Source organism: Pleurodeles waltl, chromosome 7 (assembly GCF_031143425.1).
Source record: "Pleurodeles waltl isolate 20211129_DDA chromosome 7, aPleWal1.hap1.20221129, whole genome shotgun sequence".
Taxonomy (NCBI): Eukaryota; Metazoa; Chordata; class Amphibia; order Caudata; family Salamandridae; genus Pleurodeles; species Pleurodeles waltl.
The window spans coordinates 72,481,488-72,553,576 of record NC_090446.1 but is presented as its reverse complement, the minus strand read 5'-3'; the positions used below and the strand labels follow the sequence as shown (position 1 = coordinate 72,553,576).

Genomic DNA, 72,089 nt, shown 5'->3' with positions numbered 1-72,089 from the left:
AGATGTTGAGTCAAAGCTCCTGGCAGCTGCCATTTGTGGGTACACATAAGACATCACTGCAACAAGGAGGAACTGCTGATTAGTCAGAATTGCAGCAACATCACAGTGGTAGGCAGCCATGTTTTCCCTGAGGGAGACCACTTACCGCTGCATGGACTCCAGGGTATTCTGCATAGCCCCCAGCCTTTTGTCTGTTATGCTGCTACCAGTTTGGGAGGGCAATTGTTGTAGCCTCTGCCTCATGACAGTAGCTATGTCAGCCAGGGACTGCAGAAGTCCACATATCGGGTAGTGGGTGCCTCTGATGGCAGCTGAGTTGTTCTTATTTGGACTGAGGCACATCTACACTCCCTCTAGGCAGCCTGCTATGGTCTCTATCCCCACCCACACTTGATTGGCATGCTCCCGCTGGACTCCTACCACTGTCCTCTGAAATGTGATCTTTGGGTCCTCGGAGTCCAGGGCTATGTCAGTACTGGCTGGTGGTGTTTGTTGGTAGCTGGGTGGTTCATGTGGAGACCCTGCTACTCTGTGTGTCCTCCTTGCGACTGGAGGTGGTGTCTGGAGGGATCCTAGGACATCCTGGAGAGTCTGTTCATTGATGGCTAGCAGCTGGTCATCCATGGCATTTGAATAATCCAGGACAGGCAGCTGGGCAGGAGGTAAGCTATCATCCTCGGCAATGAGATAGTGTAAAGTCAATCTTAGATTGTTGTGGCTGTTGACATGGCACATCATTTATTTGTTACTGGAGGCTCAGTGACATATTATTGACCCAACGTTGTAGTTGCACATTTTGGCCCTCATTACGAGTTTGGCAGTCATTGGACCGCCATGCCGGCGTCGGACCACCACCAGGCTGGCGGTGCAGACTGCCATAATGCGACTGTGGCGGTGATTTGACAGTAACACAGCCAATTCACTGCCAGTACTACCAGTTCCATCCAATCACCAACAACAGTGGTTGCCGTCTCCAGGCTGGCGAAAAGTATTTAACCCCCCACCATATTACAAATTAGCAGACCACCAGGATTTAGGGGACAGTCCAACCGCCACAAAAAGCCTGGCAGAAAAGACAAGTATTTAAGGAGACACTTACCTCCAGGGACACAAATGAGCCCGCTGTCGCCATGGAACTTGAATGCTGTTTCTCGCCATTCACCTACAGGACCAGCAACGGCGTCGAAGACGACAACCCTAAGTACACCCGCCTAGCACACACTGGAGGGAAGAGGAGAGCTACACACACAACACACACCTCCGGCACAGACTGCGACGGTGGCACACTCACACAAACACACACCCATACGGATACACACCAACATATCGACATGCATACAAACTACACACATGCACAACCAAAACACACACACCACGCCCAACAAACACACACCCAGATGCATAACAAATCTACGTCATCTCACATACAAACCACAATCAATAGACCACAAAAGTTCTGCAAACATCCAAGCACATTTGCAGAAAGGCCCATAAACCATTTACACTTGTCCACACAAACTGAATGGAAAAGGCAATATCCAAAACAACAACCAATTTGGAGGACTTAAACATCAATGCAAAGGCACACTTCAAATGCCATGTACACACAGCATACAAAGCTCTGCACATGTGCATCACAATACACACTGACACAAACAACACAACGAGCAATTACACAGCAATCCAAACACATAACAATAATTACACTGCCCAAGTCATGGATCCAGCCAATGCAGCTAAACAGTTACATAGCATATACCTGGCTAAAAACTGCACTAAATACATGAGTAAAATAAGCATGTAGATTGAAAGGCGGAAGAAAGATCTGTAATTGTCACCAACTTTGGTTGTTGGGCAGACGGATTGGAAAATTTTGAAGAAATAAATAACTATATGCAAAATAGAGCCATTGGCCAGTCCAAATAAACACAAGTGCCACACCCACGCAGGGCCAGGCAATTGGCCCAACTTGACTCCTGACAGCCTCATGGCCTCCACAGGGCAGGGACATCAATGGGGCAGGCAGGCACCTCATGGGTCAGGGGGTAGTGGTGGTGGCGGAAGTTTTGGTTTGGAAGGGGGGTCCTTGGGCTTTAGTTTGGGAGGGGGTGGGTGTTTGGGCTTAGGTTTTGATGGAGGGGGAGTGGGTTTGGATCTGGGGGTGGGAGTGAGTAAAAGTTTTTTGGAAGAGGGAGGCTTTTTGGCTGGGGTGGGGTATGGGAAACAGTAGTGGGTCATGGGAGGACTGAGAGCTGGAGGGACAGCACTTGAGAAGGGTAACATGACGCTTAGGGACAACATGGGGTGGGACTGGATCAGGGAACAGGTCAAGGCAGGCAAGGCAAAGTTTCTTAGGCTCTTAGGAGCAGGAGGGAGGTTCCTGGGAGCAGGTTGGGGAGTGGAGGTAGAGGGAGTTGTTGTAGGACGTGTAGGTGTGCTGGACTTGGATGCAGGGGTATGTAAAGTTTGCTTGTGTGAAGTGGATGACTGTTGGGTTGCTGAGTGGGGGTGTTTTTGTGTTTTTGGAGGAGGGGAAGAGAGGTCATGTGCGTGTATGTTGGGTTGATATCTGCTAGAAAGGTGGGTGTGCTGCATGTGGTCGTTATGGTGGTTGTGGTGAGTGCAGATGTGGTATATGGGGTGCATGTCTGTGGTGGCAGGATCTGGGAGTGAGGATGCAATGCTGTCAGGTGTGAGTGGTAATGTGACTGTGCTGTGGCTGTGAGGCAGGAGGTGGTGGGGAGACAGTCGAGGGACTGGCTGTTGTTTTGTTAAAGGATGCAATGCTGTCAGGTGTGAGTGGTAATGTGACTGTGCTGTGGCTGTGTCGAGGGACTGGCTGTTGTTTTGTTTACTGGTGTGTGTTGAGTGTGTGCATGTTTGTGGTGTGACTTGTGGTGCCTGTGTTTGTCTTTGTGTACCTTGTCTGTTATACTGGGTGAATGCTGGTCTGATTGTGTGCTTGGGATGGATGAAGGGACAGGGGTCTGGGATTGGGCACAGGTAGCTGGAGGGGGCGATGGCAGAAGTAGGGACACTGGCTGCCATCGAAGAGGAGGCCAGAGCCTGAAACAATCTCTGTAGACCAGTCAAGGCACTGTGAATGTCTTCTAGGTAGGCATTTGTTTGCTGCACCAAGGATGCCAGACCCTGGATGGCATTCACAATGGTTGACTGCCCCAAAGAGATGGATTTCAGGAGATCAATAGCCTCCTCGTTGAGGGCAGCAGGGCTGACTGGAGCAGGGGCAGAGGTCCCTGCAGCGAAGGAGATGTCCACATTCCTGAGTGATCAGGCATGGGTAACTGGGTGGGGAGATACTGGAAGGGCGGTGCTGGTAAGGGGGTGGCATACAAGGATTGTGCTGGGCTAGTCTCAGATGGGTCCTCCACCGCCAGGGAGCATCCATCAGAGGAGGAATCAGATTCAGATATAGCAGTTCCTGTCTCCCCCGTGGTGCTCCCCTCGCCCTCCAATCAACTAGTCTCTATCTCCTGGTTCCCATGGGTTGCAGCCTCCCTATTCGCCGGTGCCCCTACTCCTTCACCTGATGATGCTAATGTACACAAGGACAGAAGGGGACAAGGAGGGAGGGTGGGGGAGAAAGAAAGGGAGCATAGGGCCAATTCCAACACATCTATCACATATGACAATCATTTTACACAATTTAAAAAAGGTCCTCACAGAATGCAGAGCCTACTACCTGAACAAACGATTGCCTAATCATCACAGGGGACCCTGTAATACAAAGGCACCACTATTGCCTATCAACAACACTACACCAGACCCGCTGCAAACTGTCATGATTTACAAAACCATGGTTGGAAGTGTACTAAAGGACACCTACACTTACTCCATTACAGTGTCTGACCAACCTGCATTTGCCTCTACACACCACATAGAAATAGACTAACCTCTTTCATATTGTAACATGTCATGATTTTTTTGCACCGTGGAATGAAACTGTTACATGAAAGGAATTATTTACTGCTCTGCTCACAGGTATTGCTAACCTATAACATTTTGGGACTGCAGCCAAAACAAAACTTCATCAGAGTCTGGGGCAGTGAAAGTGCTAGAGGAAACAGCTCTACATGAGTTTCACTAGGTACAGTTTATTCCTAGGATGTAGCCCTCTACATATGCAGGCATCCATTGTTTTTCATAGCTACCTATGTAACATACAAATAAGCCTTAAAACAATGACGTTAGCTACATACCCTTGCATCGATTTCTTAGGCATTCTCCACTCATTGCCAACCTATCCAATCACTATATAAGTCAATACAACATAAAGAACACTCTGAGTATTCACCACCTTGTGGCAGCTGTGCTGCCCTCAATCGCCCATCCAAACCTGGGTAGGCCACTGCCAGTTTGAGGGTCATTAGAGGGGTCAGGGTCCAACGGGCACCCCTCCCTCGTTGGGAAGACGTCCCCAGCTGCGCTTCCACGATCTTCCAGACCCAGTGTAACAGGTCCTCCCACAGCTTTCTGCAGTGGGTCCTCTACCGGCTTCGGATCCCCAGGGTCCACATTTCCTTGGCGATGGCACCCCATAGTCCCTTCTTCTGATGGGCGCTGAAATGCATGGGAGACACAGAGAGAAGGACACATTTATGTAGACTTTTCACCCAGTTACTGTCATGGACAACATACTGTATACATATCGCATTCATGCTAGAAAAGACACGTACCTATTTGCACATCATGCTTGTCTAACACAACACTCTCTAAAGGGCTTATAGCATACACACACATTCACCTACATGCAAACAAATCACCTCACCTATAGACATATGTTTCTCACCTGCTGATCTGGAGCCCCATAAAACTGTCCATGTCAAGTTACTCTGGTGTGAAGGCTGTGGCTGTATACTCTGTAGGACATTCCATTGTGACTTCCAGATACAGGACACAGCAGCTCATGCAGTGGAGGTTTTGATGGCTGAATTGTCAGGAGTGAAGTGAAATAGACTGTAGGAAATGGCGGTCACGGACGCGGTGGTCAACACTGTCACTGCGGTGATGATCATCACTGTTCCAAGTTCCCCATAGACATCAATGTTATCCACTGAGGAGTTACACAGCTGTTCCGACTGCCCACTGCCATGATGTCTAACGTCAGTGGAATGAGATCACTTCCATGTGTCCTCAGCATGCAGGACAGGCATCTGCCATTTTACACATCTAGTTAACATCGTACTGTATTTTATGTGAATCACTGCTCAATTTGTCAAAGTACATGCCAAGCACCAGACAGTGAATGTTGTTATTAGCAATTGTTTTGAGTTCTACCAATTGTTTTATAAACATTACTCTAGTCCAACATCTCACTGCTTAGGAACACAAAAACTCTATATGGTGTCACTAGATTTCCAATACTTGCTCCCTGAGTAGTAACGCTATGATGTGGTTAATGATGAATAGTAAACAGGATGTGTTAGATGTCAGATTTTTATTTAGTAATATTTCATGTCAGGGAAGCCAAATAGGTAGCATATGAAGTGGAAATAACAGCATTAATGTCACAATAGGGGGCTTACAAAGTATATGTATTGTCTCACTTGTATTGTTTGCTATGTTTATATACCAACCAATGAGGAGGCTGAGGATAGCACCGGTGTACTGGCCCCTAGTCAACTTTGCAACCATGGAAGAACAACATATTTTACTCACGTACCATCTGAACCATTCGACAATCAGAGAACCGTGTACCCAATTGGAGCCAGATCTACTGCCTGCTATATGTCATCCTTATGCTATTCCGTCAACTGTGCAGGTGCTTTCAGTGCTCCACGTTCTGGCCACAGGCTCATTTCAGGTGACAGTGGGCTTGGCAGCAGGTATGTCTCAGCAAATGTTCAGTAATGGGATGAAGGATGAGCTGTCTGCCTTGCTAAAACATCTTGCCAGCTACATAAAATGTCCCTATAGTTCTGAATTGCCCACTGTGAAGGCAGATTTCTATGGAATGGGAAATATCACTCATGTGATGGGGCCATTGATGGCACCCATATTGCTTTGGTTCCTCCCAGGATAAATGAATAAGTGTACAGAAACAGGAAATGTTTTCATTCTATTAATGTTCAAGTGGTGTGTCTTGCAGACTAGTACATCGCCAAGGTGACTGCCAAGTTTCCAGGATCTGTGTATGACTCTTACATTCTGAGGAACAAGTGTAGCACACATGATGGCACAACTACAGAGAGAGAGGGCCTGGCTCATTGGTGAGTAATATTTGTGTGTTTAGTCACTGTCACTTCATCTATCCTTTCCCTTATCCTCTGACTATAGCATATATGTAATGGATGCTTCCACTATTCCTAGGTGCCTCGGGCTATCCTAACCTATCCTAGCTGTTGACACAGGTGAAATATCCCAGGACAGAGGCTGACAATCACTACAATGAGGCATATGGCAGGACTAGAAGAGTGATAGAAAGAACTTTAAGACTTCTGAAAGCAAGATTTGGGTGTCTGCACATCTCGGGTGGTTCCTTAGTCTACTCCCCTCAAAAGGTCTGCCAGATAGTTGTGGCCTGCTGCATGCTGCACAATTTGGCTCTGAGAAGAAATTTCCCATTACTTGAAGAGGAGAGAGTATCCAATGCACCAGTGGCAGAAGAAGGAACACAAGGCAGTGATGAAGATGGGGAGGAGGATGATGTGAACTCAGGAACTCAGACGATTCAGCAGTACATCCAATGACAGTCAGGTAGGTTTGATGGCATAGCTGATGATATCCTGAACTACACTGTGGCTGATAGTAGTAACCTTTCTGTAATGTGAGCACTGTTCAGTCTCAGTTAGTTACATCAGTACACTTTAGTGTACAGATAGAAATTTTTGAGCTAAAGTACTCCTGCCTTTGCTATGTTTATTCTGTATGAGTGTGTTTTTTTTTATAGTTGATCCAAAATGTTGTTTTGCTATGAATTCTTTGTAGTTACAAAGTGATGTTTGTGATGTACCTTCAGAACTCATTCCCTTACACGTCCCCTGAGTGAATTGACTATCCCTGACTGTTCCCCCAGCACTGGATGTCATTCAGGAGAGTGTAGTATAGAGACAAAATAGCAAGGCTGTAACACTAGCATGTGTTTTGAGGCCAATACAGGGGTTGCGTGATGTGAGTAGTCCTGTGAAAAGTAGTGCATTGTGTATTATTTTGTTGATATGATCCCTGTTTTTGTAGATGGGGATAATATACAGGATCATGGAGTATAGCATTACTATGGTAGTAATGTGTATGTCATGTCTATTTTACACTTTTCCCAGGTGTTGTAGTGGTGACTACGGAGTTCCTATGCCTTTCTGCTGGCTGATTTCACAAAGATTGGTGGATAGGGAATAGTGACAAGCAGTTACACAGAGGAAGAGAACCCCAACCTGACAGAACAATTGATGAAATCTGATGTTTATTATCATTTACAGTGTCACACTGTAGTACAAACATTACAATGACAGATAATAAGTGTACAGAAAAAATAACTGTGTTAAAGTGTGTTTATTGTGATCACAAAAAGGAAGAGATGGTTCAAATGAGTGGGGTCATGGTGGTCAAAATCATCAGTGTAGTAGCCCAAGTGGTTGGTAGCACAGGTCTAGTATCCAGGGGCCATAGGAAAATGGAGCAATGACAGTAGAAAGTCAACAAGGTGTCTCAGTGGCACACAAGGGAGAAAGTTTAGGAGAGGCTCACTTCCTGGCAGTGGGGTTGGTTTTGGCTTCAGTCCCTGCAGGATGTCTGGCTCACCGGCCACATTTACGTGGGGGTTCCTCAGCTACAAGGGGAGGGGTGCTAGTGGCCTGTGAGTCCTCTGGCAGGGCCTCCATTCCACTAGCTGCAGCAGATATAGAGGGCTGGGCAGGACAGTGGCTAATGGAAGGGGCCTGTGATGATACATCAGTTGTTTTGCATTACTGACATTTCCATGTCCTGGTTTGCTGTTGACACATGCTTAATCAGTGGTATTTGGCATGCTTCTGAATGCAGGGGGACCTATGTGAAGGGTAATGTGCATTGTTAGGTTAGAAAACAGTGATGCATTGTGGGAATAGTAGTGCTCCGTGCTCAACATGCTTTAAGTGTACTTGTGAGTGAAGACATTGAGATGGTGTTACGGGATGGTGTGGGCATACAGGGGCACGGTATAGGTGGTTCGATGGTGGGAATTAGTGTGGGATGGGGTGAGTTAGGGGGATAGGGACGCATGCGATACAGGTGTACTTAGTGCCAGGGGAGTGTTAATGACTTACCAGTCTTCAGTCTTCCGGTGATTCCAGTGAGGCCCTCATGGTGCAGGATAGCCAACACCTCCTCCCATGATGTAAACTCCAGGGGAGGAGGTGGGGGTCCACTGCCAGTCTTGTGAATAGCAATCTGATGACGTGATGCCATTGAACGCACCTTCCCCCGTAGATCGTTCCACCTCTTCCTGATGTCCTCCCTTGTACGTGGATGGTTTCCCACTGAGTTCACCTTGTCGACGATCCTCTGCCACAACTCTATTTTCCTGGTAATGGATGTCTGCTAGACCTGTGCACTGAACAGCTGTGGCTCTCCCCTGACCATTTCGTTCACCATGGCACACGACTCATCATCTGTGAAACGGGGCTGCTTTTGTGATGACATGGTGATAGTGATACTGCGGATGGTTTTTCATCTGCGTGGCGGTCTTTTGGTGGCCACCAGAAAGGTGGTCTTCGAAAAAGACTGCCAAACTCGTAATGACATCCTAAGTGTTGCATTGTGCATCACACATGTCTGGAGCTCACAAGGTATTTTGAGGCAGATTTAGGTGGCCCGAGTGCCACCTGAGTCTCACATTGATGATGCTCTGGTGGCGCAATGCCTTGTGCTGTATTTTCAAGATGGTGAAAAGCCACTTTTTGTGGCTTAACGCCACCTTCTCTATATAGCCCCTTCACACGAAGCACTTTGCAGGGAAGGTGCATGCAATGGTTGTTGCTGTGGACGTGAAACAGCAACACCCATTGCATTTTGACACTGCCTCAGATTTATGAGTTTTCCAAAACTGGAAGTAGGGCCAAAATCTAACACAAGTCCAGGAGTGGCATTAGCAGGGCAAAACAAGGAGAAATGCCTTTATTTCTCACCAGTTTATGCTGTTTCAATGCGTGCTGCATTCTGCTGGAAGAAACATTGCATGCCTAAAATAACTAGTGGTAAAATTACACTCATGGTTTGTGAATACAAAAGCAGTAGTAAATTTACTAAAACTAGTGTAAAATTACACAAACATGTATGGTTACCTTTGTGAATGGGGTCCCCATTCAAGACTTAAGTAAAGTAACGGCTGCCAGGTTTCCATATTTGCGTTCATGGTGGATGTTTGACAGATTTAGACTTTGATTTTTCAAGAAATTCACCCAAATTATTGGATCGCCCGATTTCTATCTCACTTCCCAAAATGCTTAATCTGGTGGCTTTTTATGCATAGTGCTATTTTATCAAATGACTTAGTCATGCTGATATTATTGGGGCGGTCGAAGACTACATTCGTAGTTTGTCAATCCCAAAACAGCAGTAAAGTTACTACAGCAAATGTCAAATTATAAAAAAGTATGTGTTTGCATACTTTACTACTGTTTTGGAATTCATAAGCTATGAGTGCAATTTAATTCTGAGCACTTTTACGAGCATAATTTTACTGCTAGTAAAATTACTAATAGTTAAATTACACTCATAGTTGGTGAGCAACAAAAAAGTTACTATCACAAGTGTAATCTTATACAAAATTGTCAGTTTACTTTTGTGAATCAGACCTTGAAACTGTAAATGCAGGTCGTCATACAACAGGTGAGGTACTATTAATTGGGTAATTGATTTAAAAATCTAAAACAATTGCCACTAAAAAGTAATTCCATCTCACCATGTACGATAACACGGACAAAAAGGATCGTTAGCTACTTGTCAACAATGGGCCTTATTCACAAAGTTAAACTTACAGTTTGATGTAAATTTTAAAAAATTGCTACTCACAAACAACACGTGTAGTTTTACGTGTAGTGTCTTTATGACTGCAGAGAAATCTGCATATAAATAGACAGGACGGTATCTGCAGTAGTAAAGATACAACACATAAAAATACACCTGTAGTTTGTAAAATGCAAAAAAATAGTAGACTGACACCAAAAGTGGTGTTCACCTTTTGAATAAGGCCTAATGTTTCTTTTTGTTCTTTTTTCTTCTCTGTTTTGCTTCAGTGTTGTAATATGTAATGGTATTACTTTCATATAATTTAATGTAGTTGTGTGAATATTGGTGAGATACGAGGAATGTACCACTGTAGGGTATAATAACAAGATGGAGGAGAATACAAGAAAAAAGGTATACTGAAATCTAGAATTAGATTAGCCTGTCCAGCCCTTTGTTGGGCATCTTTTGGTGAAGTAGCTCAATATAAGCAAACCATAGCCATAAAAGACAGGAGAGCATGTTTAAGAGCCCCTAGCGTCATTAGAATGCCACTAATCATTAGTGTAATTTTTTTAGCTAATGTGGCACTAGAAGGCCAAAAACAGTGTGCCATATTTACAAAGTGGCGCCATCCATGCATGCATTGTGTCATTTTCTAACCCTTTGTGCTACATTATGCCTGCACCAGGCACAATGTATGCAAAGGGAGCGTTCCCCCGTTATGGGGGCAACAAAACAGCGTAAGAAAATCTAAGAGATTTACTTGCGCCATTTTTTTCGACACTTTTAATGCCTGCTCAGAGCAGGCATTAAAAGGAGGCTTTGCTTTCTAACAATGGGCCTCTGGGTGCTTTGCAGGATTAGCGTCAGCATTTTTTATACTAATCCTGCAAAGCGCTGGACTACCGTAAAATAATTCTGACCCTAGTTCCCTAACTACCGCCATGGTGCGCTGCATTTTAAATACGGCACAGACATGGTGGTGTTAGGGGGTGTTAATGGGCGCAAGAATATATGTCCCAGAATATATCAGACCGTAACACAGAAACTCAAGGACTGGTTCATAGTTGGGCTTTATGAAATGCCCTTTGTTGTGATGAAGGAAGTGCTTGGTGAAAACAACCTTTACCGACATATTATTGTGGGATATAAGTGGGAGGTTAGGGGAAACGCATCTACCACGTGTGGTAAATACCTCATCCTTGCAATGAAAGTCGGAAAGGCGAAGGCTGAAATCCTTAATCCTCTCACAAACTGTTAACTGATTTCAATGCTATGAAGATAGTTCTTAGAAGCCTTGAAGCTTTTTTGTCACAAGTCGTTTTAACATTCCCCATTGATCAGGCCATTTTCTTCATCGTATTGTGAATTTCTCTTCCTTACAAAAACGAAGCAAACATTTCAGATTTATAAAAGATTTCTTGGTAGTTTAGCAGTAAGAACCCCAAGCCTGAGGTACTGGTCCTGTTCGTAAATCAAGGTTGTGCAATTTGCACATCAATAGTTGTGCAAATGGAAATGCAATTTGCGGTGCAACTTATGGCCTAATATATCGCCTCCCAAATTGTTCATGTGCACAGTGTCTCAAAATGATCTGTAAAATGAATAATATTTAAGCAGGTCGCATTGTGACTCCTTGTCATTACCTGTAAGTTAAGGGACGGAGGTCTACATTGTACAGCAGGCCTCCTCACAAATACTTGCATTCCCCATGAGGAAACATTGGCCTATGTTTATGAATAGTTTGTGCTGTATTTGCCTAATTTTTTGACACAAAAGGCATGCAAACTTACAAAATATAGGCCCGTATGTTTAGTTTTTTAGCGCCACATTTCCACCACCTTTTGACGCAAAAGCGGCACAAACTTACAAAATATAACTGTATTTTGTAAGTTTGTGCCGCTTTTGCGTTACAAAAATGATGCAAATGGGGCGCCAAAAAAAGTATAAATATGGGTCATAATTATAATTTGTAAGTTTGCGCCACTTTTGCATCAAACAATGGCCTAAATGTGGCATAAACGTTTCATAAATATGGCCTTTTTTTTAAATAGCCCAGGTCTAATAAAGAGACCAACGCTGCCTTTAGAGAAAAGGGTTTTTCATACAATAACGCATCAAGGGTAGCCAGCATTGCTTGTCTGAACCCCTGACCTCTACCCAACAGGATTTCCATAGGAGACACAGACTCATGCCGGCTGCTTGCCTCTTGAAAATAAGATACCACCCCCTTTGTGATGTTGGGAACCGGTCAATGTTTACATCTGCAACCGTGGTCCCAAACCCCTGGTAAATCCATTCTATAAGAGCAAAATGAAGGAGGATCCCCACTCTAATTTGCAATTAGCAAAGGATCTCAAATATCCTTTTGCGAGTTTCACAGAGCTTTCTCAATCATAAAATGGCTGTTTGTAAATAATAAAAAGGTATCATATCTCTACAAACCCTGTTAGTATTCAAATTTCAGGTTTTGTGACCGCAAAATAACATACACAAGGCCCCAAGTGCTCATATGTGAGCCTTACTATCCATTATTCATTATGTACTCATTTCATTCTGACACACATAAGTTATATATTTATTTTGCTGAATTGTCCTCGGGGTCATTCATCTAGATGCGATATTTGCCTGCTCTGGTTTGAGTAGCATTGAGTTTGCTGATCACTAGAAAAGCACCTACACGGGGATTAATCATTTACAACACATACTGGTGCTGATTATGTGATTGTAAATAGGCGAGTTTGCTCATAAACTTACTAAAGAAACCATGCGTTCCTGTGACTTCATTGCAGAAAACATATTTTGATATTCATTGGGAGCTTATTGTATGCCAGACATGTTCGAACTTGGTTAAAGAGGGACAGATGCCTTTAATTATATGCAAAAATACATGTACATTCATTAAATCAAAATTAAAATTAAATACATAATTAGTAGTTGTCCTAAACCATGGAACAGATTACGTCCTTTTAGACCTACACTGGGTACACTGTTATTTGCATTGTATGTTATTAAAATCAGTTCAGAGCTGGACATATGACAATCTCAGCCCCACAACTACTGAGGATGTTACTGAATGCAATAGTCAAACACACTTTCTCTGACAGTGTAGAACCTCATCCTTTTGGGCTCTCTCTTGATGTTCTTCTGCCAGCTGTGCAATGGCAAACAATGCTTGGAAGAAGTTTGAGATTTCTTGGGCCAAGACGCTTCAGAGCAGCAGATAAATGTATCATAGGTAAACAGGTGCAGGTGCAAATCTGAATATTATAGAAAAGAAGGGTCCTATCATGGTCTTCATTCTCCTCAGATATTCAGAATATCCACATAAAACCACATAAGATAAATTTAAATACATTTAATCTAAATGAAAAACATGTATATTGTGTTTATGCCAGAAATCCCAAATTAATGCAGCATTCCTGGACCTACAGTTAGTATCCCCGGTTTGTAACCGTGAATGAGTAAACATTGGCAAAGCTAATAGTTATCACCATTTTTGTAACTGCTTCTTCATTGATAGGTGAGTTTGTGAATATTTATGTTTATAGATTTGAGAATGTTGAAGAAGGGATGAAATGGATGAAGGATTGGATGATTCGCTAAAAGCAGGGGTCGATGAATCATAAACACACTCAGTAAGGATTCATCCATCCACCCTTCTATGTACAGTCCTTTTTTATCCATGAACACATCTTTTCAGGCAGCCATCAATCCATGAACTGAGTAATTCATTAAACCTTCCATCTCTCAATCAGCATTGCCCCAAAATCACCATGTACCACCAATTTGGGTGATCCCCATATCATATGGCCCCTACATCACCCATATCTGGGCACCAACATCACCCAAAACTGGGTGACACAGACTAGGGACCTGGTGGCATCAATCCACAAACAAGGCCTAGACACTGAACAATGGACGATTATTTATTTTATTTAGTCATTCAAAAATTTATAGAGGGCACAGTTACCCAAAGGGGTGTCCTGACCTGGTCATTGAGCTAGCTCAAAGAGAGTGATGAAAACACAATTGATCATCAACATGATGGGGTTGGGCAAAAACAGATTTTTAAGGTTAAGAAACTAGGAGAAGACTATGATCAAGGGCTCAGGGTATTTAAGGTAGGGAATTCCACTATAAGGTTACCATTATGATGATGACATGGTGCACATACATCAGCTGAAAAACTGGGGATGTTTTAGTAGACCTGCAGAGGAAGACTTGAGAAAATAAGATGGAGTTTGTGAAGTTTTTTCCACTCTATGCTTCGCTTACAGCACGTAGTTCTGAAAAACCCCAGGTAGCCGAGCTTCTTCCTCATTCGCACTTGCCAATATTAATTTGGCATGCATCAACAAGGAAAATCACCACCTCCCAGCAAGGTTTCTCAACGTGGGCGGTCGCGGATGGTTGCTACCGCCCGCATTCTGATATTTCCATTCGCATTGAGGAAGTTGCCCCTCGAGTAGAAAATCTACTTGAGCAGCAGAGAAGAAGCTGCGCCCTCTTTCGCTGTGCGTGGTGCCAGTCGCACTGATTTTTCAGCGTGGGACAAATACCTGGCACTAAAAATTTGTGTGAACAGCGTGACCTACCTTAGTCCACAGAACTCCACGTAATACAGATCCTTCAAAAGGGCATTGTTAAAATGTGGAGTCAAGAAGAGTTCATTTCCCACTAATTTTGACATCTTCTGACAAATTTACACACAATTTGACATGAGTTTACATGTTTCATTTCCCGTTGGTTTGTCAAGTTACACCCATTGCACTGGTCCAAGTTTTGATGCAGGACAGAGAAGGGCTGTGCAGTTAAAATGGGGTGAAAATACTATGCGCCTCATTTACAAGAAACTGACGCATCAGCTCTGATGGGTCATTTTTTCTGCGCTGCTTAACGATTCCCTAACTACACCATGGATGTGCTGTATTTATGATACAGAGCTCCATTGCACATGTTTTTACAGATGTGTAAGAAATGTTGACGCATCTGTGGTGCTAAGCCAATGCATTGCTGGACTAACGTAAAAAAAATTACGTTACTCCAGCAATGTGAGGAAGGCTCCCATAAGAAAATGTCCTGTGTGAATTTTAACGTCTAAAATTCTCATACCTGCCAAGGTTTCATATTGCTGTGTGACATTTTCAAAATTTCAGTTTAATTATAAGTGACATTTCAACGACTATGAGTGGCACTTTCTTGCAAGCAAAATCAATCGATGAAGATGAGGGAACAATATAAATATCGTAATACATCGAGAATCGTATACCTCCTGTTGTACACCAGTGCCACATTGTGGAATTTGTTAAACACTACTCTGAGCTTACCTAGCAATGCGAGAAACTGGAATAAGAAAGTTTACCACACTTCAGGACTTGTGTGACAATCTCAGGTATTGCGGTAATGCAGGAAAATGACCGGAATTTTGTTATTCTAAAGAGAGATGCATTTCGGTTGGCACTGCCAGATGTGTGACGCAGTGACATCACAGAACAATGCAGTGAAATGTTGCAAATTTCACTGCTTCAGTTCTGCGTGGCTTTTACTGAGGGGAAGCCTACCTTGCACACACTGTACCAAGCAGAGGTATAATGTGACACAAGGCTTTACAATCTGACGCACTTGGCCCAAAGTGTCAGTTTGTAAATATGGAGCAGCGTAACGCACTGCTTAGCACTGCCGCTGCATTAAAAAAATGACACAACTGCAGCGCAAGGGGCTTGTAAATAAGCCCCTCTTATTTGTAAATACATCTGGCGCCATTTGATGAATTTACACAAATGTGGAGATACAAAATTGGATTTAACTTTCATGTGCACCTGGCGGTTGCCCCCATGGCAGCTTGGTTGCACAAAGCAAACCACCGTTACACATGAATAAACGCTGTGTGCGGCTGTGGTTTGCCCCAAAGTGTGTTCGTTTTTCAAGTTCTGGCCTGCGGCTAGAAGCTGCAGTCAATGCGCGGTGCACACAGCTAAACTGCTATGCAGCACAGGAGGGGGCCTGCTGCATGATGCACGATGCAGAGCCTATATCAATAACTGTCATCTCCAACACACACCCACCTTATATCCACACGACCACTCGTAAAACACCCTTACCTTGCCATATAACAAATATCGTTAATGTGAAGTTATGCTACACAGGAATGCATTTAAAAATAAACTCAGAAACTCACTTGAAAAAAACAGCGTTAAAGATCAGTTATAGTTTAAAAATTAAATCGAAATAGCGATGAAATTCTAATTATGCTAAGCATATGCTATGCTAATTATGCTATGGAAAACCATAGTTTATCACTCAAATCATAACTCACACACAAAATTCAATTCTTGTGACCTCACAATGTTTAGATCAATTATTAAGGAGATCTCATATTCACCCCGAAAGCTAACTGTGAGGCATTATGTCTTCTTGGTAATCAGGTCCGTTATTTCATTTAGGAAGTTACCTGTTATGTCAAGGGTGACGTCATGAACACTACATTCTTCTTGGAGTTCTAATGTTTCCTTTTTAAATCAAGTGTCTCCTCTTGTCAAATAATAAAGGAGGCACTTTAGTTTTCCTTTATTATATATTTCACTGATAAGAAAGCAACATATTTTATTGTTTTTACTTTTGAAACAACATTTTCCCTCGTTTCTGGTCTTCAGGGAGTGGTTGAGGTGTAAATGTAAAAATGTAAATGTAAATTTGCACTTGTATAGCGCACTGCTCACCCGTTAGGGTCTCAAGGCGCTGTACTCATACTGCTATGGAACCCCTCCTGGCTTTTTCCCTGTGAGGTGCCCACTCCTGGGCACCCCCAGGGTGAAACCAGGCATCCAAGCGCTGTTGTGAAGATTAAGCAAGCTATTGCCCAGAGTTGCAGAGTGGGACCCATTAATTAGATTAGGCACCAAGGCGAGAATTATCTGGTCCAAGGGAATTGAGCCCAAGACCTGCCGAAGCGGGACTTGAACCCTGGTCTTGAGCCAGATCTCTGCTTCAGGGTCTGCCGCTCTAACCATTGTGCCACACTTCTCCACTAGTTTTTGGCAGCCTGCCTTGAGAGGCCTGGATTCTGCCCTCTGCTGCCCCACCTCATTATACAGTATGAACCAGGTCCAATGGCATCACTACTTCCCAGTGTGAGCTGCCCCCTCTTCCACAGATGGGGTTTAAGCTGAGACCACTATTAAACACTATGAGGCAGATTTAAGAGCCCCTAGCGCCACCCTAGCGCCGCCATGGCATCATTTTTTTACGCTAAGGTGGCGTTAAAGAGGCATTTTCCCTGCTCCATATTTACAAATTCGTGCAACGCATGCATTGCGCCACTGTGTTACTCCTTGCGCTACATTATGCTTGCACCAGGCATAATGAATGCAAGGGGGCATTCTAGCGCTGTGGGGGGCATATAAATCGCGCAAAGGAATATGTGAGATTCCTTTGCACCATTTTTATCAGCATTTTTTAATACCTGCTAAGTGCAGGCATTAAAAAGAGGCTCCCGTTGATTTCAATGGGTCTCAGGATGCTCTGCAGGATTAGTGACATCAGTTTTTACAGTAATCCTGCAAAGTGCCGGACTAGCGCCAAAAATTATGACAGTAGTCACCCTAACTACCGCCATGGTGGGTCGAATTTTAAATACGGTGCTACCATGGTGGCGTTAGGGGGCGCTAAGGGGTGCAAGAAAAGCTGGTGCCTAGTGTTGCTGCACTAGGTGCAGAGCCACTTTTCATAAATCTGCCCCTATGTGACACAGACGTATTTCTTCTCAGTTGGGGTAGATGTCCTTCTTGAGAATGGTTCCGTTACTTTTGCCTGAGTCTGGGAAGGACACAGGTTGTTGCTCGGATCAGAGACAAATGGCATTGATCGTATGGGTGCAGCGCTGGTGTCCCACGTCACATGCTGAATTTCTCTTTGCACTGGACCTTACCTGTAAGGAGGAGCATCACAGTCTAACCCAGCAGTGGTCAGTGCAAGCACCAGGTGTCTGTGATGCAATATCATCTACAGCCGCCAGCCCTCCTGTTGCTTTGGTGACTGCTGCCACCATATCAGACCGCCTTCCAAAACAACTGGCAAAGCCAACAGGTCTGGCATTAATGAGATAATGTACCAAAGCATGGGCGTGCACGAATGAACTCAGTGCTGACTCTGGGAAACCTGTGCATTTCTGTGCTTGCTAGGTTCACCTGCTTGGGATGGTGTCAATGTTATTTTTATAGCTCTTTCTACCTGGATGGAGACTTGTTAATGCCCTCAATGACTGAAGGAAATAAAGAGAGAAGGAGGTTGTAAATCCTGTTCTGTGCTTGGATCAGCAGGTGGTTAGTGGGCAGTGTTCATGGCGGATGCTGACATTTTCCATTGATGCACCAGGGACCAAGATACTGTTTCATTTCAATTCAATACCCATATCACTCCCTTGACTCTAAGGGTAAGACAAATATATTTTAAGCAGAATATGAGCCGGATTTAGAAGAAGGTGTTAAAGAATGAAATCCTACAAATGCTCTCACTGACTCATCTACCCCACAAATGTTCTGATGACTCCGTGTGCACCAAGTGTCACCAAGAGCACACAGTGACCCTGCGGGCAAAGTGTCCGATGAACGGTTCTGGAAAGGTGGCCACCTTATAAACCATGCGGTCTTCTAATGTCAGGATTTAAACGTTTTTAAACTTCAAATTTAAGTTTCTGTTAACCTAGTATGACACAATATAAATGTTAAAAACAAAACAGGCATAGATAGCACTTCCCCCCTGGGGTTGGGTGAACCGGACCCTTATTTCATATAATACTTGGAACAACCTCCCACCGAGGCCAGGATCTCAGTCTGTGCAGCTAGTAGTGCAAGGGGCCTCACACTTCACCACTTCCTGCTGAGCCACATCCATCTACATCCAGGAACTTCTTTGTCACAACCTCAGCACAATAGACACGGATAGTTTATTCACACTTGTGTCTTTGAGAATGTATTCTGCCTGCCTGGAAAGAAGTGCTTATATTTGCATTAATTATCTTTTTCAGGGAATGCTTAGAGGCTGGTTATATTAGAGCGTTACTAAATATTCAACAGGAGGGGTGATTACCTATGGAAAATGCTGCCCCGGAGGCTTAGGAGGGGCAGAAACCTGGCCCTATATAACCAGTGTGTCTGGTAGGCAAGTGCAAGGAGAGGAGGAAGAGGGAAGACCTGCTGGTGAGTAATGTGCATGGATCCTGGCATAGTCTGAGAGAGGGAATAGATAGAATTAGGTGTGCTGCTCCTATGTTCATGGCGTTGGTAGTGCCCTGCCACTCTGACTACACTGGGGCACAAACACACATAAATCAGGCACATCACATTAATGCATTTCACACACATCCACATAAGCCTAACTCACATTCAACCATGCTGAAATAAATCACACTAATGCAGACAGACAGGCACATAAGTATTTGTAAACAAACACACACACACACACCACATATATATGGAATCGAATTACACAGATACACGAGTGCGTGCAACCCACACACACAACCCACACCCACACATACAGACACGCACATATACTGGGAGCCCGATTTAACTCACGTTTTTACTCAGTGCTTAATTTGTAAATAAAAACGTGCCGGTGTCCGAAGCCCTCCTTTTAAACACGCGGCTGCTGCAATTAAATGTGCGAGCACAGAACACTGAGGGAGCATAATCCTGAAGCCATATTAGGCCTCTTCAATCCATTTACAGCCCTTCCCTGCCCCCTCAGCTCACTCTTGCAGCTTTTTGCTTTCTTCCTTTGTGGCGCGTTTTCGTTTTTTTCTTCTTCCGTCATCCCCATTTATGTCTTTTGCTCGCAATAAATGCTGGAGGAAGAAAATTAAGCGCCGGCCCTCAAAAATGAGTGCCGGTGCTCCGCACCGGAAACAAGAAGCACAAATTAAGCACTGTTTTTACTCCATTTACTCCTGTCAGGTATGCACAAAATGTTGCATAGTGAGTGTATGCACAAGTATGTATATTCTACGGTAGTAATCGCTGAGCAATGATGGAAAGGGGCAAACCGATACATTGTTTTCCCTGAGATTTTGTGAAGACCCACAAACTTATGAGTTTGTGGGCATTCAGTATTCCTCTACAACCCGTTCTCACCCTGGAAGTGGTTAGCGAAGGGTTGAAATAAATTCTTCTCGAGGGTGGGATGGACAATGGGAATATCAACAAAACCCCATGAACGATGTAGGGAAAGAGATTTATCCAATTAGAAAATGCTTTGAACATGGATATAAAGGACGGTTTAAACAAGCATTGCAAAGCCAACAGGTCTGTCTATAAAGTGCCGAAAGTTGCAAACAGCTTTTATCATGCCAGTGTTTGCATGTGTTAGTGTATTAATGACAGATAGACATTGAGCTGCAGATTCTGTGCCATTTACTTTGTTGTGCACACTGACATTAGTGCAGTTTATCAAACTAACAACTACTTGGTGATACAGACAGAGTAACACAACACAGTGCGACCCACAAGTATTAAGTGACACACACACACACACCCAGAGTTACATTAACATACACTTGGACACCAACACATGATGTTTATAACAGTATTAATAATAATTGTGCTGGAGGAGGGAGAGTGGGACAACTGAATAGGTGAGAGAGGTGCTTTGGACCTCCACCCCCTAAAACATGGTGAAAGTATGGGAATTGGTGGCTGGGAGGGAGGGAGCTTTAACTGTGTGTGTGTGTGTGTGTGTGTGTGTGTGTGTATATACAAGAGAACACGCAGGTGGGTACGTGCCCAATTTTGTGACATTGAAGGGCAACACCAGTCTCAATGCATGTGTGTATGTGATTGACCAGGGATGATTGTATGGATTGAGACTGAGTGTGGAAAAGTGTAGGTGTTTTCGTGTGTTAGTGTGTAAAGCAACGTTGGGAGCGCATATGTTGGAATTAGGCGATTGTTTGATTTGTGAATAAGCTTCATGAACACGGGAGGTGTGCCTGAGTAACCAAAGGTGTCAGTGAGTGTAAGTGAAAGTACAGTTGAGTGTCTATGAGCGAGTGACTTTGGTTTCAGGTTGATTCCACAGACTGAAGGTTCCCACCTGCTGATCTGTCGCTTCATTTCGCCTTGTAGGACAGAAAGACAAACAAGAAAGGCAGATTTCCACTTCCTTCAGAGAAAAAGAGCTGAACTGAAGGTACATTTATTTTACACATGCTTCCTTTTTATGCCTTTATGCAACTGAGACATAAAATAAATAAATGGACCCATTTTTTGCTTTTCCTGTTTTATTTACAAGTCACAGCGCATGATCAGTTTTTGCTGAAAGACAGAAATAATGGCCCATATTTAAGAACAAGCATTTGCAATGTAATAGGTCTAGCATTTGCTCGACTTAGAGCTATTAGCATTGGAAAGTCCAAACTGGACTTTTATTGCCACATAAATTGAAAATGAAAAGTAATACAGTTTTACATAACCAAGCCGATTTAAAGCGCCACGCCATGAGCGTGAAGGAGCACACAAAAGGAAACAGAAGTTTGCTCGCAATCAAACATATCGGCAATTATTAATGTAACAGGGTCGATGCCATGTAAAGCACTCAACTACTGCCCAGCGAGATCACGCTGGGTAGGAAATAAAAAGAAAAAAGTAGTCCAGAAGCCATGCCAAAAACATGGAGCCTTGTATGTTTTCAGTAGGTGGCCGGTGCTCTTGAGGAGGGCTAAACCCTGGAAAAGGCATGATGTATAAATGGCTTTCACAAATGAAATCAAGCGATTTTCAAAAGGCAAGCCCACAAGCCAACGAAACTGATGGGGGTGCGGTAGAAGTGGTTAAAAGCCCACAGAGATTACAGCAGGCTAGATCGCCTGCATGCGCGACCCTAAAAAAATGCAACAGTCGCCAATCGTTGACTAACAGAACTTGGGCATCGTGAGAAGATTATCTGCAGGACAGTATCTTCTTAATCAGGCAGGGAACACACCTGTAAGTGCCTTATATACCAGGCAAAAGGACTTCAATACGGCGCTCGCTTGTCAACCAGTGCAGTTGCTGGATAGGAGCATCACAAGTTGTACATGGTGCATTAAAAACAATGCAAACAGTTCTATTCCGAACTACCTGTAGGTTTTGAAAACAAGGGAAGGGGTAGGTTGGGGGACGAGGGGACAGAGAAATGGTTCAAGGGAGAATAAAGAGGAGAGTAGAAAGAGAATCGATGGATGGAAAGAGACTGCACAAGGAGCTGGAAGGTTTCAGCATTTTTGCCAAAGTAGGTTTTGATTTTCAGTCCAGCTCAGGGTGCACTCGAAAAGTTATGCAAGATACTGCATGGAAGATACAGCGAACTATATTACGCTCTGAAATTATAGTTTTACAAGTTTCATAGAATTTCGTGAAAAGAACATCACACAAATTTGCACGTCTGTACTTTGAATATGGAAGGTAAAGAAATCTCAAAAATCTCTAAAGACAATTATCCAAAAACATAGCCAACATCCATGCCTCGCCCTTACCCGAGGACCACGACGCTAACCCACATGCAAAGCATTCCCTTCTTTACTTCACAGATATGTCACCATATTATTAGAAATTCCCGTGAAATGCTGTGGTAGAACCAGGCTCAACGTTTCTCAAAATGATAGCTGTCCTGCCAACTTGGTATTCCATTTATTCGCAAGATCAGAGTCGCGCCGTTCCCCTTTGAATTTTGCCTTTACTTATTTTCACTTCCTACAGTCAACATTTTTCCATAGCCGAAGGGTGAGCACTTTACAGCATATAGCTAAAAGGAATAATTTCTCTGGATGGCGTCCAAGTGTTTAGTGCCCTCACACTGGATTATTTAGGCTGACAAAGGCACGTTTCCATAGAAAATAGCCCTGCAGCGCTGTTAATATCAAAGCCGTTGGCACTGGAAGGGGCCGAACAAAGCTTCTAGAAATGAAAAATGCATATTATGGCTCCTAGGTGAACTGAAAGGTTATGTGCATGGCAAATCCCTTGGGCGGGGTACAAATTCATACCTAGGGGCTTGGTGCAAAGAACTGCGTTCTTTTAAGCTAAAATCTCTGTAAATGCAACCCACTCATTAAGCTGAGTGCAGCTGTGGCTCACCAACGGCTGCAACAAAGGATGCTGGGAGGGTTTTCACACAGCTGTACTGTATGGGCTGCTCTTACCTTCACACTGACCTCATTGTAGGAGAGAAGCTTCAGCTGAATGGAGCCAACTAAAGCCCCTGATTTCTAAAACCCGTTGCTTGCTTACTGCCGGGCATACAGGCAGAATGCCGTCAGAAGAAAAGCTAATAGCTCTAACTCGAGCAAATGCAAGACCATTTTCTCCGAAAATGCAAATGCCTCGGTGAAATGTGTGAATGTCCCTGGCATGATGCAATAGTCTTGTGTTTGCTCGAGTTAGAGCTCATAGCGTTGTAAATTACTGACTGGACTTTTATTGCCACACAGACTGAAAATAACAAAAGGAAAAGAGCGAGGGTGAGCTGGCCCTGGAAAAGCCCCCCTCTGCTGTTGGTTTATGTTTACAGAGGGAGCTGGTGGGGAGGAGGGACTGAACAAGCACCCACACTGTTGAGGTGAAACAGGCAAATGCCAAAAAACATCCTTTACAGAAGAGATAAACAGGACATAGCGTAATTACACAGTACCTTGTGCTGCTCCCAAAGTGAAAAAAGGCAGGACAAAGAGGCAGAACTGACCAGTAGCAAGCAAGGAATTTTGAAGGACACTGCAACTAACAAATGGAAACGCTGAAACTCACACTATAGTATACTCAAAGTATACAGCAGGCAGAACGCTAATGCTCGACCTAAAAAGGGGTGCCTCTGCTATGGTGCAGCACTTTTCTTGCACTTCCCCTACCGGCACGTAGCAACACCAGGGTTGCACCAGATTTATAATAAGTGCATCATGGCGTTCGTTACTGCAATAGTGTCAAACACTATTGTGGTGCTTTCCTGCACTAGTGTAAAAATGTTTGACACTAGTGCAGCAAAGTGCAAGAAGGCCCTTATGTTACTATGGGAGCGCCATTTTAACCTCTTCTCTTGCAGGTGTTAAAAATTGCACCAAAAATGGTGCAGTGAAACCTTTTAAATTTCACTGCGCCATTCTTGCAGGCCTCCTAGCACCGGAAAGCCCCCCTTGCATGTGGTGCAAGAGGTCACAAAGTAGCGCAATGCATGCATTGTGCCACTTTGTAAATATGATGTGGCAGAAAAGCCAATTTAGCACCGCCTTAGTGTAAAGAAAATTATTCTATGGCGGCGCTAGGGGCTCTTAAATATGCCCCAATATGTATAAAAATAGCACTTTCATATATTTAACGAGGGACACATAACCTCCTCCTGCTCGTCCCATTCCTCAGTTACATGAGTGATATGCTAGCTTTACACCCCCTTGTTCACCCATCCCTAAGCCTTTTTCAGTTCGAATAAATTTATGGTAGCTCTTCCCATTAACCCTTCTCATTCAGTTGCACGTCCAGTTAATTTTTGTGCTCTTCTAATTCTGGGCTTTTCAGGAATGCAGCAAGGGCGATCCCCCTCCTCAGTGGGGATGCTGGAGCCCCCTTTCCTGCAATTGTTTGAGCGAGAACTCGTTCTTTTCAGGTTGTGAAATTTATTTATGTTATCAGCAGGAGCTAAGTATTATTGCACTCTTCACTCTGGGTCATATTTAAGAGCCACATTGCATCACTTTTCCTCCACGCAATGTGGTGTTGCATGTTGACGCAAGCCCTAAGTCAGATTTATGAAGCCACTCAAAGCACACTGTGCAGTTTTGCGTGACCTCACAAATTGCTGCATTGCCTTACTCTGCAAAAGGGAGGTGTTCCCTGGACATTGAGGTAGGTGTCCCCACACATCTCCCATGGGCTTTGATGCATTCCCAGATTTACAAAGACTTGTAAACCTGGGAATGCATCAGAATCATATACCCCCCCCCCTTAGGGCAGACATAACGATGAGAAACATCTTTATTTCATCTTTATTTCATCTGTTTTTTCCAATTTCCATGTGTGCTGCATTATGCAGCACACATAGAAAGAGGAAAACACCTTCATGGATTGTTTCTGTGCAGGAGAGTGCCCCTTCTTGCACAAAAACAATCCTTTATGCAACGGAGGCACCCTTGCACTATGGTGCAAGGGTACCTGGATTGCGGCTAGGTTGCAAAAACAGCACCAGCAAAGGTGGAAAGGACAGGAATGCACTGTATTTCAAAAATACATTGTATTCCTACCCTTCCCCTGTGGCTCAGGGGAGCAGAGCAAGGTAGCTTGCTGCGTTACCTTTCTCCACTACTCCATAAATATTCCCTTCTGTTTGACTGGGGACATGCGCCCTGTGAACAATTCTCTGGTCCATTTATTTCTACCAGATTTGGTACTGGGGTCCGTTTCTTTGCCCTTGAAAAATGTTGCATTGGCCCACCTTTGTTCTCTAGCTTCAGTCAGTGCCCCAGCCTGCTCTTGTATTAGCCACAAGCATTTGCCCACTTTTGTTCTATTAGCCGTGGGCTGAACCCCGCAATGAACACGTTTTGTGACACAGACCTTGAACTCATATCTCTGAGGCCACTGCAGCACACATAGAAAGAAGAAAAAGCCTCCCAGGATTATTTTTGTGCAGGAAGGTGTCCATTCCTGCACAAACAACAATTGCGCTAACACAGACACAGGCGTTAGGGTGCCAAAATGGTGCCAGCGCAGTGGGAAAGGACAGGAATGTGTCATATTGCTTAAATTATGCACATTCCTGACCTTACCCTTTGACGGAGGGCAGCGCAGCAAGGTGAGGGGCAGAAGATCTAGGTCCCCTTTATTCTATGGGAAGGAGCTGCAAAACATTGTCAGGTCACTGCCTGACATTTATAACCACCAACTGAGGAAGTTCTTTCCTGTCCCTGCATCGCCTCCTTTTTCATACTGGCAATTTTTCTCAGTTTCCTCTGCATACTGTATCTCTTCTTGGGTGTCTTTTGAGTATGATGATGAAGAGACTGGGTTTGCCATAGAGTCTCCCACACCTAAGGGGAAATAACTTTCAGAAGGAGGATCTCAAACCAAAAATTCCTTAACTTTCCTCAAAACTGCAATTGTCAAGGTTTATGGAGAGACTATGTCCCTCATTACCATTACCGCTGTGGGCCTGGTGGTAAAGACCGCCGTATTACGAGTTTGGCTGAAGCCATGCTGCCACAACACTGTCAGTACCACCAGGGCGGTCAGACCGCCGGACCGAAGGTAAGCACCTTCGGCCTGGTGGCAGACGTAAGCCCGCCGGCAGTATTCCAACCCACCAAACCGCCAAGCTTTTTGTGGCAGAAGCTCCTCCATGAAAACCCCGGCGGAAACGCACCACGTGACCGGAATTTTCATTCCTGTCGCCGTCACACGCACCTCCCAGCCCCCTATACATACACACTACCCCCACACCCCCTTACATACACTCATCCCCTTCACATATGGCCCCCACCCCCTTTACATATACACTCCCTCACCTCCCTTCACAATCACTCACACCCTACCCCCCTTTACATACACACTCCCCCCACCCCCCTTTACATACACGTACCCCCTAGCCCCCCCCCTTTCAGGCAGTCCACTTACCTGTCTTGGTGAGGTAGTCCTCTGGGAGGGGATGGGTCTTTGTGCTTCCACCGCCAGCACCGCACCGCTATGCAAGGACCGTCGTGTCGTATAACGTATTGTAATATGGTGGGCGGAGTCCTTGCTGCATGAAGGTGCTGGCAGTGGAATGAATCTCAGCTGTCGTCGGCCAGGCCGATGGTGTCGGATTTCTGCCTGTAAATGGGCAGAAATCCAGACCTGGTCAAAACACGGCAGTCTTTGGACCGCTAACACTGGTGGTCTTTTGGTGGTCTTGACAAAAGACTGCCAATGCCATAATGACCACCTATATCCTTTGGGAAAGGGGGCAATAGAGCTACATCAGAATGTAACAGTGGATCACTTAGCAAGTCTCCTAGAAGAAACCTTCCCTGCTTTCAGTGGATTTGATATTGTCAGACCCAGTCGACAAGAAGGTAGAGAATGCCCTTAAAAGATCAAATTCAGGTATTACTCTTGCAATGAGGTTCAATATGTATGCAGTCTTTTCCTCCCAGTCACTTGTTAAAGACTTCCAGGCTCTATCCCCTAACATTCAGGAAGGTGAGGATTACTCTCAACTGATGGGGAGGATGAAGATCAAGTCAAGTATTTCTCTGATCTGATGTTGGACAACTTATGAATCTCAGCACTGTATCAGTAGGGGCAGTAGCTGTGAGACACCATCTATATTTCAGAAGCTGGAAAGTGGGTACCATCTAGAAGAATTGTTTTTAAGGATGTCTTATCCTGGCAACAAGCTGCTTGAAGAGGAACTAGAGGAGATATTGTGGACTCGCAGAAGTACACTCAACCATTTCACTACACACAGACATCTGGTGAGAGTGGTAGGAAGAGATATGGCAAATATAAGAAGAAGAGATCTAACATTTACAACAAGTCAGGGTTCCAAACCAAGGGTGCCCAAATTCCTACCTCCTCTTGTCAATAAGGAAGTAGGGGTGGATCTAAACAGAGCTCCTGACAAAGTCATGATCCTCCAGAAAAACCAATGGAGGCCAGCGTTTTCTTTTTCAGCAGGCAGCTAGGTTCTCCAAATCATTTTAGTACTTCCACAGAGGGATTTCTTAAATTTCCATTCCCTCATTTTGTGAAGACATTCTGGCCACTGGACAGTGAGAAGAGCAAATCTTTTTGCAACAGCATTGCCTTATTAAATGAGAAAAATGCCAGCATTCCAGTACCCTGCAAAGGATAGAGTAAAGGGATGCTGCTCCCGAGGGTTTATGAAAAGGAAGGAACCTAGGGACTACAGAATGATAACAAGAGCTCAGGTTTCTCGACACCTTCAATCCCAGGTTACACTTCAAGATGTATACCTTTCAACTGGTAATTCTTTTGAATACCAGAGGGTTTTCTTGACCAAGCTAGATCCTGAGGATACGTACCTTCACATTCTGGTCTCTCTTACCTACTAGAGGAATCTTTGTTTTGTGATCAATAACCAACGTTGGCAATTTTGAGTTCTACCTGTTTGATGTAAGGCCACCCCCATAGTTTTTTACAAAAGCTATAGCTTAAGTCCTGAGAGGGTTACATTCTCAAACGATAATAATCCACCCTTACCTGGATGATCTATTGATCCATGCTCCATCCAGGGAAGAGGCTTTCGAAAGTACACAGATCACAATTCAGGTGCTTTAGGGCTTGGAATTTCTTATGAACTGGGGAAATCCCATCCGACTCTATGTCAGAAATTTGAATATATTAAAGCAGTATTCAACACCAGTTTCAGAGTGGTCGCTTTACTAGAGATGAGAATGTAGAAGATCCAGCAAAGCCTAGCAACATTGCTGGGCAGGTTGCTGACTCCATGGAGACAATAGTAACATATCGAGGGAGACATGGTAAACAATGTCTTTTTTCCTTTGGTCTCCAGTTTTCTCACATTCATTTTTCTGTGCAGCATATTGGATTTAGTTTACCTTCTTCCCTTTAAGCAGCAACTTTGAGTTTCATCCCTTGCATACTCATACAATTGGACTATTGGACCCCCTCAATAGGAGGGTTACAAAGATCTGATTCATGTGACCTCTATGGTTCAGGAAGACTTAGGGCCAGATGTACATAGCCTTTGCGCCTCCTTGCCAGTGCCACACTAGTGTCATTTTCTTTACGCTAATGTGGCATTAAGGAGGCCATTTCCCTGAGACGTATTTACAAAGTGGCACAATGCTAGCAATGTGCCACTTTGTAACCCCTTGTGCCACATTATACCTGCGCCAGGTATAATGTATGCAAGGGGGGCGTTCCCACGCAGGGAGGCTGCAAAAATGGAGCTGTGAAATCTATAAGATTTAACTGAGACATTTTTCCATAATGTTTACCGCCTGCCTGGGGCAGGCATTAAAGTGACTGGCCCATAGTAACCAATGGGCCTCCCTAGTGCTTTGCTGCACTAGTGGCATAATTTATGGAGCTAATCCAGCAAAGTGCCACAATTGCGTCATAAATTATGATGCTATTGTGGAAACAAGCACCATGGTGTGCCGCATTGTAAATGCGGTACAACCATGGTGTCGTTAGGTGGGGCAGGGGTGGCGCAAGAAAAGTGGGGCTCCGGGACTGAATCGCCACTTTCTTATAGATCTGGCCCTTAGCTTGGTAGATGGCTCCAGCCTCTGTAACCCTGGGGACTATATTTGCTCACCTCAGTCCAGTAATTATTTGGACTGATGTCAGTGGTAAGGGTTGAGGTGAACTTATGTGCAACCAAACCACTCAGGGTCCTTGGAGTGCTTTAGAGAGGACAGGTCATCCAACTGAATGGAGCTAATAGAAATCTGGAGAGTGATGCAAGTTCAAATAACCTGCAGAGGAGGGCTTTAGTGGTAAGGACAGACAATAGGGTAACTATGCCCTACCTAAATCACAAGTTTGGGACAGGCTCCTCCTCTCTAAATAAACTGACTCATCAGATTTGCCTTTAGAGTGAGAACAATTTATTATATCAAGGACAGTCGTCCTCATCTGTGAATTCACAGGCAGATTTCCTGAGCAAGGTATTTCCATGTTCCCAGGACTTTGTATTGAGCCCTACATTTTTGTTGAAACATTTGTGAATGTCCACTATAGTTAACTCAAGGAGCTTCTCTTGAGCTTACATGTGCCTTGTGCAGCGGGGGACAATGCTATTTCCAGGCCTTTGCCGGACTGCTTCATTTATGTTTTTCCCTCTATTTCTTTGATCCCCAGTATCCAGCAAGATCACAGAGGGAGTTGGTGGAGGCAGTGATTGCAATCCACACTGGAAGATTAGACCATGTTTCCTTTCTTTCTTTCTTTCTTTATTTTTCTTTCTTTCTTTCTTTCTTTCTTTCTTTCCTTTAGTGATGAAGCAGGAGTGGATCCTTCTGCTATCTCTCTCTCCCCTGAGCAATCTTCCTCATCCCATGGAGGCCCTGACCCACTAAGACTGCTGGTCTGGAGATCGAGAGGGAGCGGTTACTGGGTAGAGGTCTGTCCATCACAGATTCAACGTCTTTTCAACTTCTAGGAGGGGACCAAAACCCAAGCCTTTTATCATTAATGGTCTTCCTTTAATAGATGGTGTACATCTCACCAATTTTGACTTCAACTTAGCAGGAAGTCCTAGAGAAGGAATTAGCTTTAGCCACCCTCAAATTGCAATATGTAGTTGTTAGGTATTTTGTAAGACCATAGGGAAAACTATCCGCTATTTGAAATTAGAATTTCAAAACTGATTAAGGGAGGTACTGACATTTGGAATATCTATGTCCTAATTGCAAATTTCTGTGATTCACAGTTAGCAAACTGCTATTTCTAAGGTATGAATCTTTTATTTTTAAAATAGCTATTCCTAGTGGGTTACAAATCCACCTACTTCATGATTATTAATGTGGTAGGTACCAATTTGCGAACCATCACAGGGAACAGCTCAAGTCGGGGTACCACCATGTCTGTGATTGCTTTTAAATTAAGCAATGTTTGTTTTTTGTTAAAATGCAGACTGTTTTCCTTAAACAGATTAATAGGATATTATAAACATTTTTAGAGTAGGCAGTGTTCTGTAGGACCACTGCCTGCTCTTTAAAACATATAGGGGGTTATTCTAACTTTGGAGGAGTGTTAATCCGTCCCAAAAGTGACGGTAAAGTGACGGATATACCACCAGCCATATTACGAGTTCCATAGGATATAATGGACTCGTAATACGGCTGGTGGTAAATCCGTCACTTTTCCGTCACTTTTGGGATGGATTAACACCTCCTCCAAAGTTAGAATAACCCCCATAGGGTCTGATTACAACTTTGGAGGAGGTGTTAATCCGTCCCAAAAGTGACGGTAAAGTGACGGATAGACCACCAGCCATATTTCGAGTACATTATTTCCTATGGAACTCATAATACGGCTGGTGGTATATCCGTCACATTTGGGACGGATTAACACCTCCTCCAAAGTTGTAATCAGGCCCATATTTTTTAACATTCACAAAGGTAATAGGGCTCATTGGGGACCCCTGCCCGTTTGTGAATGGGCTACCACCTCCTTTTGGTAAAATATTAAGGGTTTGCAATTGCATTTCAGTTGCAGAACATGAAGTCATAGCACTATTGCTTGGTGTTTGGAAGGGATGCCCTAAACACACCCCTTCCAAATACCGAATCGGAATTGCGTTGCAAATGTAAACTGCAATTCAGTAACAAGTTACTGAATCTCATTTTCATGTTTGTACATTTAAAAAAAAAACATTTTTGTGATCGTAAATGACCCAATTCTGTGAAGTGGTCAATTTGGTCCTTGAAAATACCTTAAACATTTGGCCCTTATCCTTTTACATCAAAAGGTTAGAAACATGTTTCCCTCATGGATGTCCTATTAATGTTGGAGCCTTTTGACTCAATTTCTGAAACCTTTCTTTCTATGAAAGTTGTTTTTTTTGGCAATGATTATGGATGTTGATGCATTAACACGTCATCATCCTTATCTAAGAATGTTTTAAGATTGGGAAGTTCTTTCCATGGAGCCTAGATTCCCTCCTAAGGTGAGATCTAGATTTCATGGAGAGCAACAGATTGTTCTCCACACCGTGGACCTCAAGCAAGTTCTCAATATGAACCCTCTCATCCACTAAATGGAGTAAGGGCTGCGACAGTCTACCTAAAGAGATCTGCAGAATATAGAAGATTGGATAGTTTATTTGTTAATTTTGTCCCAATAAAAAGGAAAGAGAAGCCATCCTTATTCACCATGGCAAGGTGGATCAAGTCGATAACGTCTATAGCCTATCAAGGCAGGCGTAATAAGATTAGTAGTTGAGTGATAGACCATTCTGCTAGGGTAATGGTTACCTCGAGGGCAGAATTGGCTTCAGTCTTGATAGCTTACGTATGTAAAGCAGCCACTTGGGCTACCCCTTTCTGATTTATTATTCATTATAGAGTGAATGTGAAGTAAGGCTCAGTGTTGTCTTTTGCTTCTTCATTGATTAAAGGACCCACATTATTAGATAGGGAGGTTAAAATGCTGATTTGTTAATACGAATGATTGCACTCAGTGATACAAATCATTGAAGGTTTTCTGTGAGTCATATTTGGCTGAAGAGGGGTGTTTGCTTAGGAATATCTCATGTGAGTAATGAATTAGACAAATAAGGGGAAGAAGCGGTAATGCTAATATTATTTACCTGTACTCATCATTACTCCGATTCTTCCTTCCTCGTCCCAGTTCTTACGAAGCTCCCTCCTTCCCTACTTCCATCATCAGCCTTCAAACAAGGCTGTTTATGGGAAATGAAAAAAAAGCCAATGGAATGAGTGAACAAGGGGTAGGGATGCTAGCACATTATTCGTGTATCCATTGCTCTTCTATTTGAAACAGATTCCTTCTTACACTTCTGGATTTTGAAAAACATAGCCCTCCTTTGCTATTCCACACTACTTCAACGAATCAGTGACTGTCAATCCACCCCGTAGTATCGCTAGTGTATGGTAGTGAGCTTGAAGGCAATGAACAGTCCATCCGACAGCAGCAAATTAGAAATAAATACAATCATAACAAGGCATTGCAACACATATTAAAATCAACAAATAACAAATGAGATCACACATGGTAGGTAGAAGGGCTGTCTGAGGTTTGAGAATGTGCTAGCTAATATCCTGCCCTGCCATGAGAGGGAGCAGTGCAATGGCACTTGGGCACCGTCATCAAAGAGGGGTGAAAGTTCCTCAATGGGAAGGATACATCAAAGGGATGTGTGATGGAACAACGCATGCGTATATCACGCATGCCTTTACGATGCAGTCTCTACAATGACTGAGTCTTTACCACGCATGCCTTTACCATGCATGCCTTTACAACGAATTTCATTGTAAAAGCGGGTTTGGTAAAGGAACATGTGTGATAAGTTCTCCCCCACCCTGCCCCCTACACCTGACACCATACTCTACCCACCCAAGCCCTTAAAACTGCCCCTTCCACCACCTGCCCTGAGCCCTAACCTCCCCCCAGATCCCTGCCCTACCTTGCCCTGTCCTAAAACCTACCCCTCCCTGACCTAAAAACTACCCCAAACCCCCACCCGCCCTAAACCCTAAAACCTACCCTTTCCTAAAAACTACCCTGCCCTAAACCCTAAAACCTACTCTGCCCTGTCCTAAAAACTACCCCGCCCAGTCCTAAAAATGACTCCGACCCCCCACCCTAAACCGAAAAACCTACCCTATCCTAAAAACTAATGTACCCCCCAAGACCTATAACCTACTGCATCCTGTCCTAAAAACTATCCTGACCCCTCCATAAACCTTAAATGCTATCCTGCCCTGTCCTCCAACCTTACCCCTCCCTGCCTAAAAACGATCCTGTCCCCCCGCCCTTAACCTTAATAGCTACTGTGTCCTGTCCTAGTACCTACCCCACCCTGACCTAAAAACTACCCCGACTCCCGACTCTCCAATCCCCACCCCGCCCTAAACCCTAAAACCTACCCTGTCCTAAAATCAACCCCACCCTGTCCTAAACACGACCCCAACCCACCACCCTAAACCCTAAAACCTCTCCTGCCCTGTCCTAAAAACTACCCCTCCCCACCCTAAATGCTAAACGCTACCCTGCTTTGTCTTAAAAATTATCCCACTGTGTCCTAAAAACTACCTCGACCCCCGCCTTAAACCGTTAAAAACTACCCTGTCCTAAAAACTACCCTTCGCTGTCTTAAAAAGTACCCCGACCACCTGCCCTGAACCTAAAACCTACCCTGCCCTGTCCTAAAAACTACCTCGGCCACCCACCCTAAACTGTAAAAGCTACCCTGCCCTGTCGTAAAACCTACCCCGCTCTGTCCTAAAACTAATCTGACCCCTCGTCCTAAAAGTTGCCCTGCTTTGATCTAAAACCTACACCGTCCTGTCCTAAAAACAACCTCACACCACCCTAAACCCTAAAACCTACCCTGTCCCAAAAACTACTGCACCCTGTCCTACAAATTACCACGACTCCCACCTTAAACCCTAAAATCTATCCTGCCCTGTCATAAAAACTACTCGACCCGACCCTAAAACCTAAAAGCTACCCTGCCCTGTCCTAAAACCTACCCCACCCTGTCCTAAACACTACCCGACCCCCCACCGTAAACACTAAAACCTATTCTGTCCTAAAAACTGCCCCGCCCTATCCTAAACACGACCCCGACCACCTGACATCACCCGAAACCCTAAAACGCATCCCACCCTATCCTAAAAACTATCCTGACCCCCGCCTTTGCCCTAAACCCTACAAGCAACCCTGGCCTGTCTTAAAACTTACCCCACCCTGTCCTATAAACTACCTCTACCCCCCACACTAAACCCTAAAACCTACCCTGTCCTAAAACCTAACCAGCCCTGTCCTAAAAACTTCCTCAACCCTGCCCTGAATCCTAAAACCAACCCTGCCCAGTCTTAAAAACAACCCCACCACTGCCCTAAACCCAAAAAGCTATCCTCCCTGTCCTAAAGCCTACCCGCTCTGTCCTAAAAACTACCCGAACCCCCTACCATGCCCTAAACCCTAAAACTTAAAACCTACCCTGTCCTAAAAACTACTACAACCCCTGACCCCCCCCCACCCTGAACCCTAAAACCTTCCCTACCCTGTCCTAAAATCTACCCCGACCCTGTCCTGAAAACACCCTACCCCCAAACCCTGCCCCACTTACCTCCCTCTTCTCTGGTCGCTTCTCCTTCCTGTCCCGCTCGCACTTCTCTCTCTCTTCCATTCCCATGCATAAGCGTGCCAAATGCATGCGTGCCAAACACATGTGTAGTAAATGCATAGGAGTGGTAACGGCAGCGTGGTCAAGGCATGGCATTGCATTGACCGCGTTGTTAGTGATGTTTACCTCATTAAAGGGGAAAAAAACAATATGAATGCCAATATTACGAATGGAAGTCTCTTTTGAGTCACTGATGTGTTAAGGCAATCCATAAGTCATCATACTTGCATTCTGCCAGTCATTCTTGCACTCATGCATTCATCCATCAATCCACTGACTCATTCTTTCATTCAAATTCTGGCACAACTGCAATGAAACACACACAAACTCAACAACTTATACAAGACAAATTAAAAGAATGCAAGCAGAAAAAAGAAAACGCGCACCAATCAAATGCAGCAGACAGATGCTTGCAAAAACAAAACTAAACATAGCAGCAAGTGTTTGTCTTGCAAAGGTATGCTAAATAGTATATTGTTGTTTTAAAGTTCCAGCATGACCACCACATTTGCAACAAATGCACTGGCCCTTTTTGAATGGTAAATCAATTATATACTATGAACAATAGCATTCCTGAGTGTAAATAACACTGCAGACCAATGGCAGAATAGAGCTGACGCAAAGGTCCTCTATACTGTATATCTCTAAGGGTATATAGTTATACATTTAGATGTTTGTATTATTTAATTATATTCACATTACAAGATCCTGACAGACAGCTAAGACGAGATTGAAGCTAGTATTATTACAGTGCAAATCTTATTATTTTAGGGTTTGTCAGTGGCAGTACACAACACCAAAATCATTCACCCCCAAGGTAATCTGTGACGTTTCACGTAACACAGTACCTATGTGTAGGCTTAACAAATGATTTCCCAAGCAATATGCCGGGTCTAATGCATTTCTTTTAACTTTTCATAGTAAGCAGATCAGACATAAGGAACCAGAAATATTTGTCCTAGTGACTCAATCAGGTCTGTAGCTGTTATCAGTGGTTTATCACGTAAACTACCGAGGCCTTCTGTACTGAGGATAAGCTTTCTCTCAAGGGAAAGATCATGTGTTTATCATAATGTTTCATAATAAACAGATCAGATCTATGACAACAGACATATTTGTTTTACTAGTAAATCAATCATGCCTGTTAACAGTAGTTTATTGCTATAATCAACTAAGGCCTCTTGTACCAACAATAAGCTGTCCATCAAAGCAACTATACAGTTATACAGGTACATAGTAAACACAATTACAGTTGACAAAGCAAAATACTATCTCTCCTAGGAGGGCTTAAAAGAGATTCTGACTGTATAAATCTGTTATACCTACAGTTTGGGAGGAGCTGATGGCAGCTGAGACAGCTCATCAAGCCGTACCAAGAAATGGGCACAGTAGTATTCTTGCTTAGTCTGGCACATCTAAAGAATGTCTTAAATAATTGTGATTGGGTTCGTACCTCAGAGATTAAAGCCAAGGAATATCTGGAGAGCTGTCAGGCAGGCCTTGATTTGTTCTATCTGGAGTGTAGTAAGTATGTTTCCCTGGCTAATGGCTCATACTGTCCACTGTGTTCTTACTGTCAAATGCTATCATTCAGAAAGGGGGGTGGGCTTGTGCTCTTTAGCTTTGCTATGTATTGCTTTGCTATGCTTCCTGATGTTTGACACCTTTTTTTGGTTAGCAGCGCTAGTGTTTGTTAACAAGGGGATGGAGAGGAGATTGAACATGGGAGTCACTAACCAGGCCACCATGCAGTCCAGTGATGGACTGATTGCCTCACGCTATGGGCTAAGAGGGCCGGAGAGGGAAGTTGGGGAAGCGGACACTTTAGATAAGAGGGGTTAGATGAAGGGGGGCACTTTGGAAGGGGTTGCACTACATAAGAGGAGGAAAGTAATTTGAAAGAACTTAAACAGGGAGGCTCGGTCAAATTGAAGGATAGGTTGATGTCTTTGAGGTGGTTGGTTATCTAGTCCTTCTATATGGCTCCCTTATCTAGTATCCGTATTACCTCTGTTAATATATTTTGGTTGAATGACAATGTCAAAGGACGGAACACAGCAGAAAATCTTCGAGTGGACATTTTGGGGGTCATTTTGACCTCGGCGGTCTTTTGTAAAGACCGCCGAGGGACCGCTGTGCTGAAGACCGCCAGTGGTGGCGGTTTTCCGCTCGGCGTATTATGACTGTTGGCAGCTCTCCGTCCTTTTTCAGACAGAGAGCCGCCAACAGCCATACTGGCGGGCGGCGGGGAAGTGGAGGTTACTCCACCTCCACAGGCACGTCAACAGAACACCGCCCACCGAATCACGTCCTGTGATTCGGCGTGGTGGTGTTCTGTTGGCAGTGTGGTGTCGGCGGAGCAGCCCCCATGGATCCCGTCCCCTCCCGGAGGATCGACTGACCAGGTAAGTCGATCGTCCGTTAGGGGAGGGGGGTGGGGGTGGCGTTGTGTGTTGTGTGCGTGCATGGGGGTGTGCGTGTGTGTATGTAGAGGGGGTGTGTGAGTGCGTGTATGCTTGTGCGTGTTTGCTTGCGGGAGCGTTGTGTGTTTGGGAATGAGTGCGTGTATGTCTGTAGGTATGTCTGTATGGATGTGTGCGTGTATGTTTGAATGTGGGTGTGCGTGTCTGACTGTGTGTGTGGATGTTGGCATGTATGTCGGTGTGTGTGCGTGTATGTGTGTTGGTGGTGCCTGCATGCGTGTCGTGTGTGAATGAGTGATGTGATGTTGGGGGTCGGGGTGGGGAGGGGGGTCCTGCCACCTTTGGGGGTTGGCAGGGGTGGTGGGGGGTGTAGGGGAGGGAGTCGGGGTGGGGGGTGGGGGAAACCCCTATCAGTGCCAGGGAAGGAATTCCCTGCCACTGATAGTGCTTACCGCCATGGATTTCATGGCGGTTCCAAACCGCATGAAATCCATGGCAGTCAGAGGGGTCCAAATACTGCCGGCGGTATAGTGACAACTGCCGGGCTGGAGACCCAGCGGTCGTCTCCGCCCTGGCGGGCGGAACGGAGAAGCGGCGGATGATCATGGCGGTAACTGCCATGGTCATAATTTTAAAAAAAAGACCGCCAGCCTGTTGGCGGTCTTACCGCCGCTTCTCCGCCGTCCGCCAGGGTCGTAATGACCCCATTTGTGTCTGCAAGAGATGCACATAGGAGGCTTGAAGGCAAACCACTCAAGTCACTTGGTTTCAAGCTAGGTGCTTGTACCACAACCAGGAGAAATTTAAAAGGGATAAAATGATCCCCTGCTGACAAATTTAGTAGGAGGCGATCATTCAATGTCAAATCGCAGGGCACATAGTGACACTATGCTCTGTGAATGGGCCAAATCTGGATGACTGCATGCTGTATAACATGCTAAATTATGTATTAGCTTTGTGGCCAACTCCTAATATAATGTGAGGGGATGCGAACATTAGCATTCCTGGGGGGCTTCTGGAAGCCGAATAGGGTGGCATTAATAGCTACAGTGGCGGGAAGTCCAGAGTCTTTAGGGCACTGCAGAACCTGGATGTTTGCACAAAAATAAAATACCTGACCTGGAATACACTTTTTTCTCAGCCCCTCACAAAAAGCATGCCCACCTGGAGTCTCTGCAGCCTGTGTCTTCACTGAAAAAAACAAAGGTTACAGGGACACTATAGCTCTAAATTTACTCATACAAAACCATAGAAATTCAGCTGTCATAGTTAGAGTTCACTCAAGTAAATAGAACTCGCGCCCTAAGGTAACTATAACCTGCGTCCTTGTCATGCACAGTTTTCTTAGCAATAATTGTATTACAAATGTTGCAGTGGTAATGTCAAAGATGCCATACAAGATCTCATCTATGATATAATATGTGAAGTAATTAGCTGTGCATGGCAAAGGCACAAGTTACCTTAGCGCGCAAGTTGTGGAGGATTCTCAAAGTGGTGGGGTGGAAATTTTATACCCGAGTAAAATGAATGAGCGAGCCTGAAGTGGAAAAGGAGGGTGCAGAGATGAGGTTCTTCCCCCGCAAGAACATTTTGAATTTTCTTTTATTGAAATTGTGAATTTTACACCACATATTTACTGCAAATTGCTGAAAAAATGGGGTCCAAATATAGCATTTTAAAAGCATGAATGAGCCAAGGCCCTGTCCTTGATGGGGCAGGCTAGTGAGTCTGAGAGTTGGTGTTAATGCTGGTGTGTGTGCGTCGCCCAGTGTTTACAAGTAGGTGAATTCTACAGTAGTCGGTGCCTCTCAGATCATAGCCCTTCAGTAGCGCGGAGGTGTCTGTCCAGACCTTCTCCTAGAGGACAGAGGCCAGAGAGCCTGAGGGGTAGTTGGTGTTCACCAGGTGTATTCCACTGTGATTGGTCTCGCTCCTTCAGATCTATGATGTCTCCAGAGCGCCATCTGTAGCCTAGGGGTCCTTGAGGGTGGACACTGGGGAGTGTGAAAGCTTGTGCAGGACTGTAAGTGAGATGAAAAGCCTTGGGGGGGGTCTCTCAAAGGGGTGTGGTCCAATATAATTAAAGGTGTGGCTCAAACATTTAAGTTAAAAATCTGTGCTTACCATAGCATGCAACCCGACTATTTTTCTGTGTCTTTCTGTTATAATACAACAACTGACATTATTACACATACAGCAAGCCAGGGACTACCTTCACCACAGACCATGAAGACCTCATGGAGACATCAGTCTGACACGTGATTGACTGTGCCCTAGCCCATGAAGCCCTGAGGAGACAGCAGCCTCACACTCTGCCCTGGCCTTAACACTCCTCCAAAGCACTGGCATGTCTTGAAGCGTTTCTGTTTGTTTGCGTTCCCTACTATACAGCAGCCCGCTGCACACCAGACAGAAGGACCCCTGTTGCTCAAGGTCGCAAGCCTGTGTGAAAGCGCAGGGACACCTGCAAGGTTTAAGGGTTGCGTTATCATTCTGTAAAACACACTAATTCCTTCATCTGTTTCACTCTACTTCTACTGTAGAAGTGATTATTTGGGGTGAGGGCAAAGCACTCCGTCTCCTGTTGTAGTCTCTCTGTGGGTTTCTAACCATGCTCATTTTACATCAGTCACTTTCATTGGTTTGTGGGCTTGCCTTTTAAAATCTGCTTGTTTTTATTGGTGCGTTTTGTGAAATGTCCCTCCTTTGTGTGCTGAGTTCCCTCCCAAGGTGTTTTCACTAAGTGAACATTTTAATCCCCCCCCTTCAGTTTTGGTTCGCCTTTGATCACAGCCATGATCCTTTCTAGACATTCCAGCAGGGAGCCAATAACTTTAACGGCAGTGGTAGCAATTTGAATCTGTTTGACTTGGTGTTGTTTAAAACGTCTTTTTCCCTGAAAGTAACAATGCACCCAAGAAAAGTCCAGTTAGGAGTTTACAATGCTAATAGCTCTAACTCAAGAAAATGTGACACCTGTTGCATTGCAAATGTTTGTTTTTAATAGTCACATCTACTCATTTGTTAGTGTAAACTTACATACGGGTTATTTAAAAATAACAAGCAAAGAGCATGCGGGACAACAACACATGCTTGTGTGTGGAGATGTGTGGAGTATGTTTCTTGGGTAATGTGCCTCTAGGCACAGAGAGAGCGAGCTGCCTGGGACGTTACATCAGGGACCATCTGAGAGAACCCCTTTGATTAAAGTTGTGAATACCCATCAGACAAAAAAAAACTAATTGCACACTAGACAAAGAGGGATACATGTGGAGAGAAGGCTTGTTTGAGATAAAAAAAAAAAAAACATACAAATCCACACAACAACGTTGACAGCCTTTGTGAGACAGTAACAAAAGACACAGGGTTTGCCGGCGCACGAGGTTCGGGGTAGGCTGCTGGTGTGTTTGTGGTCACCAGGGGACAGAACAGTTTTCCAGCACTGCCTGAAGTCAAGGGAAAGACACATGTAGTCATCAAAGCCCAAACTGCCTGCTCTTTTTTCCTGGTTCCTACCTCCACACTTCATCATCGGGACATAGACTCCGACACCCGTTTACTAGTGTAAATGGCCATTTATTAGGACAGGCTTGCTCATTGTAATAATACATTAACATAACTGAAACTTTAAATGAACAACTTCTCATCTTTAACCTTTGGAACTCCCCCTTCTTCCATTTTCACTTCATTGCCCCACTTATCCTTCGTTCACCCATCCTCCACTTCCATTCTCCCACACATCCCCCTTTTCCTTTTGACCCGTGTCTGAATCGGGAATCCCCCAATCTGTCATCCTTCACCTGCTTCTTTTTCCCCCCTGGAAGAGTGGACAGGCCCGCATCTGACTCTCCACACTACCCCACCTACTGCCACCCAGCACAAACCCTTTTGGCGTTTTGCTGCCCACTGCAACACCTCATGCCCTTCCAACAGGCTCATTCTGCCCAAAAATTTCCCCCGCAGATTGGTCAGCAAGAAATGCAACTCCAACATGTAATGGGCATTTCCCATCTCTGAGAGATGCACACTGTCATCCCTGAAAAGCACCTGCCCATCCTCTTTTATCCCATTGTTCGTCAGTACTTTAATGTCATGCGCCCAGCAGAAAACCCGCATAGCGCTACTGAGCTTTTTCCAAGCCCTTTCAGTAGCCCTATGTTTTAGTGCTCCTCTCCATTTCCTCCTGGGCACAAATTGAGTCTATACTAAACAGGTCCCATGCATGTTATGCTGCAGCAGTGCCAGATCCTGTTGCATGTGTTGTAGTAGGGTGAGCCCAGAGAGACGGACCAGATCATTCTCCTAAAGGTGTAACACCAATACATCAGGACAGCCCCATGTTGGCAAAATCGATGTGATAAAAGGAAGCAAATTGCCCCACCTCATTCTGCTCTTTCCCCACCACAACACCTCATGCCTGTTACTCAGAAGTCCCCGAGATCGTCTATAAACTTGCTTCTCCGCATATTTAGCCGCCCAATGAATGAAAGAGTGTCCGACCAACCAGGTGACCACCTTATCTTTCTCTGGGCCACGCAAACGCAACCTGGAAGGAGAAACAAATGTCAGAGTGCAACAATATCTCCCCCCATCTCAGAAACCCAACACCTGAAGAACGAACCCCAGCCCCAAACTGGACACACCTACCACTTCCCTGAAAAGCCTCAAATCAGGCCCTTACATATCTTTCGCAACATTTGGACCGCCACCGCCCAATACGCCTAATTTGATTCCAATACCAACCCAACTGGGCCGCTTCAGTCGCCACGCCAATCTTGAAGGTGTCAGTACTAAAGTTACCCGCCTGCCTCCCCAGGTGTCTCAAAACCATTCTCAAAACGGACAACAACTGGAAAGCTGTAAGCTTCTTACCATTCTCATGACAAAACACACTCTCCTAACGACCCACCCTGTGCACCTTGAAATTGTCCCATTCCTGCACTGGGTATGCCTACAGCACACACCCCTTGTCCAACCATATCCATTTCCCCTTTCTCAGTTGACCCATCTTAGATTGCCTCAACCAGATCCCCAAGCGTTCACCCTGCCTTTGCACATCTCCCACTTCTAAACCACAAGCTTTTCCCACACCCAATAATTCAGACACACGAAATACCCCAAAAAACATCCATATCATACACAAATGAAAAAGAGCCACCTCATGGGCATTCACACAACAAACAGGCAAGACATGCAAAATGTCCAAAAGCAACTCAAACATAATAACCTCACGCACCACACTGGACCCCGCTCGCATTCTCCCCCAACCTGTCAGTATTTTTCCCAAAATTCCATCCTTCGCCGGGTCCCCCCCAATCATGGCTGGCGATAAACCCATCTGATTCAAAAATATAATAATACTCAGCACCCAAACCTCAAGCATTCCTTGCTCATGCCTCCAAAACTGCCCTCCAAAACTTAAAAATCCTGAAATTCCACCATGCAAGGCGATAACTCCTGAGGGTTGATTCAGCTAGCGACATCTCCACCAGTCTCATGACCATCATTGGCGGCCAGGAGTACCAGCATCCAATGGTGAATTGTGCCCGCCGACTTCTTTGCGGGAGACCTAGTGCCCTCATGTGCTAGACGTTGAAGCCTGCAAAACAGTAAGAGAAGAGGGTGTTGTGCCGCTCCTGTGCCCCTTCCCTTATTGCCCGCTCACCGCTTTGCTGTGAATCTCCCCATCCTCCCAGTCATCCAGGTCATCCTCATAATCCAACTCAAACACATCCTCCTCGTCCACACCACATATTTCATCAGCACCTGCTGCATCAACCATGTTGTGTTCTTCATCCAGCCCGAGTCCCCCATGGCGTAAGCCAGGTGTGTGCTTCATGCGTTCCTGTGGTGTAGAGAAGGCCGCCAAAGACCCCTCTACGGCTTCCGACCAACGTCCTGGGGCCGTGTTGCACCCCGTTGGCTTTGCCACCCTTCTTCCAACCTCCGACGCTGGCATTGACTCCCCGCACCACACTGGGCCGAGTGCGCCCTGTGTTGCCGTCACGCTGCCTGTCCCACCAGCCGCACCAGCCTCCTGAACCTTCCCCCGCTCCTCATGAGGGACCCACACCCAGATGCCCTGCCCTGAAACATGCCCTTCTTTGTGGCCCCCACTAACCCCTACTGACTTCATCTTCGCCTGCCGTGACCTCCCCTCCACCTCCCCCCTCTCCTTGCGTAACTTGGCCCACCTTTCCTCCGTCTCTGCGACTAGCTTCCTCTGCTCTTGAATCCGGGCCTCAATGTCCACTGCCGACCAGTCAGTGGATGGGTGCTGCTGTGACTCCACCCTACCCAGTCCTTGCCCACACACCTCCAACTGTTCCCCTGTATGCCTCAAATCAGCCTTCCCCCAACTATCAACCTGTGGGGCCCCCCAGGGCCCCACTTACAGCTGCGCTGACCTTCTTCCCCTTCCCTTTTCTGCCACTCAGCCCCTGTCCCTTGCCTTTCCTATGTACTGTGGCTGGCAAACCAGCCACAGAGAGGTCCATGGGCTGCTCCAGACCACCTGGCCCACTGGGCTCTAGCCCTGCCTGGTGAGTATCCATACTCTGTAGCAGGCTCTGCTCAGAGGGGCCTGCTGTGCTCCCAACATGCCCACTACGCTCAGGCTCTGTCCCCCCCTGCCCTGCATCTATTAGGGGCTCCCACTACTTCCCCTCTGTCACCCGATGAGAAGGAGAGGTGGATGCCCTGCACCCGCCCCCTTTTGGCCTTTTTTTCCCACCCCCTTCAATGGGGAGCGGCATGCGGCAACCACCACTCCCTGTACCGCCGCGCGCGGCACACGTGACAACCCTACCCATGCCTGGTCTAAGATGCCAGGCCTGATCAGGTCACTACGGCCGGCTTCACCCAAAATGCAAAGCGCGACCCCAACCGCTGCTGAATCATGGCTCCCGGCCATGATTAATAAAACTACACGCATCTGTCACTCCCTAACGGATCAGCCAACCTCAGTGCAGCACGACAAGCTGGTGCAGAAGATGCCGATCCCTTCTCCAGCCCCTCCCTAAATACCCTCACCCTAGACCCTCCCTTGAAACTTCCCCCAGCCTATCCTAGCTCCGGGCATCTACTTCCAGCCCGAATGCTCCCGTGGAAAGACTGGACTGCATCCAGCTCTCCACGGGGCTCTACAATGTCAGCCAAGCTAAATCCTCTTTCACTTAATCAGCAGTCTGTGCTGTAGGTTGTAACCACATGTTTACATACAAGGGAATGCATCTGGATACTGTGTCGTTTTCAGTTTTATCTACCTAGAAAGGATGAAAGGCTGAGACAACCCAACTAGGCGTTCCAATCAATGATCTCTGCATTAAACGGGGACTCATCCCACTGAGTTACCCTTACCATCCCAGTGCAGAACAATCAGCATCTCAATCTGCCCCTCCCCCTTTCTCCCCGCTCACCAGTGACTGTGGACCGCACCCAATAGTCAAGATGGCTGCAGGCCAGGAAATAACTGATTCCGCATTTTATTTAGCACCTAAACTCTGGACTCCACCCCCTTCTTCCACCTGTGGACTTCAGATAACTATGAAACAACAAAAGAGTCTGTTGGAAGGCAGGTGATGTCTGATACTGCCTGACCGTGAAATATTTTTTTCACGCTGAAGGCAAAATGGAGAGCTCAACAGGGACCCGTCTCATCACCATTGGTGCTCAAAACTGCCAGTGCAGAGCACCCGCAGGAGTCAGGACTTGGTCCACTTACAGCCCTGCTGTCGTGTGAGGAGTGGTGATTGCTGGGTGTGGTTCACAAGAAGGTGTAAGGTTTACTTAGTCCTCACTTGATGAACATGAAACAGCTCATCATCATCCCCCGACGGCCTAGCGCCTGGTTGACATGAACAAGGCAGTGCTTAATTTGTGCTTGTTGTTTCCGGTGCGGGGCAATTATTTCTGAGGGTCGGCACTTATTTTTCTGTCTAAAGCTTTTACTGCGAGCAAAAGACACATATGGGAAAGACAGAGGAAGAGAAAAACAAAATAGCATCAGAAAGGGGAAAAGCAGAAAGCTGCAAGAGTGAGCAGAAGGGGCAGGAGTGGCTGTAAATGGATTAATGAGGCCCGAGATGGCTTCAGGATTACGCTGCTTCAGTATTCCGTGCTCTCACATTTAATTGCAGCAGCCACGTGTTTCAGAGGAGATCTTTGAGCACCGGCATGTTTTTATTTAGAAATTAAGCACTGGCTCAAGGCCTCCTTTGAACTAAATTAAGAGCGCACTGTCTCTACTTCAACTGAACTTGACACATGGGCATTTTTCCACATCATCTGCAGACAGGGCTGAAAGAGAGAGCAGGACCTTCCTGCCCTCTCACTGCTCCCGAATGCCCAGTATGCCCTTTTGGGGTGAAAGTCAGTGTCAGCAGGAGGCAATGAGAACCGGTGCTATGCTCCTAGTTGCTGAAAGAGGGTACTTCACCTTGTTGACCGGTAGTGCCGGAGTGGGAAAGGAGGGCGGTGATGGGAAGGGAGAAGAAAGAGGGCACAATAGAGCAGAGGGAAGAGAAGAGGGAGTGCAAGGGGACAGAACGAGCAACAGCATAAAGAGAAATATAAAAAGAGAAATAAATGGGAATTGATAGTAGAGAGAGATTATGGAGAGAGGAAAATGTGAGTGGATGGATGGGTGAGAGGAAGAGGAAGGAGAGAATTAGAAAGGGAGAAATAAAGCAAGAGCTTGGAAGAAATTAAGGGTGAGGTGGCAGAAATGGGGATGATCTGAGAGGGAAGCAGGGAGAGACTGAGTGAATCTAGGGGAGAAAGAGTAGACTGAAGGAAATTCAGAGGCGATAGGAAGGTTGGAGGAAGTGGGGAGAGAGGAAGCCCAAAGGGTGATAAAAATAGAAAGGTGGGAAAGGGCTGAAAGGGAAAGAGGAGTGGGAAGAACAGAAAGAAGGTGCTGAGGGGTCCCCAGTGAAAAGGCACATAGCACCATGGTGTGAGGAGGGATTATAAAGAAGGGGGGGCAGAGAGATAAAGGGTGCGAGAGGAAGGTAAGAGCGGAAGAGAAAGAACGAATGAGGAGGAATAAAAGGAGGAGACAACCAGAAAAGGGAAATAGGCGAGAAAAGCGAGAGAGAGAAACTAAAGTGGGCAAACAGGATAGAAGATGCTCCCACCCGACCCCGCACGTATTGGAAAAGTACCTATTCGCAACAGTTTTTTGCGTGCAAATCAGGGCCCATATTTATAGTTTTTGCTGCAAAACTGCGCTAACGCAATTTTGCGACAAAAACTTTAACGCCAGCTTGTGTCATTCACAGACGCATGCCGGGCGTCATATTTATTGAATGGCGTAAGCCCGTGCATAACCTCGGCTAGCTTCCTAACAACGACACTAGCTGGGTGTGGGTGGCCGTAGGGAAGGTGGAGGTTGTGCATCAAAAATTACGCTAGTCTGGTTAGAGGCAGACTAGAGCCATTTCCTGGTGCACAACCCCCACAAAAATGACTCCTGTCTTTGAAAAGACATGAGACATGCCCCCCACCCCAATGGCCAGCCCGTGGGACAAACGTCACCTGGGCATTGCCACTGCACCCTGTGCCATGCATGGGGCCCCCACTTAGGGCCCGATGCAAAAAAAGTTAAAAAGTAAAAATACTCACCTCTACCTACCTGGGATGGTGTCCCCCATCCTGTGGTGTCCCTCTGGTGTGGGTGGGGCATCCCCGGGGCTTGGGGTGGGCACCTGTGGGCTCATTCCATGGGGTTAGACCATGGAAATGGGTCAATAAGTACCTGAACGCCTGATCAGACCCAGGCTTTATATAAAGGTGAAAAGCAAGCTTTGCACCATTACCTAGCCCCTCCGCCCACCCGTTGGTCATTTTAGCATTGGGGATAAATATGGCGCTAAGAGGTTAGCACCATTTTTTAGATGGGAACGCCTACCTTGCATCTCATTGACGCAAGGTAGTTTCACTCAACCAAAAAAGGGTGCTAACTCCAGTATTTTGACGCAAGATGTGTCTAGCGTCAAAATATAAATATGGACTTAAGTTTGTGCCACATTTGCATAAAAAAATGATGCAAAATCAGCGCGAACACAGCATAAATATGCCCCTATGTATTTCCATTGTAGCCTGGTAAAATCTGCCCTTCAGTTATGATAGCTTCCAACACCTGGCAGCGAACAGGTGAGGAATGTCAGAGGAGCTCCTGCTGTTATAGGCTCCCTAGACCAAGTTAGTTATAGGAAACTAAACCTTTCTGAGTGGCGGGGGGAGGTGGCTGCACTCCCACCACAAGAAGCAGTGTGTGTGTGTGTGTGTGTGCGTGCGTGCGTAAGGGATCGAGCTATGTAACATGCCCATCTGGCTTCATGAACATTCACAGCAATCCCTCCCCAGCTGGCACAGCTGCTGATCGTTGCTACAACTTCCCCTTAGCATAAATTAATAAGCGCAAACTTAGGAAGTACCATCAGGGAGGCAGAGAAATCATTAAGAAATACACAAAATAAATCTTTAAATTCCGACAGTAACTGCAAAAGGGTCCCACGCCCAGAACAGTCTGGTCAATATATCTGACACACTGGTAAATAAACACAAAAATATGCAACTTGAATATTTGTGCATGTTAAACCACGAGAGACCTCCCCTCCCACAAGCCCTATACCACTGCTATTATGTTAGCAACCTCCTCCCCCGCTCCAAGTACCCCCAGTCCAGTAGTGTTAAGTAATATACAGAAGGCTTCCATATACCCACAGGCTGCTCCTGAAAAACGGTTTTCTTCTGCAGTAAAACATCAAAAGCAGGTCTGGTTTCTCTTCCTACCTCATCTCTCAGCAAAAAATGAATCCAAAATGTTATTTAAAAAATAAAAATCAATCCAAATTGGTGTTGTCCCTGCAGCACGGCTGTGCTCAGTATGCCCCCTTCCCCCTCCTCTCGGCCTCTCTCCTCATAGAGGAGAACTCCAAGGCGCTCAGCCAGGGTCTTAGATGAGAAGGGTCGAGGTAGGCCACATGGCCGAGCTAGCAGTCAAGGGCAGTTGGAGAATAAGTAAAAGGGAGGTGAAGGCCTTGGAGGGTGCTTGGTGTCTTAAAACTGTCTCTCCTAACAACTTCAGAAACCAGTGGCCCTGTACATAACTAAAGCACTTTCATTTACCTTCTTCCTCTATCTGCAGCAAAAAAATAAAAATGTTGCCATTTAGCATTCTAATTTAAATCAGCCATGCTAATTCCAATAGAATACCACTTTCTTCTCCCCACCGTCAGAGTTGCTCGCTGGCTAACACAATTCCCTAAAAAAAGACACAAGACTGTCACAGCCTCGAAGAGTGTTCAAATAGTCTGCAATAAAAAATAGTGAGAAAATAATACAGTGTGTAACCATATATTGAGCCCCAGAGAGCATAGTACATTACACATTTTCAAGGCTAGCACAACTATTACAGTGATATTAAGAACAACGTGCATAAAAAACATCTCTCAGTCAAGTTACAGCCTTGAGAAAAATTTAAAAGATAAAGAATGGTAGTATGGGTTATTATTTTGAAGTCCCCAGCAACATAGTGTGGGGATCCACAGATGATGCAGACAGAAAGAGCACATTGTGGTCAATGTTTTGAAGTTGGTCCCATTGCCATAGGATCACAACAGGCTGAGTTATGAGCAAAAATGTTTTGTAAAAGAAATGCCCTCCAAAGCATTATGGGGCAAGTTTTGTGCCACAAATATTTTAATATGTTGATATGACTGTAATGCTAGAACCGCCCCTGGAGGACACCAAAATGAAAATAGCATTTCTAAGAAAAAAGGTTATGTGACTATATAGTTAGCCCCTAGAGAACATAACCAAATATTTAGTCCCTAAAGAGCATAGTGCATTACTCATTTTCAGGGATAGCAGGCCTATAACAACAATATTAAAAACAAGGCCATTAAAACACAAGCTACTCCCATCCCAACTGTAAAATAAAAGTTCCAGCCATGAGAGAGCTTAAACGGACACTGAATGGTGGGAGGGGTTGTTATTTTGAGGTCCCCACTAACCTATTGTGGGTACCCACAGATGATGTTGACAGTAAGAGCACAGTTATCATGAACATTTTGGTGGTGGTCCCATTGTCCTAGGACCACCACAGCCTGAGATATGAGCAAAAATGTTTTGTAAAAGTAATGCCCTTCAAAGCATTATGGGGGAAGTTTCCAGAGTACAGTGAATATTATGTAGCATCGGCTCACCTCCTGTGCCAGGAGAGCCCCTTTTGCATTGAGTATTTCTGTTTTACTGTAAAGTATTCACTGATTTCAAGTGTTTTAAGGGCAGAGACACATTTGGAGTAACCTGCATTATAAAGAAACAGAGGTCTGTTCTCTCCAGAAAAGTCACCTCCTTACGATCGCCTCTTTCTTTTTGTTTTCATGCTCTAGAAAAAAAGGTTCCAAATTCATTTAATTCACATCTGTGTTTGTCTGTTGCTGTCAGTGGCACTATCCGTGTCTAGGCGCTGCACGTCTTCTCTTCCCACAAGTTTGGTTACATGGTGCTGTAGCTATATGGGTGTAGGGTGGCTGTGCACAATGGCCAGTGCACGTTGCCCGTGGATGTGCACACTTATGTGCACGTGGAAAATTAAAGTGTGAACATGTGTGGTGAACACAACTAGAAGTGAAGCTTAGGCCACGATTAAATGTTTTATTTCATGTGACTGATTCTGTAAAACAGCTGAAAGAGGTGTGCGTTTGTGTGTTGGCTGTACATGGCTATGTGCGTTTCTGAGTATAAGTTGTGTGTGCATGTTTCTGTGTGTGTGTGTGGGTGTGTGTGTGTTTATCTGATGTGTATGCATGTTTCTGTGTGTCTTCTCTTCCCACAAGCATTAGCACATGATGCTGTAGCTGTGGGAGCAGAGGTTGGCTATGCACAATGGCTAGTGTACACTACCCGTGGAAGTGCACACTTATGCGCACGTGGGAAATTGAAGTGTAAACATGTGTGGTGAGCACTACTAGAAGTGAAGCTAAGGCTGGGAATAAATATTTAATTACATGTGACTGATCCTGTAAAACAGCAGAGAGAGGTGTGTGCTGTCTGTGCTTTGCTATGTGCGTTTCTGGGTGTATGTTGTGTTTGCATGTTTCTGTGTGCGCAGACGTGTGCGTGTTTTTCTGCTGTGTGTGCATGTTTCCATGTGTGTGTGTGAAATAACCTGCATTATAAATGTAGGAAAGTCCTCCTTTTTGCCCTGGTCACCCCCACACTTTTTGGACAGGTACTGGTGGTTACTGACTCTTGGCTGTGCCCTGGGTACTGCTTACCAGTCCCAGGGCCAGTGCTCTGTGTAAAATGGATATGCAAATTAGGCTAATTATAATTGGCTAAGTTAACCTACCTATAAGTCCCTAGTATATGGTAGGGCATGTAGGTTTAGGGACCACAGCATAGGTGGTGCACACCTAGGTGCACTGCTGAGGTGCCCAGTGTCATTTTAAAGGCAGGCCTGCCTTGCTGGCTGCTTTTAAATTAACGTTATATGCAAATTCGACTTTGGAATTAAAAGTAGTTCCAAAGTCTTAAACTACCTTATTTTTACATATAAGTCACCCCTAAGGTGTGCCCTATGTGCCCCTAGGGCTGGGTGCCATGTAACTATAAGCAGGGACTTTATAAAAATAGATTTATAAACCCTGGTGAGGTAAAAACAGCCAAATTAGTTTTTCCCTCATTGAAGTAAATGGCCTTCATAGGCTAGAATGGGGAGACTTTATTTTAAATTTTAAACTCTCCTTAAATGTTGCATACCAAGAATTTGGTATCAAATTAATTGTTGTAATAAATCCCACAACTTCCAGTTGTTGGATTTAATATAACTTGTTCAGGTAAAAAGTTTTAGACTTTACCTAAAAAGTTGCCAATTTCAGCCCTGCATTGTTTTTGCTGCTGTTCTCTGATTGGCCAGCCTGCAGCAGCTTAGTCAAGCTGCCTTGATGAGGTGTGAAGTGGCCTGGCTTCACACAAAGGAATGTGCTTGTGGGAGAGAATCTCCCCTCAGCAGATGGTGAGGCAGGAAGGGGGAGGGCTGCCAAACTGGTCTTCAAAGGCAGAGAAGGACATTTGGAGCACCCAGCAACACCCCCACATCCTGCAACCCCAGACAACTAGGTGCCCCCTTGATTAGATTAGGAGAGGGAAGGAGAGGGGTCTGTTTATGATTTTTAGCCACACCAGTGGGTGGGCTCAGCCAGATGTAACCTCCAAAAATCAGATTCAGCCATGTTGGATTTTATGAGAATGTTGCCTTTTGGGATGGATTTTTGCCACACTTCCCAGGAAGTGGTCATCACAGGGGGACGACCCTGTACCTGATTGGAGAACCAGGCCCCCCCGCTTTTCACCCAGGAGCAAGGATAAAACTGGCAGACCTGCCCCCACACCTCAGATCCCCACCAGATTTCAACAAGAAAAGAACTAAAGGAGAAGAAGGACTGCCCTGCTGGACCCCTGGCCTGCACCTGGAACCTGCACTCAGAAGGACTGCACCAGCTGCACACTTGGGCTTCACCACAAGAAGGACTTTGCCTGGCTTCAACTGGTTCAAGGAGGGACTCCCTGTTTGCTACAGGTGAAAAATTGCTATCCAGAGTGCCCTGCACCAACTCCTGAAGAAAGTGACCAGCTGACCACTGTCCAGTGGCCAAAAAGGAGTTTGCGCCAGGAGCATTCTGGGAGTTGTAGTCCGCACCCCCCGAGGACCATCACAGAACTTCTGGACCATTGGGGTGAGCTGTGGACCCCAAAAGAACCTTAAAAGAACATCTGGGTGAAGCCCCAGAAGTTTGGAGAAGATTTGAGAATTTTTGTAAAAAAGCTCCAGAGAGGGACCGACCCTCCGCGGAAATTCTAGCCAGCTTGCCTCAACCGCGACCCGGCCTAACTTGGTGGTTCATGGAAGTGCACACTTATGTGCAGGTGGTAAGTTAAAGTGTGAACATGTGTGGTGAGCACTGCCAAAAGTGAAGCTTAGGCCAGGACTAAATGTTTAATTATGTGCGACTGATTCTGTGAAACAGCAGGGAGAGGTGTGCATGCATGGCTATGTGCATATCTGGGTTTATGTTGTGTGTGCATGTTTCCATGTGTGTGTGTTGCATGTTTTCTTGTGCGTGTATGTGTGTGGAATAACCTGTATTGTAAAGAAACTGAGATTTGTTCTCTCCAGAAAAGTCACCTTCTTCCTATCGCCTCATTTTTTTGTTTACATGCTCTAGAATACTTTTCTTGCCACACAACTGCAAACAAAAAGTAAAACAGTTGACATAAGTGAGCAGATTCAAAGTGCCATGGCCGCCATGAGCGTGAGTGCGAAGGAGAGACACAAAAGAAAAAAAGAAGTTCGCTTGCAGTCAAAGTTATCAGCAGAAATGCAATTATCCATGTCACAGGGTCGATGGCTAAGGCGGTAACAAAATCGCCCCAAGGAGTGACAAACGTAAAGCATTTACCAATGATAACAAAGGATTTTTGAAAGGCAAATCCATGAACTAGTGATTGTGATGGGCATGCGGTGGGTGTGACTAAAAGCCCAGATACAGAACAATAAGTCAGAAAAGCAGTTCTTCACGCTGCTATGAGCTAGCACTCAAGGGCAGACCAGTTAGATGATAAGTAAAAGGCATTGGAGGGTGCTGCTGGCAATGCTTGTGTTAAAACCGTCTCTCTTGAACAACTTACTTCAGACAAAACTTTTACTTTCTCATCTACGGAATGTTCTGCTCAGTCCTGGTTCTACTCTTCGTGACTGGACTGCAGTGCCACTGCACAAATTAACCCAAGAACCTGGAAGGAAACTGCTGGACTCCTCCCCAGGCATCAGCCCATCAGTCATAGGAAAATCAACAGGAGTTTCTGGGTCTGGGTGGAAGAAGCAGAGGCCACTGACCCACCCACTCCTGCATCATCTCAGATGGCCTGCCCTGCCCCCAGCCAGTAAGATTAATGGACGTCTTCTGACTCCTCCCTGGGCCATGTGACTAATGCCTAAAGTAAAATTCTAGTATATGCAGTAACACCCACCCCCACCCACCAGTGTGTCGTCAATGACCTGATTTATGCCTCCCGGTTAAATAAATTTTAGCCCAGCCAACACATGCACAGGCCAAGACCCATCCTCCTCCACCCCCCTCAAAAAACCCAGATTAACACATGTTTGGTCACCAAGCAGCCAGCACATTTTATTGCTAGCTGCTTGGTGATCTTCTTACACTTTTATTGCTCCCCGAGGGTGGTAGGGCAATGCCCATTTCGCCCATGAACACCAGCCATCCCTGATAAGCCCACTAAAAAACCCAAAGGTTACAGGGACATTATAGTTAGGTTCAGATTTTACATGTACAAAACCATAGAAATTCAGCTGTTGTAGTTAGAGTTATTTCAAGTAACTATAACTCGTTCAGTAGGGTACCTATAACTCACCCCTTCTTGCCACTCCTTGTCCCTGACTCACAGAATTTTGCCTCAGATGATGTCTCACTCGCTCTGAGTGTGGCTATATAGGACACTCCCTTCAGGATACCCTGCTAATACCCAGACACCAGCAGAGATCCAAAGTAGTTTTGACTGTTCAGAGACATTGGGCAAAGCTTTGATCCTAGGAAGCCGCCCTAGAGATGTCCCCTGGCAAATCCACAGGGAAACCAGCTAGACAACTCCTCCTCACAGAAGCTCTTCTCCAACCCCAGCCAAATGGCCACTTCCCAAAGATCACTGCCAACAGATCCCCTGATACCGCATCGGACCAAACGCCTGATGGAACCATGGAACGTATCCTTCAGGAAATATTTGGTCGCAGACTAGAAAGCATGGATTCCAACATCTCTGCACTGATGGCCGAGCCCAAATCTGTTCCCTTGGACATTGCAGGTTTCCAGACTCGCACGGTGGACCTGCAACTGCGTGTTGCTTCAGCAGAGGATTGCCTCAACACGCTCCTGGACAGGGACCAAGAACTACAATACTTCCGTAGTAGGGTAAGCGACCTGGAAGACAGGAGCCGCAGGGACAATGCCTGCTTCTTTGGACCCCAGAACACATGGAAGGGTCGGATATGATGAGATTTCTTAAGGACATTCTCCCACCTCTCACTGGCCTCATCTTTGAGTCTCCTATAGAATTCCAGCGAGTGTATTGCGTAGGGCCCCTGCGTCAAGACCGCTCAATGGAACCTCGCCCGATCATTGCTGGCCTCCTACGCCATGATCAGGCACAACAATTCCTCACCGCATGTTGCTCCCATAGCCCCTACTCAATGAAGGACATGAAATACGCATTGCTGTGCACTTTTCCTGGGAAACCAATGTTCGACGCAAAGCATTTTTATCCCTCTGGCCTTTGCTCTGCCAAATGGATTTAAATATGTTTTTTTAGAACCAGCCTAGATGTGGATAACCCAGATTAGCACATGTTGGTCACCAAGCAGCCAGCACATTTTATTGCAAATTGTAAATCTAAGGACTTCTTTGATCCAGAGAATCTTCGCCTCTTCCTGGATGGACTTTCACCTTAGACCATAGATGTCGTAGTCGTACAGCCAGATGACAGACCTCAGACATCGCATCCTCTACACACTCTTCATAGTGACCACTGGCACCAGAAAAGGGGAGCGCATCACAGGGGTAGAGACCACGAGAGAACAACGTGATCCACAGGGGATAAAGTCCAGGCGCTCCAGGCTGTGGCACACCTCACCCAGACTCAGGACAGAGACAAATCACAATTACTTCTGAAATCAACCTCTCTGATGCAAAAAACAAACTGACTTTTCTGATCCCTAGTACATCCACCTCCCCCTTACATGCCTGGACTTAAGACACAAAGATCTGAGATCATTCCTCACTGGACAGCTGTGTATCTTGCTGAGTGCTTATGCATGCTAGTGTAGCTGGCTTTTGGGTGTGGCTTTGGATTGTTTTGCTAGTGGGAGAGGATAGTGGAATTTCATTTCATGGTGATTGTTGCAACATCCTGTTTTGACTCCGTACTTCCTGCAGCATCCCTACCTCCCACAAACCCATTACTCAAAGGGATATCAGTTTATTTGTTAGTTTGTGTGCAATGTTATGACCCACTGGGGTATGCGACAACTTTTAGTAGTGCTTAATGTTGTTGACATTATCATTGTTTTGGTATATCCAGGCAGCATAAATCCTACTCATATATTCCACCTGTGTTTAGTATCCTTAATTTGTTCTTTTTCTCATACGCACTGCCTGCTCTGCCTACCTGAAAGAGCCCTCCCAGCACAGTAGACCCACAAGCCTAGACCCATGGTTCACAGATCTGGGCCTTGAGGCCGAGTCCTAGCCTGGCCGGGTTTCTGCCCATCCCTACCCATACCACATTAGCCCTCTTTGCTTACCATCCTTACTAACCCGCTTTTTCTCACCTTAACTCTCACTTCCCCCCTACATGTATACCTCCCCCTTTTGTCCCCTGCCACAGGGTGCTCCCCGACCCACCCATATTGGATCCGAATGGTTGCACCTTCCTGGAACCTAGTCAACTTCTCCCTTCTCTCCCTGCTCCTTTGCTTCCCTCCTAACTGGTAACCCCTTCCTCTCCTGGTTTCCAGCCCCCAACCCTCACCCCCCTGCAAGGAACAGACACAGAGCCTACCTAAACTATCCTGCCATGTCATTGGCTGGCCTGTCGCCTGCCAACCCTGCCCTCTATGCCTTCTCTCGTGGAATGTTAATGGACTAACCCACTATGTGAAACAGAAAAAAGTTCTGTCGTATCTCGGGTCCAAAAAGACGGATGTGGCTTGCTTACAAAATACCCATTTTGATGGCCCTGAATAAACTACGCTGAGAGTGGGTGGCAAGGGTGATACACAGCTGATAACCTAAGATGATGGAAACCCCAGGAAGTGTGGAGTAGCGATCTTGCTGTGCAAAGCGCTACCTGCCACTGTCATTAAAACTTGGTCTGACCCTAAAAATAAGTTCATATTTGTAAAACTTAGAACTGGAGAGCTATTGATCTTTGTGGGCTCTGTATATGCACCCACAGGCTTCAAACGCGCTTTCCTCCTTCATCTCAACTGCCTCCTAACAGACATTGGTGCCTGGCAATACCTAATAGGTGGCGACTGGAACCTCACCAGAGACACAGTACTAGATAAGACTGGATCTATAGACACGAGCCATAACCTGGATAGATCACAGCTAGGAGATGTAGTTGTGGACCATGGCCTGGTGGACCACTGGAGACTTGTCCACCAGACTGATGGGGAGTATACATTCCTTTCATTAGCATATGGCACCCAAGCATGACTAGACTCCTTCCTAGTCTCTCAGAGAGCAGTGCCACAAATCCAGGACACTAAAATCCTGGAACCTGCATTGTCTGACCATGCCCCCATATTGCTGTCTATAAAATTGTGCCTGACCTCTCCGGGCTGCAAACTGTGGCGCCTAGCCGTCCACCGTTATCATACCTGCCAAGGTAAATTATTACTGCGCTCACACGTGTCTACATACTTAACAGATAATAAGGGTTCAGTGACGTCCCATAGAGTACTTTGAGCAGTCGCTAAAGCTACCATCTGGGGACAAATGATGTGTGATGCAGCGATAGCCAACAGAAAAAAACAGCTGACAAAAAGAACTAGAAGACGACATTACTTCTTTTACCCGGCAATATACGACCTGCCCAACACCTCAGGTGCGGTGAGGGCTGGAATGGGTCCATACGGCCCTCAATAGCCTCTACATGTCCAAAGCAGAATATGCTCTACAATGATTAAAAGGCTGACACTATGAGCAGAGGGAGAAGGCCGGACTACTCCTGGCTGACCAAATAAGACAGTTAGAAGCGGCACAGGCTCTCACCGACATACACCCCTCAACCGGTGAGTTCCAGACCCAACCACAGGCCATTGTCAACAAATTCACAAAGTTTTACTAGACATTATATACGCCAGAGATGGTGGCTACCTCTGCTGAGGTGGAAAACTTCCTAGATGAGGTACGGCTACTCCGCTTGATAGACGAAGGATGAGAACTCCTGAAAGGCTCAATCAACGAACTGAGATCGTCCAAGCTATTGCCAAACTCCCGTATCACAAAGCACCTGGTGCGGATGGATTCCCTGAGGAATTCTACAAATGGGCCCAAGAGGAGGTAGTGGATACCCTCCATGCTGCCTTCCAGGAAGCCGAGCAATCAGGCTGCTTAGGCTTGATCTCCAATGGAGCTGTGATTATGGTCATCCCCACACCAGGGAGCGATCCCCATTTATGTGGCAATTACAGGCCAGTCTCCCTTCTTAAAGGAAATATCAAGATACTCGCAAGGGTCCTAGCAGTCCATCTATGTAAGGTTATTCCCTCCCTGATTCACAACGTACAGGTGGAGTTCGCACTGGGATGCACCTCTAGGAATCACCTCTGTACCCTATCTCACGCCATATGGGAGGCCAGGGACATGCCAGATAAGGCCTTGGCCCTATCCCTTGACCCCGAAAAGGCAATTGATCAAATCGAATAGGAATACCTATTCATTGTCTTACAGAGATTTGGACTAGGGGATCAATTCATAAGGTCCGATTGCTATACGATGACCTCACAGCCCGGGTCAACTGTGGAGGATTCTTGTCTGACCTCTTCCCAATTTGGAGAGGCATGCAGCAGGGCTACCCACTGTCACCACTCCTGTTCCTCCTGGCAGTGGAGCCCTTAGTGGCTATGCCACGTCAGTCATCGCTCCTATCTGGGATACCCCTTCGGGGAGGGGAATCAAGGCTGTATCTATAAGTGGATGACATCCTGTTGACCATAACAGACCTGGGCCATTCCATCCCAGCCCTGCTAGTGGTCATTAACAGAATTACAACCATCTCTGGCTATCGGGTGAATTTGGGATAAAAGTGAGGCTTCATCTCTGTCATCACACGAGCAGGCAACCTTTTCTCATGGGTACCATCATGCATCAAATATTTGGGGACTCTGGTCAAACGGGGCATGCAACTGATGATCTCTGATAACCTTGATCCCCTCATTAACCACTTGAAGCTGGACTTTGACAAGAGGTTGTCCCTGAGACTCTCCATGTCGGGCCGTATACAGGCAGTGAGAATGGTTACTTTACCATCTTTCACATATGTACTGTGCATGCTCCCCCTCCATGTACCCTTGGCATCCTTATGTCTCTTTGACACACAGATTCAGACCTCCCATAACTTGCAGCTTCTACACTTTTGGCTCACCGCTCATGTGGAGGCATGGTACTTCCATTGATGGTACTCTATGCTCTAGCCCTTCATCTCACAATGGCATTCCTGCTCCCCGAGGTATCTGATCCACCACAATGGGTTCCCACAGAATGACTGTTACTCTCCAGCAGCGCTTGTCTTGGTCCCTTGTACAAGAAACATCCCTCTCGAGCCCAGCTGGACAACCCGATCCTCCATATCATGCATAAAGCGTGGGACAGAGTGCACCAGCTTCACGGTATTCACCTGCGCCCACACAAACGTGCCCCCCAGTTGAACAATACCTGCCTACAAATTGAGAGGAAGACCCTACAATTGGAATAATGGCACTTGGCAGGCATTCTCTGTCTGAAGCAAGTCTTGGCCAAGGGAGATCTCCAACCTTTCGGGAAAACTACAGAATGGATTTGGTCTCCTGCTGCACCAGGAGTGGCAACACCTTCATCTCCATCATTGCCTACAGCGCTGTTTGGGGCCCCGACCATGGAACTTACAGACCTCCCCTGCGATGTCATATCTTAGGACCTAGGTCGATACAAGGACACGATGTTAGGTTTCTACCACTTCATTATGCGCCATCTTTACTCGCAACCTTTCCTCTCAGGCCCCTGCACCAAATGGCAGTCCTGTCTTCAGATTGAAATCGACAAAGAGGACTGGCCTGATATCATGGAAGCCCTAGATAGGGTCATGCAGGAAGTTCATCTGAAATTCTGTCTTTTCAAAACACTTCATAATTGGCACTGGACCATAGCGAGATTATACTGGGTGAGTCTCCTGCCCCATGTGAAATGCTGGCACTGCCCGGCCAACCATTTTGACCTAGTCCATGTACTGTGTGAATTCCCCTCGATACATCCCATCTGGGTAGCAGTGGAAAATACCCTGGAAACTATCATGACACTGAAAATACCCCTCCCACAGTCCTTAACACTTCTACATGACACAGGAGAATCCCAAGACCTTTCTTGTCCTCAAAGACACCTCTTGAAGTCAGCTCTAACAACTGCCAAAATATGTATCCTTCCTCACTGGAGCTCCCACCCTCACATGATGAATAGATGGTGCTTATGATTCAGACAGCAGCCCATGAGCGTGTTATATATACCCTGCAAGACCAGTCGGAAATATTCCTGCAGGTATGGACACCATTACTCCGAGACAGTCCCTGACTGATTGACCACACTCTCCAACACCCACTCAAGGGCCCCCTTCCCTTTCCTGCTCTTTCTCACTCATACTAACTTCCCTTTGCTCCCCCCTCCCCAATTTCCTCCGCCCCCCTTCGGATCCCTGTTAACCCGCCCCGGTCTTGATCTTGGCCTTGACTCTGCATAACCACATGCTCCTGCCACGTTTTATTGTCGCTCTATATCTGCTCTCTTTTCCACCATGAGATTTTCCCCTGAAAACCCCCTCATCCCCTGTCCCGCTCACGCCCTTCTCAATACATCATCTAATGCCTGTGCTAGTGCCTCCACTCTTCTTTCCTCCATAGGGGTCTTGCCCACCCTCCTTGTTTGATGTATCAGGATGCCCCCCTTCCCACCGATCAGGATGTCCAGATCCTCCCCTTACCTGATGCAAAAACAATACGTATCTGTGATCACTGACAATGCTATTTGAGGGAAACCTGTCTCCATAGCCCTCAGTCTTTTGTTTCTAGCTGCCCCCCCTTTTTTTATTATTTGCCCCACAGCACCTCTAAAACTAGTAGCCATGACAGCCAATATTTGTTGTTATGATACCTTGGGGCCAGATGTAGCAAATTTAAAATTTGCGAGGTGCAAAGTGCGAGTCCCTGCGACTCGCACTTTGCACCTCGCAAATTGCTATGCAGTACGGTGTCTCAGACACCGACTGCGACTCACTATGGGGTCGCAATGACCCACCTCATGAATATTCATGAGGTGGGTCGCAAATTGCGGCCCCATAGCGAGTATAGGCACTCGCAAACATGGAGGCCTGCTGACGTCAACAGACCTCCATGTCCGTGACTGCTTTTAAATAAAGCAGTTTTTTTTTTTTTAAGTGTAGCCCGTTTTCCTTACAGGAAAACGAGCTGCACTTAAAAAAAAAACCGAAACCTTTAGTTTCGGTATTTTTTCAGGGCAGGGAGTGGTCCCTTGGACCACTCCCTGCCCTGAAAAAATATTTGTGGGTCCAGTCACAAACTGGAAGGGGTCCCATGGGGACCCCTTCCAATTTGCGAGTGGGTTACCATCCACTTGAAGTGGATGGTAACTGCGATGCCATTTGCGACCGCGCACGCGGTCGCAAGTGGTATTGCATACCACTCAGACTCGCAAATAGGAAGGGAACACCCCTTCCTATTTGCGAGTCGGAAATGCATATTGCGAGTCGGTACCGACTCGCAATATGCATTTCTGCATAGCAAAGAGGCATTTGCACCTCGCAAACGGCGATTTTCGCCGTTTGCGACGTGCAAATACTTTGCTACATCTGGCCCCTTGTTTTGTCTTTTTGATAAAGAACTACGACCAAAAAAAAACACATAAGGGGACAGGAAACAGGTACACTGACTCTAGGAAAGTAGCCTCTTTCTAGCATGGTTAGCCCCACTTTTTGCCTGTTTGTCAGTGTGTTTTACTGTGTTTTACTGTGTCCACTGGGATCCTGCTAACCAGGACCCCAGTGATTATGCTCTCTCCTTTAAAACTTTTGGTAACTTTACCGTTTTCACCCCACATATTGTATACTAGTACCCCCATGTAAGTCCCTAGTACATGGTACCCAGTAACCCAGGGCATTGGGATACCAGGGGATGCCAATGGGCTGCATCATGTATTATGATACCCATAGAAAGCCCATGCAAAGTGGTCTACAGACCTGCCATTGCAGTCTGCGTGAAAGGGTGCAGGCACCCTTTCACTGCCAGCTCACTGCACCAGGTCACTGTAAGTCACCCTTATGGCAGACCCTCATAGCCCAGAGGGCAGGGTGCAAGTACCTCTGTGTGAGGGCACCTCTGCAATAGCAGAGGTGCCCCCACAAACTACAGTTCCATTGTCCTGGAGATCGTGCGTGCAGGGATGCCATTTTATGAGTGTGCTGGACATAGGTCACTACCTATGTCCAACTACATAATGGTAACTCCAAACCTGGGCATGTTTGGTATCAAACATGGCAGAATCATACCCCAGTACTTCTGCAAGTATTGCTGGTATGATTCCATGCCCTCTGGGGGCTCCTTAGAGGATCCCCAGCATTGCTACCACCAGTCTTCCGGGGTTTTCCGGGCAGCCCAAACTGCTGCTACCCCTCAAACAGGTTTCTTCCCTCCTGCTGCTTGAGCAGCTCAAGCCTAGGAAGGCAGAACAAAGGATTTCCTTTGGGAGAGGGGTGTTACACCCTCTCCCTTTGGAAATAGGTGTTACATGGGTTGGGAGGGGTAGCCTCCCCAAGCCACTGGTATGCTTTGAAGGGCACATTTTGTGCCCTCCGTGCATAAACCAGTCTACACTGGTTCAGGGACCCCCAGTCCCTGCTCTGGCACAAAACTGGACAATGGAAATAAGGGGAGTGACCACTCCCATGTCCATCACCACCCTAGGGGTGGTGCTCAGAGCTCCTCCAGAGGGTCCCTGGGTTCCGCTATCTTGATTCGAAGGTTGGCAGGGAACTCTGGGAGCATCTGAGTGGCCAGGTCAGGCAGGTGACGTCAGAGCCCCCTCTTGATAGGTGGTCACCTGGCTAGGTGACCAGTCCCCTTTTCAGGCCTATTTAGGGTCTTTCTCTGGGGTGGGTCCTCAGATTCGGCTAGCAAGATTCCAGCAGGACTCCTCTGCAACTGCCACCTCAACTTCTGACTGAAGAAACTGCAACTAGTTGACTCTGCCTGCAACATTGTTTCCACAGCTCCTTCCAGGCTCTGAAACATTTCCCTGGTTGTGCACCCTCTGAGGACAGCCCGTCTTCAGCCTGCATCAGAAGGAAGAAGGAATCTCCCTTGGAGTGAAGGAGTCCCTCCCCTGCATCTGTAGGCACCAACAGCAATGATGACTGGTTGCGTGGATCCCCCCTCCTGCTGAGCTGCGTGGATACTGCATCATGGGTGGTAGTCTGTAGTGGTCCCCTTGGTCCTCTCTACCAACTGTCCAATTTGGGTGGAGGTAAGCCTTTGCCTTCCCACACAGGACAGTACCCCCTTGCACCGCGTCTCTTGCAGCTGCAAAGGCTTGTTCGCATCTCCTCCAAGGGATCTTCAGGTGATGTGTAGCTCCAGTCCCCAGCACTCCTTCCTGCGACGCACAGCCCTCTGCATGGTTCTCCTGTGGTGTGGGATCACTTTCTGCAGTGCTGCCTGGGCACCTTCTACGTCTTCTGTGTCCTTGTGGGTGCTGTCTCTGCTCCTGTGAACTCTCTGCATCGCTGAGGGTCCCCTGTGACTTCCCCTCCTGGGTTGAGTCCTCCTGGGCCTTGCTGGTCCCCTGCAGCACCACTTTCCGCCAACCGTGAGTGAGTTTTGCCTGTGCCAAGGCTTGTTGGTGGAATCCAGATGTGCAATCTTCCATCTGGAGTGGGACATCACTTGCATCCTCTAGGAACTTGACTCCGACTCCAGGGCTGCAGTGCTGACCTTCCTTTCTTCACTGTTTACCCACTCCTGCATCCTCAGCGTGGTGGGTAGGGGCTCCTGCCCCCACTAGACTCTGCTGTGTCTTCTGTACTTGGTCCCGTCTTTACACAGGTCATCCTCTTCAGGAATCCACCATTAGTTTCTTGCAGACTTCCCTGGGTTTTGCATTTTTCTTCTTTTCTTCTTTTTGGGTGGTTTGGAGAAAATCCAGTGATTTACTCCTGCATTCCCGGTCGCTGGGGGGTATTGTAGTACTTACCTTTGTGGTATTCTGGTCACCTCAGCTACCCTTCGCACTCTTTACTTATCTAGGTGGGGGTCCTGCCTTTTCATTCAATTTTTTTTAGCGTATGGTTTGGGCTCCCCCTAATGTCACTATTCTATACTGTGTTTTGCACTGTTTTCTAACTATCCTTATGCCTATTTCTGACTGCTAGTGTACATAACTTGTGTGTTACTTACCCCCAAGGGAATATTGCCTCTTTAGTCATTTTTGGTATTGTGTTACTCTAATAAAGTACCTTTATTTTCGTAACACCAAGTGTTTTCTTTCACGTGTGTTAATGCTGTGTGACTACAGTGGTATTGCATGAGCTTTCTATGTCTCCTAGATAAGCTTTGGCTGCTCATCCACAGCTACCTCTAGAGAGCCTGGCTTCTAGACACTGACTACACTACAGGAGTAAGGGATACCTGTACCTGGTATAAGGTGTAAGTACATCAGGTACCCACCACACACCAGGCCAGCCTCCTACACTGACCCAATAGGATACATAGAGGAGTCCTTTAGAGACCCCTTTTGGGCAACAAATTGCCTAATTTTTTTGTTGTCTGATCCTTGGATCCACGCAGTGGAGCCGTGGTTCCAGAGAAATATTATATTGAAAAAAAACACCTACTACGTGCAACCTCATACTGCGCACAGCTGAAGTCCATGTGCTGCTTAGGTTTGGGTGCATGCAGGAGGGTTGGCAGGTGGGCCCGCTGCGCATGCCGAAGGCTTCGGCGGCGCCTGTTATATTTACATGTGTGCTTGTCAAAATAACCATAGAAATTCTCAGTAAAAACCAAAGGTTACATAGATGTTACAGTTAGGTTCTGAATTTGCTCAAACAAAACCATAGAAATTTAGCAGTTACAGCTATGGTTAACCCAAGTAACTATAACTCACGCCCTTAGGTAACTAAATCTCACCCCTTCACCATGCACAGAAAATTACTCCAGATATTACTGTATATCATTGATCACACTTTCTATCGCATCATTGATATTATTACTGCAACATTAGAAACAAAAATTATTGATGGGAAAACTGTGCATGGCAGGGGCGCAAGTGATAGTTACCTTAGGGCGCAAGTTGTAGTTACTTGAGTTAACGATAACTATAGTGAATTTCTATGGTTTTGGGCGAGTTAATTCAGAACCTAACTATAACATCCTTGTAACCTTTGTTACAGAGATGTTATTATTTTATATATATATATATATATATATATATAAATATATATATAGAGAGAGAGAGAGAGAGAGAGAGAAAGAGAGAGAGAGAGAGGGAGAGAAAGAGAGATAGAGTGTGTGAGAGAGAGAAGGAGACTGTAAAGGTAGATAGATGTGGAGTCTGATGTTGAAAATCTGCATTACTTACCTGTCAATGTTTTGGTCCTCGATATTACACATTATTGTGGTAGCTGGATATTATATACTTGATATTCTGGATCTACATCCATGTTTGCCATGCAACAGAGTGCGGTGCTTTGGATCCCACTTTTCTTTTAACAAAATCTGGACAGGAAGTGTGGATCCACTGTCTCAAACTGTAGTTCTTTCTTAGTGTGGCTTTTCTTTTAAGTGTCCTTTTCAGGCTATTCCCTATACAAGCCTTTCTGAAGAGTGAGGGATCTCACTGTAGGGTTGTCTCCATCCTGGGGCACCTACAACAGATGCACAAAAAGGTGTAGGGTTTCTGCACCTTAATGCCACCTGCCCATCTAAAGCATTATTCAGGGAAAGACAATTGGGTAGGCTTAACCTAGATACTTCATCACCTTTTACCCAGAATCCGCAGTTCCAGCCCTCACACCTACCATCAACCAAATGGCAGGATTCTGAAGGCTAAACAGCAGCAGCATCTAGCTATCCAAAAGACCTCATGGGACATCTAAAGGAGCGCTGTCTCCACACCCTTCTTCACTGTCGAGGCCTTATCATTCCAGCTGCAGGAATATAAGCTATACACTTCCACTGTCCTGGGGCGCAGTTGTCACCTTCCATCTTGTGCAAGGCCAGGCCGGGGTTATTCAAAAGGATTCCACTGACCTCTTATACTCTAGCTCACTCACATACAACATGCGTGTGCTATGTTAGTTTCACACACCAACAAGCGGGATGTTAACGCAAGTCCTTGCAATTTTTTTGTTAAATCCGGCATCATACTCATATTTCCTTTCACTAAAAAAAAAAGCAATCACTGGGGGATGGGTGGATTGATGGGTGAGCTGAAGGGACGGAGGGATGGGTGGACGAGAATAAAGGAGAGAATGAAAGAGGGGCAATAGCCAAGGTGGAGGAGGGAAGAGGTTAGTGACTAGGTAGGTTAGGAAGGTGGTGGAGGAGAGTTCGAGGGCCAATGAATGCATGTGTTTGTTTCCATCTCCCTAGTGAACGTTGGAGACTGAGCAAGTGTGAGCTAGATTGGGTGAGGTGGACGGCTCCAAAGTGCAGCTTAGTCACCTGACCTCAAGGCAGTGTTAATCTAACACCCTGGCTGAGAACCTGCAAAACCGAATTACACACAGATATTGGCAATGTGGCACAGTTCACGATCACAACCCAAGGCAGACGCCGGTTTTATTCTCAAATTGCTAGAGCAATAAGCAGTTGATGGAAGCAAATCCTGGGATACCGTCTTTGACAATTGTCACATGTTCAAAAGTAATTTTACGAAATCAGCAAAGTTGGTCGTTTTGTGGAAATAAAGTGTATGGATGAAAACACTGTAAGAACATACAGTTATACGTGAGCGAAAATTAAGTTGAAAGCTTGGGCAAGGTATTATGCTGGTGCAGGGCAAGTCTTCTCCCAAACACAAGTAGGAGCTATATTTGGATGTGATCAATGTTTTAAAAGGAACACTTTCTTCTGTTACACATCTCCATTTGACGATTTGGGTTTAACTAGCGTTAAATTCCAGGAGTGCACGTTTAGGAATTTTCCAGTGGTCTTGTCACTTTAAAATTGATGCCACATATGGATCTTGTCCTATCCTGCCACTTCATCATACTATTCCTTATGGGCTCTTTGTAGCCAACATGTTTAATAAACCCTGAGCCATCTAGTTAAACTGTTAAAGAAAACAACTTTATGTGTGAGGGCTTTCACTTATTAGGAAAGTAGTCTGAAAAGCTATTGTCTAAACAAAAACATTAAAATATGCCTTCTTTCCGCTTAAAAGAGAGGACCAAGTGCTGTGACTTTTCACACAATCATGCATGATGGTTCTCCACTGACTATTTGTTGTTTTATATTACAGGGTCAGCTACAGAAAACACATTGAATGATGACCATGAACACCATCACTGTCTATGAACATCCCAATTTCCAGGGACTACGTAGGACATATCGGGCAGATGTTCCTAATCTTGCAGATGAGAACTTCGGAGACTGCATCTCATCTATGAAGGTGGTGGGGCAGCCATGGCTAATATACGAGCATCCAAACTACCAGGGATGGTGCATCGCCCTGGAGGAGGGCGACCACCCTGCCACTGAAATAAATGACAAGGCATCTTCTCTGAAGCTGATCACTGAAGACCTGACCAATCCAAAGATCACAGTCTATGAGCATCCCAATGCCTCTGGTAATCAAACAGTTCTGACTCAAGAGACCAATCTAATATTTGGAAACATGAATGATAAGATATCTTCTCACAGAGTCCAGAAAGGAACATGGCTTTTATACGAGCATCCAAATAGAGGGGGGAGGTTTATTGTAGCCAAGACTGGTGAATATCTGGCAAACTACTGTGACGTTGGTTTGAACGATCAAGTCTCCCACGTCTATCCTCTACGCCCCGGAAAAGAGTCTGTGATCGCCACACTTCTGTGGGATAAGAAAAAGATAGAGAGTGAAAAGAACATCCAGGTAGATCAGTATGTTTACATCAACAACACAGACATCGAGCAGGAGTACACTGCTACTTCTTGCAAAGAGTATGAGAAATATGTCTCCCATAGCTTTGAATTCAGCAATGAGACATCAATCAAGGTGGGTCTCTCATTTGCCTTGAAAGGAGTAGTCAATATTGAGGCAGAGGCGTCCAATACCTTTAAAGTGAAGAAGGATCAGGCTGAGTCATTCACCACAAGGAAAAAGGCAGAGTTAAGTTTGCCGGTGAAGGTACCGCCACGCACAAAAACGACCATCAGTTTCATGTGCAAGGAGATTATGTTCTCAGTACCAGTGGAGCTAAAAATCTTACGTGGTATTAAGACTGTGATTGAATATGGCACATACCACTGCGAGTCTGGCACAGACATCAGTATTGATTTGCAATCTGACACCATTGGTAAATTGTAGCACGAGCCACATGTCTTGGTAGGGGCTGTGCCTCAACATTGATTTGCTATCATTTGAATGAGTGCTTTTCTTAAAACTGAAAAATCTTCGAATGTTTTTTTTTTAGAACTTCCATTTTCACACACTATTGCCCGTATTTATACTCTGTTTGCTCCATCTTTGCGTCATTGTTTTACACAAATGTGGCACAAACTTACAAAATATAATTATATTTTATAAGTTTGCAGTGCTTTTGCATCAAAATATGGCACTAAGGCGGCGCCAACAGAGTATAAATACGGGCCTACATTTCACAAGATATCCTTAGCCAGCAGGCTGTCATCCTGGGACCCAGCTGAAGCTGAATGCCATCTAAATGGGTTTTCCTGTAGCTTAGCAATGTACGTTGACCTCTTACCAATCAGTCAATGCCAAATTTGGAATGGATAACTGGTTGTCTTGGCTACATAGCAATGTAACTGTTACCTCGAGTTAGAGAGGCAAGGCGATGCTCTAACCACTCAATGGATGTCACCGAGGCACTGGTGTACGACTGTATGCGTTATGACTTCAGCCACTGCTGTACTGTGATTGGCCAGTGTGCATATCTGCTGCACTTCAAGCTCTCTGTTCTCTTCAAGTGCTTGGCGCCAATGATTCATTTGTGTCTGCACGTGACAATGCTTCAGCTATTGCTGGACCCTACCGTCATATTTATGTTTACATCTGCACCAGACTGCTAAGACTATACTCTGGACACTTTGGGCCTGATTTATACTTTTTTAGTGCTGCATTTGTGTCATTTTTTGACGCAAGAGTGGCGCAAACTTACAAAATCGAACTGAATTTTGTAAGGTTGAGCAACTTTTGCATCAAAAAATGACACACATGCAGTGCTAAAAAAGTATAAATATGGGCCTTTGTATCACTGCAGGAACAATGTCTGCTTTGTAAAGAACCTAAGAGAATTCCACACTGTGGGCCCTACGTATCAAGTAGTTGTGTGGCACTTGCACCACGCAGTGGGTGCATGCGCAAAACAGCTACTAAATGCGATTTATCAAGCCATGCAAGGCCACCTTGTGTGGTGAGTTGCTTGATAAATATAAACTAATGCAGTGCAGCACAAATCACTGCACTGCGTTACTCTTCCCCAGGGAGGCGCTCCATGTGTGGTGCCTGGGTGTTCCCACACAACTCCCACGGATGCTATTGTGTTCCCAGATTTACCATAAGTGGTAGACCTGGGAATGCGCCAGAACTGTTACTCCTCCACAGGTGAGGTGTGAAAAGGAGTGATATGTTTATTTCTCCTTGTTTTTAGCCTCTTTCTATTTGGTCTCCATTCTGCAGCTCACATAGAAAGAGGAATATGCCTCAGGGGATTGTTGTTGTACAGGAAGTTGCTGTTGCTGCCACTCAGTCATCACTGATTTGCATCACATGCTTTGGTCATGCTCGACCCTTTCTGCATATTGGGCTCAGATATACAAGGTTCTATGTTAAGTCACTGAACTGCCTGCCATATATACATGAGAGGTCTGTGCCCTGATCATTTCAGGGGCAGAAAACCCTGCAGATCCTGGACACACTTCACCAGTTTGGCTTTCACTTTGAGCATGCACTTGAGGGCATCACGAGTGCCACCGATTACAGCATGGCGGGGGCTATGTCTAAATGGGAGAGGGAAAAGGATGCTGTCCTTCATCACGAGGAGGCCCTCCAGGTCCATAAATACTCTCTGCCTGCTGCCTGGGATACCCTCCTAGAACAGTTCAAGCAGTGCACCAAGGCTGTTGTCTTGAACCCATGACCATGTAAGGGCCCTGCATACTTTTCCTCTTACACAGCCAAACTATGACCTGATTGTCTGACCCACCCTCCGGTATTCTGTATTTCTTTTTCTACTCAGGTATCCTCTCACCTTTGCACTCGTCAGCCTAGACTCCAGGCTACCTTTCTCGGCTGTGCCCCTACCCAAACCCCCAGTGCTCCTGCCCCCCATGTTTACCCTAAGTTTAAAGGCATCAACAGCTTGCAGGAGGACAATCCTAACCATACATGATCAATGAGAGCAAACACTCTAGTGGTCCCAAGATAGGAGTCCACTTACATGATGTCACAAGATAGCAACAACTATGTACTAACGCCAATGTTCTTCATTTGTACTCTGTTGTGCTTCAGTACCGTGTTAACTACCCCCAACTAGGGGACCTTTATTGCTGTAACCTTATGTTTATTTGCAAAATCCAATAAAAACATTTTAAAAATGAATAGTTGTGGTGCAGAATCGCCTGAATGACTTTATTCCCAGGTGCTATTACAACTGCCACACCATTGATAGCTATGACCCTGAAAGGAGAAAAATTTATGTGTCGCCATACTGGATTTTAGATTCCTTTTACAACATTCTTTTCTCATTATATGACAACTTTGTTGGTGTAAGTAGAATATCTATGTGTTTTTTTAATCGAAAAAAATAATTTGAACTGCTGATTTCTTATCAAACTCTCCATGAGATAAAATTAATAAAGTTAACTTTTGTGTCTGTGTATGAATTACCGACTACTTTTGGCTGTGTGGTTTTCTTCAGTATGGGAAACGAGTCAATGATCAGTTGTTTGCCTTTCCTGTATTTATGTTTGTGTCTTGTCAAGAACAAATAGATGTATGTTCTCAGCAGTTCAAACATGCATTTTTGTGATCATTTTATTTGCAATGCAAAACCGTAATTGTTACCAAAGCAGCACCAATATAATACATTTTACCAAAGCACCAAAGGTAGCAGAAGTGACATCAGCTATTTTGACGCCTTTCCCCATTAAATCAGAAGAAATTACGCCATATGACCTTTGACCTGATGACCTCACATGAAATTGCTGTCTGCCGAGAGGAACAGTGGTGTAACTGAACTTGAGGCACCACCCCCCCCCCGAAAAAACAAGGAGGCGCCCCCCCTCGCACTCTGGACCCAGGCAGGTCTCAGGCCCTCCACCCTCACCCCACCCCGCACCACGTAAGAGGAGCAGTTGCCCAACTCACACCAGATGAACTTGCTAGGTGGCCATAAAACCAAAGTAACACTATGAGAACAGTCCAGCCCAAACTGCCAGGTCCTCCATGGACTGGAAACAAGCACCCTGGGACCTGTTTCAGGTATCATCCCCCTTCATCTAGGCTAGCTTGAATCCAGTGGCACAGTGAGCCAAGGACCCACATCTGGGCATACCCTGGCCACTTAGGGCAACTTTAGCAACACAAAAGAATGATGGACAGAGTGTTGAAACTTTTCAAACACTCACCCCCCCAGTCACAGACCTGGATTTAATCCATCGTTCATTTTCTCACCACGCTACCCCGGGCTGTACCCAGCCATATACAAATCAATATTGACTCTGCTCCCTAGTGGAACAGTCCAGCCTGAACTGTCAGGCCAAGTCCTTCATAACGATAGACTAAACCCAGATCTGTGACTGGAGGTGAGTGTTTGAAAAGTTTCAACACTCCGTTCATTATTTTATTTTGTTTTGTGATATTGCTTTGTGGGCCCTAAGTGGCTAGGGTAAGGCCAGATGTGGGTCCCTTGCTCGCAGCACCACTAGATTCAAGTTAGCCTGGATGATGAAGGGTAATACCCTGGAACCGGTCCCAGGATGCTTGTTTCTGGTCCAGGGAGCACCTGGCCTAGTAGCTCAGACTGGACTGTTCCCATTGGGAACAGGGGAAAGACTGATTTGCATATGGCTGTGTCCTAACTGGGGCGAGCAAAATAACGATGGATTAGGCCCAGATCTGTGACTGGGGGTGAGTGTTTGAAAAGTTTCAACACTCCGTCCATCATTTTATTTTGTTTTGTGATGTTGCCAGGAAGCCAAAGTATCTAGTCTGGTGATAACATGTGTAATTTAGTTATTGCATTTTTAAATGTAAGAAGTACTAAAGACATTGACAGGTGTTTGTCATGATTTGGTTACACATACATGGAATACGTTTGGAACTTATAAACTGTATTCCACAAACTGAGTTACCCCCAGTGCACATTATGTAACAGCACGGGTACTTGATGACTGAGGTGCTGAGTCTTCCCCCTAGGAGGTACTACTATGAATGAATGCATATTAAGTACCAAACCCCGATGTACAAAATATCTTGACAATACATCACAATTCTGCACTCGGTATAATTTAGAAAAACAATACAATGACTTAGATGGAATAATTGTAATGATGCACTTAAATGAAACAAAAGCAAAAAGATAACAGTACCACAAATATTATAAATAAAGATAATTTGGTATCACAATATCATGGGATTCATGATAGAAAGTTCAACAAGGTATAATAAGAAAAACATGTTCAGTGTTCCAGTGCATAGAACTAAGGATAGTACTCTCAAAGAACAGTCTTGTTCAATGATGATCATACACAGGTAGTATTACTTAACTTATTTTGCCGTGTGCCAC

The 72,089-nt window shown here is 45.6% G+C and overlaps 1 protein-coding gene across 1 annotated transcript; it reads left to right on the top strand.

The window, feature by feature from the left end:
* The first annotated feature begins 19,118 nt into the window (after positions 1–19,118).
* LOC138303659 (epidermal differentiation-specific protein-like) lies at positions 19,119–69,901 on the top strand. Its single transcript, XM_069242962.1, has 3 exons — positions 19,119–19,145; positions 21,069–21,132; positions 66,602–69,901. Exon 3 carries the CDS (start codon positions 66,626–66,628, stop codon positions 67,646–67,648), a length of 1,023 nt encoding a protein of 340 aa, XP_069099063.1. The 5' UTR covers positions 19,119–19,145; positions 21,069–21,132; positions 66,602–66,625; the 3' UTR covers positions 67,649–69,901.
* The last annotated feature ends 2,188 nt before the right edge of the window (positions 69,902–72,089 follow it).

What these genes read in the sequence shown, in the direction of transcription:
- LOC138303659 (XM_069242962.1), top strand. Translation starts at nt 66,626, where the DNA reads ATGATGACCATGAACACCATCACTGTCTATGAACATCCCAATTTCCAG.